The sequence below is a fragment of the Tinamus guttatus genome, unplaced genomic scaffold (genome assembly GCF_059628265.1).
Source record: "Tinamus guttatus ecotype Peru unplaced genomic scaffold, ASM5962826v1 Tinamus_guttatus_pri_ptg000387l, whole genome shotgun sequence".
Taxonomy (NCBI): Eukaryota; Metazoa; Chordata; class Aves; order Tinamiformes; family Tinamidae; genus Tinamus; species Tinamus guttatus.
Window position 1 is genome coordinate 228124 of NW_028288921.1, and position 70067 is coordinate 298190.

Here is a 70067-nt window from a genome sequence, read left to right on the forward strand (position 1 = left end):
TCTGCCAGGGCGCTGCAGGGAGAAGCTCTGGGTGGGAGGAGAGTTTCCCCCCGGGCAGGTTCATTCTCCTGCTGAGAGGCTGCTGTGTGGGGTCAGGGCTGCTCACAGCTCAGCCTCACCCACACAACATATCTGGAAGGGGCTTTTCAAGAGGACACTCTTGGGAAGCTTCTATGAAAGGGATAGCAATATCCAGAGGCTAGGATTTTGTTTTGTATCTTTGACAAGGCAGCAAATGAATGGGACATTTTAGCTTTAGATGCCTGAAGGAGAGTTCTGCAGTGCTGCTCTGAGGGATCAATAGGTCTGCAAGGACCCCAGAATATTCCTTCAACTGCCTTTTCACCTGTGGGAAGCAGCAATATCCCCTTTGCAGCTCTCCTCATTCTCATTGTGCTTAGTCTCACTCTGCTCTCACAGGGAAGGGCTCCAGGGCATTTCTGACCTCCTCTGCAGTCAGATTTCCAGAACAGCAGAGCTGCCTCTCTCCTGCCATGTGCCCATTTCCCATTGCAAGGCACAGGGGCTGAGAACCACTGCCCTGGAAGTCCACACTGTCTGGGAGGTGCAACCTGGCCACGGTGCTGCTCTGTCTCTCTGTCCTCCCTTGGCAGCAGTCACAGTGTTTCTCCTTGTTTCCCTGCCTCTCCTTTCTGCTCTTGTCCTGGCAGTCAGCTGGGGCTTCAGCTACAAATTCAGATACTCACTCTGAGGTCCTGCCATGGAGGTATGTGAAGAGGGTCAATGTGCCCAGGGTGCTGGGCAGCGTCATTGGAGGGGCTGCAAAGGGGTTGACTCTCCCTTTAGGAGACCCTGTGACTGTCAGGACACGTGACTGTCTCTGTTGTCCTGCTGGGGTTGTGAGCTGCCCTCCAGAAGAGGATTCAGTGCACAGAGTCTTTGCCATGTCAGGAGCAGTGTCCTGTTCTCTCCATCATGTATCCACCTTAACTTTAGCGGGAGAGCAAAGTTAAATGAGTGATTTGAAACCAGCCTTCTATGATCTCAACAGAGTCCAGGGTTGTCTGCTGGAACAAGGCAGATGGACTCAACAGCACTCCTCACTGCTCCCTAAGCAGCAGAGAGCCCATTTCCTTCTCCAGTCTGCTTAATGCTCACATTTTCAGAAATAGAGACATCTGTCTTTATTTGCATGCCAATAAAGACATGCAAAGAACCTGAGAGCTATCGTGACAGAATCTAAAAATACCCAAAATAAGAAATTCTAAAAAAACACCCTGAAACCCCCTGCTGCGCCCCTAACTCCTTGGAAGTGTATGTGGGAATATTAAAAGATCCTTTATCTTAAAGTTGCATGTCCTGTGACATCAACTCTGAAAAGGAGAGATATCAAGAACCAGTCCTTTATACACATTGGTGAAGAGTAACTCAGGCTCCGGCTCCTCCCAGAACACTCAGGTGGAGCAGAGATTGAGGAGCTGACTGAAGGTGATAGTGAGAAGAAGAAATTACTGAGAGCTGAGACATGGATTGAAAAGCATTTGTATGAAAAATGGAAAGTTTATTTCAGAGAAAATTCTTCTAAACTATTATTGCCTTTTTTTCCCTACACAGTTTTCCTGAGCCCAATAAAACAGATGTCCAACAGCAGCTCCCTCAATGAGTTCCTCCTCCTGCCATTCGCAGACACGCGGGAGCTGCAGCTCTTGCACTTCTCGCTCTTCCTGGGCATCTACCTGGCTGCCCTCCTTGGCAATGGCCTCATCATCACAGCTGTAGCCTGCGACCACCGCCTCCACACCCCCATGTACTTCTTCCTCCTCAACCTCTCCCTCCTTGACCTTGGCTGCATCTCCACAACTATCCCCAAATCCATGCACAATTCCCTGATGGACGCCAGAGCCATTTCCTACTTGGGATGTGTTGGGCAGGTCTTAAGCTTTAGTATTTTCATATCAGCTGAGTATTGTCTCCTCACAGTCATGGCCTATGACCGCTACGTTGCCATCTGCAGACCCCTGCAATATGGGACCCTCCTGGACAGCAGAGCTTGTGTCAAAATGGCAGCAGCTGCCTGGGCCAGTGGTTTCCTCAATGCCCTCCTGCACACTGGGAACACATTTTCCCTACCACTGTGCCAAGGCAATGTGGTGGAGCAGTTCTTCTGTGAGATCCCCCAGATCCTCAGGCTCTCCTGCTCAGACTCCTACCTCAGGGAAGTTGGGATTGTTGTGATTAGTGCCTGTTTATGCTTTGGGTGTTTCACTTTCATTGTGGTGTCCTACGTGCAGATCTTCAGAGCTGTGCTGAGGATCCCCTCTGAGCAGGGCCGGCACAAAGCCTTTTCCGTGTGCATCCCGCACCTGGCCGTGGTCTCCCTGTTTCTCAGCACTGGACTGTTTGCCTACTTGAAGCCCCCCTCCATCTCCTCGACATCTCTGGATCTGGTGCTGGCCGTTCTGTACTCGGTGGTGCCTCCAGCAGTGAATCCTCTCATCTACAGCATGAGGAACAAGGAGCTCAAGGATGCCATTAGGAAAGTGATTTCATGGACCTTTCTAAGCAGTGGTAATTTTTCCATATCTCTCCACAGATGACTCTTTCTGTATCCCATAACTGGATTGAGCTTTGTTTCTTCATGTGATTTTTATTATGACTTTTACTAGTGATAATAATTGTTATCGTGTTGCTACACAACTACTTGTATTCATTCTCATTTTTACGGTGTCTGCTCTGTCTCACCTGATTCCCTCAATTGTGTTGAATGCTGGACAAGGAATGGCTCCCTAACAGTATCTCTGTGATAAAGTAATTTCTACCAGCGCAGTGCGTGAAAGCTGGGCTTTTCCTCCAAAGCTGGTGTCAAGAATAGGCCCAAGGACTTGCACCCCTCAAGGGCCTGCTGCACAGGATTCTCCATGGGTTCAGCTACACAGAGCTCAGGCTCATGTAATGATCTTTCAGAGACCAAGGGCTGGTTTGGGAATTCACCTATCAGAGTCCAAGGATAGTGGACTGAATGGTCATGGATTTACACATGCACAGCTCTCCTACGTATTAAGGCACAGTGTCAGACGGCTGTTCTCATAGAGGGGAAGCTGGAGGTGCCAGGAGAGCACAGGGATCCTCCTGGGACAGCATATGCCTGGGATGGACTGTGAGTAGAGCCTCATAAAGGGAGAGGTCCTCGAAGATGGAGTTTCTTAGAGGTAAAGCACGGGGTATCCACAGGCAAAAGAGGACTCTGCAGTCTCAGGAGAGGCAGTGAGGACTCAACTGTCAGGAAGAAGGGAGAACGGAGAACATTTTGGCACAATGTCAGTGCCAAAAAACTGTCCTGTGTGCAGTCACTTGTCATGCCCATGTACTTACATGAAACGTGCTCTTCATTTATTTCTTTCTTAATTTTTACTCTTACCTTCCTGATAAAATAATAATAAATAATTATTTAAAATACAATACAGCACTACAGCAGGAACAAAAGGCTGACTAGGGAAAATACGGGCCGGCTGCTAAATGGGCCAAGAGCCCTGGTGAGAGAGGACACAGAAAAGGCCACCTTTGCAGCAGGCTTTAGTGCTAAGAGTGACCCTCAGGAATCCTGGGCCCTGGAGACCATGGAGAAATGGAGAAAGGAAGACTTTCCCTTGCTGCAGGAGGATCTGAGTAGGGCTCCCTTCAGCAAACTGGACACCCACAAAACCATGGGCTCTGAGGGGACTCTCTTGCACTGTTCAGTGCCCACGTCTGACAGAGCTCCATGAACTGGAGAAATCGAGTCCCTCCAGTTACACTGCTTGTACCTCTGGCCCTTGGCAAGCGACCTTCACACATTAGAGACTCTCTGAGCACCGCCTGATAGATGCAAAAAGGCGCTCACATTGGAATGCTGCATTTATGACACTGCATCTCGCACTGCTTTCATGCCTCCTGATGGTTAGCTTGCTTCCCTTTATCCATTCTCTGTTGGCCACACTGCACCATTGCATGTGTCAAAATCACATCACAAAGTGCACAAGTGGCAGTTTCTCCTCTGGTGTTATTCCTGTGTTTCACACCTCAGACAACTTCACCTGCCACCTGCATGGTCAAAGTGACAACTGGGAATAGAAGAAGCTGAGCGCAAGGAAGGACCTTGCTCTACCTTGCTTGGTCTTGTTACAGGCATTGCTTGGTTCAGGCTGGGCTGCTTTTTCTTGGAGAGCAGCAAGAGAAGAGGCATCTTTCCTTTCTTTTAAAAGTCATCAGGCAATAATTTGCGTCCTGCTTGTAACACACACTTGCTACTCATGGCCATAAGGGCAGGGGGTTTGGGGCATGCAAAGGAGCATGATGAGAAAGAAGAGCACCGGCACAGCTCAGCACTGGAACTGAGCTGTTTTTCCCCTTGGAGGGTGGTCAGGAGGGGAGATTAGCGGGTGGTGTCACAGTCACCCATGGGGATGGAAAGCCATGCTGTCACACACAGCATGTGGCCCTTCCTCTACAGGCCTGCACTCCTGCCTTTCACAGGATGAGGAAGTGTGTGTTGAGAGGGATTTCTGGCTGAAAATCATAGAATCATAGAATCATAGAATGCTTAGGGTTGGAAGGGACCTCTAGAGATCATCTAGTCCAACCCCCCTGCATACGCAGGGTCACCTAGAGCACGTGGCACAGGACTGCATCCAAGCGGGTTTTGAAGATCTCCAGAGAAGGAGACTCCACAACCTCTCTGGGCAGCCTGTTCCAGTGCTCTGTCACCCTCACTGTTAAGAAATTTTTCCTTAAGTTCCTTAAGGAACTTAAGTTCCTTAAAATGAGCGCCAGCAGTATGAAGAGGGTCACAGGGGAAGAGGACTGCTGCTTCCAGGGCTTGTCTGAACCTACAGCAGCTCATGGATGTTACCAAAGCACAGCTGAGCCACGAGACACTGAAAAATCTTGACCTGCAATCAGAACAAAACCACAAGGACTGCTCCTGCTCTTTGTCCTCCTTGACCCTGGCAAAAGAAAAGACAGTTTTACTCACCATCAATGCCCACTGTATTTTAAGTGAACAGGCTCTAAGGCAGGACCCAAGGTGAGAAGATCCACACCTCCAGGTCATCTGCTGACTGCTATGTAGAGCCCAGAAATCAGGTTTGGACAAAAGAAAGGACAGAAAGCATGGAGCACTGGAGAGTTGTCCTCCTTTGTTATTTACACCACAGGATGTAGGAAGGAGGTATCTGTGACCCGAATAAGAAACATCGAGTGAAAACCAGGACACTGGTTTACCAAATGAAGAGTACACCAACACTTGCCTGCTCACTACCCTGGAGCAGGCAACTGCTGCCTGAGAGAACTCCAGGTGCAACTTGTGTCCTTGGTCACCTCTTCAGAGCTGGTTTGAAACACTTCTTGCCCCCTCCAACTGATCTTGATTTGAGGGTGACCAACTGCAGGAAGCAGCACCAGACCAGAAGTACAGCTGCCTTCAGAAATACTGTGACATGCAAGGCTGAAAATCAGAGGCCAACCTTGCATCCTGGGAGCTGCAATGGGCATCTGCAAAGAACATGGTGTTTTGCCAATTGAGTGGGGCAGACAGGGTGACAGAAAGAACCAGCCACCACTGGAAAGAATGGTCTTATTTCGCTATTACTATTAAGGCAATACAGAATGTTACATTTAACAAAATAAGCTTATTACACATTCAGGTTTAGCAACAGACAAAATAGGCAAGATAATGCACCTAACCATTTCTATATGAGAAAGGGAATAGTGGTTTAAAGATACATCACCAATTGCCTAAATATGTTACTGTCATCCAGATCCGCAGTCACTGGGAAGTCCATGTCGCAGTGAGAATTTGGAGAACCTTGCCGGCAACTGGGAGGTCTTACATGGTGCATCCACCCGTGAGGTCTCCAAGATCATGGCAAGAGTGTCCATATTTTATAGAGCCAAATCAGCAAGTCATGATAACTTGCATTTTGTTTGTGAGCGGCCACATCTGACGTGGCATACTTTCCCTATCATGTGGGATGGGGATCTGGTCAGACCCCAGGCCTTGGATGGGAGGGTTCCCTTCAAGGTCAAAAACAGGCACATGAGAGCTTTAAAAAGCTACAGTTTAATAAGCCTCTGTGTAAGCTGGCATGAGCAATTCTACAGGCGAGTGTTGTGTACTGCAAAGGCAGTTCTGTATTCATCTCTAAGTCAACCCCGGCTTGGGCCTGTCATTCAGGCCCTGGCACTTCAGTTCCTCATGTTCCACTCTGTCACGATACACAAGTTATTGTGGGGCTGCCAAGAGATTTCCTTGGTAGTGGGAAGCAGCATGAAAAGAGGAAACAGGACCAAAATACAGCTTGGGAAGCTCACATTGGGCAATAGGATGAAGAAATATCACTTGAAGGGCAGAGCAGTGGTGCTATAGGGCACCCAGAGCGAGTCTGTCACCACCAATGGTTCTATGTTTCAAGAAACAGCCACTGAGGATGGAAAAGCTCTCAATGAACGGAAGGAGAACCTGTTGTGAGAACTTGGTGGGGAAGGAGATTGGGTGTCCATAGTCTGCAGGGACACAGGAGCAGGTCTAAGATGACCTGTGGTAGAGATGGCAAAGGGCGCTGCCAAGGCCCCAACAGAATGGAGGCCTTTATCTTCTTGACTATGGCTGTTGTGTCTGTCACCGAGGCCTACCCTGAATCATCAGGACTTCTTTGCCCCCTTTATCCTTCTGGGCACCCTGGGAGGTGTCGTGTGTTTGTCCTGCACTCAGCATTGCACACCCTCAGCCAAACACTGATGCCAGGGAGTATGTGGGCAACACATGGAGGAAAGGATCTCCCTTCCCAGGGTTTCTCCGCCTGTGCTCTGCCATTTTCCTTGATAAAACACATCAAAGGTATTCGGCATGAGAGCCACATGAGTTTTTTCTCTACCTAACTATTACCAATGATTATATTTGTTAGCTTTAATCAGCCCCTGGTGAGTTGTTGTAGTTAATGGCCTCAGTGGGATCCATTAATGCTCTACAAAACTTTAGGTTTTCCTTCTGATTTTGACTTCTTCAGTGATTTCTTCAATCTCCTTTCAATAGCTGCAATTCATGGACTCAGCTCCAAGTAGTGTATGGAGCTCATTAAAAAGCAAAAAGCTGCGATAAACTAGGACTTTCTTGGCAATTTCCTTCAAGTGACCGTGGCTAATTGGAGAGGTTGGGGGAGTGTAGCTTACAGATGAAGACAACAATCAGTTTTTCATCTTTTTAAGGCTTTGCATTATTATTCCAAAGAAGAGGTGATAGCACACTGCCAATTCACAGCCATCCAGAGCGACTCCTAATAAAGTCAGGAAAGGCAGGAAAAGCCGTGTCCCAGAGGAAGCTGCTGTCTCTGAAGGCCACAGGCAGCAGCAGGGATGTGGTGGGTTTGCACCTGTGAGGTCACCTCCATGTGAGCAGCTGGGTTTGGGGTTTAGGGTTGTGATCAGTGGCTCAGAGCCTAGTTGGAGACCATCAACTCTTGGTATCAGGAGTCAGTCAAAACCTGTTCAGTTTATTAATCAGTGACCTGAAGGGACAGAGTGCACCCTCAGCAAGTTTGCCGAGGATAGAAAAGTGGGAGGAATGGCTGACAGCCCAGAGGTCTGTGCAGGCTTTAAGAGGGACCTGGACAGCCTGGAGAGTTGGGGGTAGAGGAACCTCGTGAATTTCAACATGGGCAAGTGCAGGGTCTTGCAGCTAGGGAGGAATAACCCCATGTACCAGGACAGGCTGGGGGTTGACCTATTGGAGAGCAGCTCCACAAAAAGGGACCTAGGAATTGTGGTTGGCAACGTGGTTGATCATGAGCCATCGGTGTGCCCTTGTGGCCACTGATACTGGTGGCTGAGGTCTGACGGTACTCAGAGTGCCCCCACAATATTGCAATGGCAGGAGATGTCTTTGGGTGGCCACTAGCTCCAGGCTGTGGTGTTTCACTGCGGGTGCAGGAATCACCCTCCACTGCCCCTTCCCTGGGCCTCCTGGGTCCCCACTGCCTCTCTGGGGATTGCAGAGTCCTCCTTTCCCCATGTGCACCTGGGTTTAGTGCTGTACCTTCTGATCCCTGCACTGTGAGTCATCCCTGTTTCGTTAAAGCTGCACTCAGTGCCCACTCCCAGGCAAACACTGTGCCTGGAGATCCCCTGGGGGTTCTCTCATCAGCACAGTCACGTGTGGGGCAGCCTGGGACAGGCAATGCAGAGACCATTGCCTATCTGCAGTGGTCACTGAGAGGTGAACCCTAGATTGAGGCTAACAGATCACCCTGGAACGCTGAGGTCATCCCCTGGATCTCATGGAGTTCACAAGCAGAAGAGCAGGCCCATTTGTGGTTGCACACCCTTGGGCATATATTTTGATTCCAGTTTCTAAAGAGAGGTCATATTCAGGACCGTCATAGGGCAGATCCCCTTTTATTATGGAAATGTTAATCTGGAATCCAGCTGTGGGAGGCTGGGGGGAGGTCTCCCTTAGCCTTTATTTTATTATTTAGTATTTTATGATGGATGTAAAAGAGAAGTAAAAAAGAAAGAAATGGATAAAATACATTCTCGATGCCAGATATCCTGGTGAGTGAATGAAACAGTTTTTACCACTGACCTTGTAGCCGCTGGATGAGTTTCTTCAGTGCCTCCTTGAGCTCCTTGTTCCTCATGCTGTAGATGAGGGGATTCAGGGCTGGAGGCATCACAGAGTACAGAATGGACACAACCATATCTAGAAGTGGGGAGGAGATGGAGGGGGGCTTCAGGTAGGCAAACAATACAGTAATGACAAACAGGGAGACCACGGCCAGGTGCGGGAGGCACATGGAAAAGGCTTTGTGCTGGCCCTGCTCAGAGGGGATCCTCAGCACAGCTCTGAAGATCTGCACGTAGGACACCACAATGAAAACAAAACACACAAAGACTAAAGAGGTACTAACAACAAGAAGCCCAACTTCCCTGAGGTAGGAGTGTGAGCAGGAGAGCTTGAGGATCTGGGGGATCTCACAGAAGAACTGCTCCACCACATTGCCTTGGCAGAGGGGTAGGGAAAATGTGGTCCCAGTGTGCAGGAGAGCATTGAGAAAATTAGATGCCCAGGCAGCTGCTGCCATTCTGACACAAACTCTGCTGTCCATAAGTGTCCCATAGTGCAGGGGTCTGCAGATGGCAACATAGCGGTCATAGGCCATGACTGTGAGGACCAAAACCTCTCCTCCAAACAAGAAGGCCATGAAAAATATCTGGGCAGCACATTCCGAATAGGAAATGGCCCTGGTGTTCCACAGGGAATTGTGCATGGATTTGGGAACAGTCGTGGAGATGGAGCCCAGGTCAAGGAGGGAGAGGTTGAGGAGGAAGAAGTACATGGGGGTGTGGAGGCGGTGGTCGCAGGCTACGGCTGTGATGATGAGGCCATTGGCCAGGAAGGCAGCCAGGTAGATGGCCAGGAAGAGCGAGAAGTGCAAGAGCTGCAGCTCCCGTGTGTCTGCAAATGCCAGGAGGAGGAACTCGTTGAGGGAGCTGCTGTTGGACATTAGCTCCCTCCAGTCATGTGGGACTGTCTGAAGAATAGAAGATATAGAGAAGTTAAGATAAATTTTTGAAGATGAAAGCCCTCTAGTTATTCAGTTGTCCGACACTGTCCTCCATTATCTCCCTTTAGTAAGAGTATCTTAGTGCAGTTTATCTTGTTTATCTATTAGTCTTCTTCCCATCTGTCCTGTACTCATGTCTCCTTGAGCTAGGGGATCATTGTCTTTATTATGCTGCCCTCAAAGGAGACCAGGCTCTTCTGAGAGCAGAGCTGTGCAGTTTCAAAGTGCCCATCTCCAAATTTCTCGCCTTTTCTCCACACACCTAAAGGAGGTCTCCACAATCTCCTTCTAGCCAAAGACACACAGGGCTCATTTCAGCTGCTCATGGACAGCCTCCCACCACCACCTCCATATCCTCAGCATCTCGGCAGCTTCCTCACACATCGCTCAGATATCACAGATAGGCCATGAGACAGCAGAGCCTTTCTGGAGGGCAGGTGGCAGCCTGGTGGGACACCACAGGGAAACAGCCAAAGGAGCGTTAGCACTGAAGATGGGCTCTCCTTAAGGGAGAGCCAGTGCAATGCCTGGGCTCACTGGCTGCATTTCCGGGAGCTCCACAGGACAAAAGGTGGCTTGGGAAATCTCACTCCCATGCAGACCCCTCTGTTCAACAACTTGTAGCATCAGTGTCTGAACTGCAGCTGAAAACATCCAGCTGCAGAAAGCTGAGGGCAAGAACAGGAAAAGTATGGATGGGAGGGGAAACAAGGAGCAACACCATAAATGTGCTCCCAAGGGAGGCAAGGAGAGGGACAGAGAGGCCTTCTGGAAAACTTTCACTTTACCGTCTGGGTATGTCACCTCTCCGAGGGGGACATCGCAGGGCAGTCCCTCTTAGCCCTTTGGTGGGGCAGCAGGCAATGGGCCTGTGGCAGGAGAGCTGCCCCTCTCCGCTGCGGCAGGTCTGGCTGCAGAGGAGGCGGCTCCTGACCTGCACCTCCTGCCCCTTCCCTGCCCATCTCTGCTGCCTGCAGCTGTCCCTGCCACCAGCTCTTCCTCTATCCCAGTGTCCTGTCCCTGCCATTGCTCACAGATCCTGTATCGTATCACCCTCTGTGTGCTCAGTTCTGCCCTACAGAAACCCCTGGGCCATGTCCAGGGGCAGTTCTGCAGTTGCAGATCCTAAGGAGCTGGTCACATGGGGTCCTATGAGTCCACAAAGATGATATGGATGCTACCTGTAGGCTAAGGTGGGCATGAAGCAGCTTGCTGAGTCTTCTCACAGACCTATTAATCTCTACGCATGAAGATCTGGGATTCCCCGTTCCCTGCCAAAACAGAAAACTTGTTCCTTCATTCCCCCTGCAATATTAAGGAGGCTGAAAGAGCAGAGAGGGGAAGGAAAGCTCCTTCCCTTTCAAGTGGCCCTTCTGATCTTGCTCCTGTAAAGGACCCCTCGCACATGCCCTGTGTATGAGCTGGAGCTGTGAGCAGACTTCACTCTGCAGCAGCCTCTTAGCAGCAGAATGAACCTGCCCTCACGGGTGTCTGTCTCCCCACGCAGCGCTTCCCCGCAGCGCTGTGGGGAGCACCCTGGGCAGTGCTGCCCCTCGCAGGCTGCAGAGTCACTGTCCCGGGCACACAGCACCCTGGGCCTGGGGGATGCTGCTCTCAATCGCAGCCCGTGCAGAGCTGGGTGCAGACCAAGGCTTCATACCCCCGCCCATCTTCCCTAAGAAAAGGTAGCAGGATGCCCTGTCGCTGTGAGCGTGTGGAAGGGAATCTCTGCTCTGAAGCATCTCCTCCTCCTGCTATGTCCTGTTTACTCCAGGAGAGAGACCATTAAAATCCCAATCCATGATTATATGCACTGAGTTCAGAAGAGCCCTCCAGGAACCTCAGCAGCATTGCCCTACAGACAGAGACTCACTGTTTCAAGGGCTGTGAAGATTTCCCTCACAATGAGCTCTGCTCCCGCTCCACACTGCCGTTCCCCTCTCGCTGCCTTCTCTCCTCTGCTGTCCGCAGCAGCAGGCAGTGCCCGCAGCCCTGCTGCTCTTGGCACAGGAGCTGCTCCTGCACTCGGCTGTCTCTGGGCAGTGCTGCCAGGCTGCCACGAGCTGCCTCCGTCCCAGGAGCCTGGCCCCGCTCAGGAGCAGAGGCCCAGCTGAACTCACCAATTTCTCTGTCCCTTGTGTCCCCTCCTTCTGGGAAATGTGCATGAAGTAACCTCAAAGAATCGCACTTGTTGTCCTTTCCTAATGAATGAAGAAAAAAGGATTCCAAAATTGCCATCTGTTTCATCAGAGGGTGACTATCTATGAAAGTTGGAAGTGTCCCACTCTGGAAGGCCCTAGTTATGAAGCCCCTAATAGGCAGGACATCCAGAAAGAGGCAAGAAAGGGGAACTATGTGAGCACCATAATACAGTGCAGTATAATGTAGAGACTCTGGTGGATCATTACAGTGCAAAAAGATCATATAATTCAGTGCAGACATTCAATTCAGTGACATAGAAATAGGCTGCAGGGCCAAGATAGATGTCTGGCTTGTCCAGCATAACCAGATGTCTCCTCTAGGAGGCACAGCCTGGGATCTATGCTAAACCATGTCCAATCCCTCCTACAGCTGAGCGTGCTTCATAAGTGGGAGAGGCACCTCACACCAAGGGGTCTGCACTGGTCTCTGCTCTCCTAAAAGCTTCTCGCTTTGTTCCCACACAACCTCTTTGCACCCTGGAAAATATGATGGGGCTAATGATGACCCCAGGATTGGTGGATCACAGTTGGCTCAAGCCCAAGGACATCTTCAGGGGCACCTTCTCCTGCCTGGACATGGGCTCACCTCTGTCCCAGGCCCCAAGGTGCTGCAAATCAGCTCCAGCAACAAAACCCTCTCCTGTCGTTCCCTCACAGCCCAGCTCTGTTTCTCCCTGGTCTTGGGCACTGCAGCCTTGACTCTCTTAGTGGGAACCTCCTCTCACCATTGCATTGAGCCCTGTTCTCCATGCCAGCATGGCTCTGCTCTCAAGTGGGGCCATTGCACACAGTGTCCTTGGCTCTTGGTAACAGGTTTCACCAGGACCAATCTGACTTCTGTGCCACATCCTGATATTTTGCAGCCCAAATATATGCAAATGCCTGTAGCCTGGCATGGAGACAGAAGCACAAGCTGTCACAGGACCTCAACACCATTGCAATAACTGAGATGCATTATCACCACTCACACGACTGGAGGCCTGCACTGCTGGGGTAAAAGCTCTTCAGGGGAGGTTGTGAGGAAAGAGGAGGAGGGGGCAGGTCCTTTGTGTGGAGGGGCAGCTCGGATGTACAAAGTGCTTCCATGGCATGGACAAGGTTTGGGTATGTGCTTGTGGGTGAGCATCAGATGAAGGGTGACATCATGCTGGGAGCTACAGACCATGCAGTCAGGCTGATGGTGTGGATGACATCTTTAAGCAACATGACAAAGTCTGTGGATCATAGGCCCTGGTTCTTACTGGCAGAACAGGTTGGAAGGCTCTTGAATCCCCCTAACATTCACTGGAAAGGCAAAGACCAGAGTGTAAACAGGCCGTGAGGTTTCTGGAGTGTGGACACCAGATGCAAGAGAGAAGTCTCAGTTAAGGTGGAAGATATGCAACAGTTTGGGTAGCAACAGGATATAAAATACTACTACTGTTAATAAAAAATGAAGTGAAAAAATATTAAAAATATAATATAAATATTTAAAAAATAGTGAAGAAGCATGTTCAAGAATGTTCAGCATTGGTATGGGATGCTGAGGGAGTCATTTTTTAGAGAGCAATGACAATTTCCCCAGGCTGAAAAATATCCATGAAATTATTTTCCTCAGCCTCCTTGAGTGCCTTGTTCCTCGTGCCATAGATGAGGGGGCTTCGCTGTTGGAGGCACCACCGTGTACAGAACAGCCACTACCAGATCCAGAGCAGGAGAGGAGACATAGGGGACCTCAGGTAGGCAAACATGCCAGTGCTAAAGAGAAAGGCAGACAGTGGGAAGGTGTGGGAGGCACATGGAAAAGGCTTTGTGCTGGCCCTGCTCTCAGCACAACAGCAAAGATCTGCTCGTAGGATAACACTGTGAAAATGAAACAATCAAACATCAAACTGGCACTAATAATAAGATGCCTAACATGGCTGAGGTAGGAGTGTGAGCAGGAGAGCTTGAGGGTCTGAAGGATTTCACACAAGAACTGTCCACAGAGTTCTCTCTACAGAAAGAAAACAGGAAAGCGTTAGCAGTGGGGACAGGAACAGATATAGGAGGGTACCTGTAGGAAAACCATGTCCCACTGCAGTGCTTGCTGGGCAAGTGCCCCAGGTTATGCTGGGTTACCTGCCTCTACGCTATTAAATGAATTCTAACACTGACTGTAGGGAAAATCCATCCCGCCTGCACGCAGCGTGCTGCAAAAATAGGAGACACATCACACTGAGCTCTGTGCTCTGGTCTCTGAACTCTCCCACCCTTCTAGCTCTCCTCTCCTGAATTTCTGCTCACTCCTCCAGATGATATGAACAGGGACTGGGCTAAAGAGGTCCTCAGTGTGGATGGACCGCTGGCTACCCAGGCCTAGGGACTTCTGCAGTAGCACCTTTGCTTTCCCAGAGATTGCTTCAAGAAATCTGCCATCCTGCCCTGTCCCGCAGGCTAGGCAGCTGTGATAGTCACAAGTGGCCTCTGTGCCCACCTACAACCCCTGCACACGCACACCCATGGTCCCTACGGCACTGGCATGGCCCTTGGGTGCCTAGGATCCCTTCCTTATCTCCTTAACCGTGCTTCATGGTCTCAGGGGGCCAGCAAAGGGGCTGCTGGTGCTGTCCATGGGCCAGAGTGGGAAAAGGATCTTCTGGTGCTTAGAATCATGGAATCATAGAATCATAGAATCATAGAATGATAGAATGCTTAAGGTTGGAAGGGACCTCTAGAGGTCATCTAGTCCAACCCCCCTGCACGTGCAGGGTCACCTAGAGTACGTGGCACAGGGCTGCGTCCAAGCGGATTTTGAAGATCTCCAGAGAAGGAGACTCCACAACCTCTCTGGGCAGCCTGTTCCAGTGCTCTGGCACCCTCACTGTTAAGAAATTTTTTCTTAAGTTCATGTGGATCTTTTGGTGCTTCAGTTTGTGGCCATTACCTCCAGTTCTGACGGTGGCCACCAGTGAAAAGAGGCCAGCACCATCCTCCTCCCTGCCTCCCTTGAGGTATTTATATACAGTGACCAGGTCCCCTCTCAGCTTTCTCTTCTCCAGGCTGAACAGGCCCAGCTCCCTCAGCCTTTCCTCATAGGGCAGATGTTCCAGGCACCTGATCATACTCGTAGCCCTGCGCTGGACTCTCTCCAGCAGCTCCACATCCCTCTTGTACTGTGGAGCCCAGAACTGGACACAGTACTCCAGATGTGGCCTCACTAGGGCTGAGTAGAGGGGCAGGATCCCCTCCCTCGACCTGCTGGAGATGCTCTTCTTAATGCACCCCAGGATCCCATTGGCCTTCCTGGCCAAGAGGGCAACTGCTGCCTCCTGGTCGACGTGTTGTCTACCACGATGCCCAGGTCCTTCTCTGCAGAGCTTCCCTCCAGAAGGTCGGTCCCCAGCCTGTACTGGTGTCTGGGGTTATTCCTCCCCAGCTGCAGGACCTTGCACTTGGCCTTGTTGAATTTCATGAGGTTTTTCACCACCCAGCTGTTCAGTCTGTCCAGCTCTGTCCACATCTGGGCATGTACTGATGCTAGAAGGAGAAACATGTCCTAAAGATTCATGGTTTAATTCTGCATTTCAGACACCCTAATTCATATTGCTTTATTGTACCCTCATACCAGCTTATTACAAGCGGAAAATGGAGAGGACGAAAAGCAAAGGACTTTTTTTCCCCTCCCCCCCTTCCCTCCCCCTCCAGCTTTTTTTTTTTTTTTTTTTTTTTTTTTTTGGCAGGAACTGGAGGAGGACCTGGAGCTTAGGCCACAGCAAGGCAGCAAGGCTGCAAGTTATCACATTTCATTTGGAAGGAGACTGTTCCCATCTCCCGAACTGATGGGCACCAACCAGCTGGCTGAGCTGGTGAGGACAGCCTTAACTAGGGAGTGAGTCCGGGCAGAAGAAGACTGCAGCAAGAGTGAGGAATTGATGGCCTGGGATGGCAGGGAAATGTGCAGGAGATGTAGACAAAGGAAACCCTGGAGAGAGCAGTGGGATGCAGGGAGCTCTGCTTAGGGATGGACAGAGATTCAGTCAGGTTTCTAGGGATGAGTATTGGTAGGCAGAGCAAGAGCAGTGGCCTTGTGTAGATCTCTGCTGTGGATCTCCACCAAAGCACCATGATGAGATTGCCAAAACACTGAGAGATTCCTCACTGATGAGATTCCTCAAAACACTGTGATGGGGTCTCTCTCCATGGTCTCCACCAGGGCATCATGAGGGGTCCATAGTTCCCACAAAGGCATCAAGATGGGGTCTCCATTGTCTCTACCAAGATGAGGTATCCACCAGGGCATCGTGACGTGGTCCTCATCGTCTCCACCACGACATGGTTATGGGGTCTGCATGGTCTCCCCCAGGGCTTTGTAATGGGGTCTCCATGGTCTCCACCAGGACATTGTGGTGGGATCCCCATAGTCTTCACAAAGACGTCGCGATGGGGTCTCCATTAAGACATCATGATAGATCTCCATGGTCTGCACTAGAGCATGATGATAGGCTCCCCATAGAAACCATCAGGGCTTTGTGATGGCAGTGGCTTCATGCCCATAAGGCCATTGTGAGGGGGTGGTCCCCATGGTGACCATGTCATTCTGGGGGGCAAATGTCCAGGATCCCCACTCTGGGGACAGCAGCTCCATCGGGAGGGAGCAGCTCCCCTTGGTGCCACTGTCAGGTCCCCACGAGAGGATCCTGAACATGGACAAGGAGCAGCAGGCGAACGCCTGCCCCCAGCCCACAGACGGGCTCTCAGGCTTGCAGGAGAGTGGGAGCGAGGTGAGCAGTGGGGCTGAAGGGAGAGGCAGGCAGCAGGGATGGCTCCAACACGGAGAGCACAAGGATGGTGTCGAAGGGGATCTGTGATAAGGGAAGAGCTAGGAGCTCTTCTGGGGAGGGCTCATTTCTTCCTGGCCCTGGCCTTTGCTTTAACTGGGTAGATTTCTTTTGGGCAAAGTCAGCCACGTGAAAAGAGTGCATTTCCTTGAAGCTGGTCCCCCAATTTTCCGCATCGGTCAGGAGAGGACAACACCTCTGAGTGTGACATGCTCTGTGCAGGGACAGATGTGGGCAGGGGGGCTTTTCTGAGTGCTGGGCTGTGAGTGGGACAAGGAAACCTCCTATTTAGTGCTATAGGCCTGATTGTAACAGAAATTTTAGAAAATGTCTTAAAAAAAACTGTAAAGAAATTAAGAGAAAGAATTAAAGCAAGGAAATGCTTTGTTTTACTTCCCACTGTTATTCATTGATCTTTTTTAGCACCCTAGAGTTCAGCATGATATTTTTTTTCGTGAAAAGGCTCATGAAAGGCAGAGTCCTGAACAGCTGGTGCCATTCCAGGTGCCGTGGTCCCCTGTGCCCATCCTCCATCTGCCGCTCTGAAGGGCTCTGGTCTCCCACAGGTCCCTGCGAGAGCTCTCAGGCCCACGCAGGTCACAGTCACTCGGAGACACTGGGACATCTCCAAGTCCCTCTGGGTGCTGGTGCTCAGACACTTGAGCCCTGCCTGCAAAGATAAATGACTGTTTTCAATGTCTTCCAGTGATGAAAGAGTAGAAATCTTCTGGAAGTTTCTGAATCTGCTGTGAAAAAATATTTATCTGCCCTTGCCTTTTAGTGTCCACTGCTCTCTCCATTGGACTGTAGAGGAAATCTCTGTGATTACCCCCATATTTTCCATGTCTTGAATACATGAATCATTTCTGCAGCCCCTCTGGGCAGCCCCTCTCCCAGCACAGCACTCACCCCCACTCCAGGCATGTTCTGCCCCTGGATGTCTCCTGTGCTCCATGGTGGCTCCATAGCCCCTTCCAGCAGCATGGGCATCTGTCCCAGCTCTGTAGTGAGTGGGACTGTCCTCTGCAGATCCCTCCTGAGCACTCACCATCTCCAGGGGCCTGGGCACCCACAAGTAGCATCTGAATCCAGTCCTCTTTCTGATGAATTTAGATATTTGTGTACAAACAGGCTTATCCAAAATAGAACAGCCAAACCACGTCAAACAGCTATGAAATCACTTTCGAAGAGTGGTGTGCTGCTTATCACTGTTGGAATATCCCCAAGTAAACCCATTTCCTCTGTGCATCCTTGAGCTCCTTTCCTCACGCTGTAGATGCAGGCACCACCAAGCACAAAGCGGCCAGGGCCAGATCTAGAGCTGAGGAGGAGATGGAAGGGACTTCAGGTCAGCAAAGGTGCCAGTACTGACCAAGAGGGAGACCACGGCCAGGTGTGGGAGGCACATGGAAAAGCCTCCTGTGTAGCCTGGGATGCAGCCAGGTGCAATGAGAGATTCACAAGTTGCCACAGGAGTGCCATGTAGTTAGAAGAAGGGAGATGTGGTGAGGTCATTTGAATGGCTACATTCCTTCAAGGGCGGCATGGAATTCTTGACGAGAGGCCACCAGGGAAGATGAGCAGGGGGAAATCATAGAATCATAGAATGCTTAAGGTTGGGAGGGACCTCTAGAGGTCGTCTAGTCCAACCCCCTTGCACACACAAGGTCACCTAGAGCACGTGGGACAGGACGTGGGTCACGTGGGAGTAGAGGGGCAGGATCACCTCCCTCGACCTGCTGGAGTTGCTCTTCTTAATGCACCCCAGGATCACATTGGTCTTCTTGGCCAAGAGGGCACACTGCTGCCTCATGGTCAACTTGCAGTCTACCATGACACCCAGGGCCTTCCCTGCAGAGCTGCTCTCCAGAAGGTCAGTCCCCAGCCTGTACTAGTGTCTGCGGGTTATTTCTCCCTCAGTGCAGGACCTTGCACTTGGCCTTGTTGAATTGCATGAGGCTTTTCACCGCCCAGTTGTCCAGTCTGTCCAGGTCCCTCTAGATGGCAGTGCAGCCCTCTGGGGTATCAGCTACTGCTCCCAGTTTCATATCATCAGCAGACTTGCTGAGAATGCCAAGCAAAATGGACAGCCTGGATGCAGGGAGTTCTTCCATAGGATGGACAAAGGCAAGAAGCTATGGAAGGTGGAGGACCTCAGGAAAGGCAGCCATTAAGTAAGCATTTGTCAAGAAGAAGAATGCTCCATACAAACAGTTGGTAAAATTAGGAAACATCTCTGGAGCCCAGCTTGACTAAACAGGGAACTGGCATGTGGTCTTCAAGTCAATAAGGCAGCATGTGGAAAAGGGAAGAGGCTGCAAAGGAGGAAGTCACAAATATTGTCCAGCACACTAAGGATGGTTTGAGGAAAGCCAAATCTCCCTGCTCCTGCTTCAGTAAGAGTAAATAATGAAGAAGGAAAATGTGGGCTAACGGCTGAATGGGACTGGGATTCTAGCAAGTGCAGCCCTGCTTGGATTCAGTCAACCTTCACCAACAAGGTGAAGCCTGAGAAATGTCTGAAAGGGGCAAGTGGAGAGCTCTTTTCTCTGTCCCTGCCCTGGCAAGTGTGTGCCCTGGGCAGAACTATGGGATTGCCTGGGGTTGGGGCTTGGTTTGAGGGTTTGGCGTTTGGCAAGACAGGATCAAAGTCCTGTGGGATGAAAGAGCACAAAGTCTGAGCACAGGTTGAGATGAGGGTGAGCCTCAGCTCCACGATAACTGCTGTGGGCTGCACGGATAGGGTCAGACATGGCAGCAGGGGGAATCTGCCTCTTCTTATACACTCTTTCACCAATCCCTCACATATCTCTGCAAGCCTGATTAAGCTGAACTTTTGGAAAGACAGCTTTGATTCAGATGAGCATGACTACCTATGAGAAATGGAAATGTGCTCTGTGGAACCTCTGATGCTCATCTCTTCACAGAATCACAGAATGCTGAAGGTTGGAAGGGATCTCTAGAGATCATCAAGTTCAACCCCCTTGCTCCAGCAGGGACACCTAGAGCACGTGGCACAGGGTGGCATCCAGGCAGGCTTTGAAGATCTCCAGAGAAGGAGACTCCACAACCTCTCTGGGCAGCCTGTTCCGGTGCTCTGTCACCCTCACAGTAGGTTCAGGGGATGAGTCACTCTGCCCATCTCATGCTGGTCTAGAAGTCCCTGGCATGAAGTGAGATTCAGAAAAATCCTGCAAACTCCACAGGCAGGTCAAGTGATTCCCCTTGCCACAACTGAAGTGAGCACAACATAGAGGTCTGCAAGAGAGCTCCTTGTCTAGGCTGCAATTGCAGTCACTGTAGATGGAGAATGGGAATCAGTTGCTCCCACATAAACACCTGAGGACAGTTGGAAAGACTGAGGAGGTCCAGGGCATGTGCCAGGGCCCACTTTCTCTGATGCAGCTCCTCGGAGACCTGCATCATCCCAGAGCATCAGGGTGGGGGCCTCAGGAGAATTGCATTGCCCATGTGAAATGAGCCCAGATGCTAAATACAACAGGAGCCCCATTTACTATGAAGATGAGGCATAGAAAGATGCTAGTATTAAGCAGCGTCTCTGGTAATTCAATGCAGATACTTGATTTGATGGCATAGAAAAATCTAGCAGGGCCTTTTCAGATGCCTGGGGTGTCCAGCACAACCACATGTCTCTAGCAGATACAGTAGGGCACCTGCAGGAAAAGCATGCCCCATTGCAGTGCTTGCTGGGCAAGTGCCCCAGAGCATCCTGCGTTCCTGTCCTGTACCCAAACAAAGACATTCCAGCCCTGGCTGTAGGGAAAATTGTCCCACCTACATGCAGAACTGTCCCACCTACATGCAGAATGCTGCAAAAATAGGAGGCACATCACTCCAAGCTCTGTGGTCTGGTCTCTGAACTCTCAAACCCTTCTAGCTCCCCTCCCCAAGAGGGCACACTGCTGCCTCATGGTCAACTTGCAGTCTACCATGACACCCAGGGCCTTCCCTGCAGAGCTGCTCTCCAGAAGGTCAGTCCCCAGCCTGTACTAGTGTCTGCGGGTTATTTCTCCCTCAGTGCAGGACCTTGCACTTGGCCTTGTTGAATTTCATGAGGCTTTTCACCACCCAGTTGTCCAGTCTGTCCAGGTACCTCTAGATGGCAGTGCAGCCCTCTGGGGTATCAGCTACTGCTCCCAGTTTCATATCATCAGCAGACTTGCTGAGAATGCCAAGCAGAATGGACAGCCTGGATGCAGGGAGCTCTTCCATAGGATGGACAAAGGCAAGAAGCTATGGAAGGTGGAGGACCTCAGGAAAGGCAGCCATTAAGTAAGCATTTGTCAAGAAGAAGAATGCTCCATACAAACAGTTGGTAAAATTAGGAAACATCTCTGGAGCCCAGCTTGACTAAACAGGGAACTGGCATGTGGTCTTCAAGTCAATAAGGCAGCATGTGGAAAAGGGAAGAGGCTGCAAAGGAGGAAGTCACAAATATTGTCCAGCACACTAAGGATGGTTTGAGGAAAGCCAAATCTCCCTGCTCCTGCTTCAGTAAGAGTAAATAATGAAGAAGGAAAATGTGGGCTAACGGCTGAATGGGACTGGGATTCTAGCAAGTGCAGCCCTGCTTGGATTCAGTCAACCTTCACCAACAAGGTGAAGCCTGAGAAATGTCTGAAAGGGGCAACTGGAGAGCTCTTTTCTCTGTCCCTGCCCTGGTAAGTGTGTGCCCTGGGCAGAACTATGGGATTGCCTGGGGTTGGGGCTTGCTTTGAGGGTTTGGCGTTTGGCAAGACAGGATCAAAGTCCTGTGGGATGAAAGAGCACAAAGTCTGAGCACAGGCTGAGATGAGGGTGAGCCTCAGCTCCACGATAACTGCTGTGGGCTGCTCTTTGGGTAGAAGTGGGATGGAGGACAGTCTGTGGCAGAAGACAGTCTTCCTCCTGGAGGCACCGAAGCAGGCTTGCTGTTCTTCAGTTCCTCAGCAGGGTTTCATGCACTGTGCTGCTTAAGATAGAAGTGATAGGCCAGAAAAGAGCAAAGGTGCCCTTAACACAAATCCTCCTGAGAACTTTATCTAGGAATCTGCTTCCAGCCTTACTTCATTGCCATGGTCAATGTTGTGCACCAACATAGTGCTGCCAAATAAGAAGAATTAAAATGTATTTCATAATGTTAAAAATGGCCAGAAGTTTTAGAAGGGATAATTTTTGTCATTCTATGAGAATGTTCTGACTTATGTCTAAAATCTGCTGTAGGGGTTGGATTCAATTTGATCACATAGAGAGGCTGGTGCTGCTGGAGATTCCCTGGAGCAGTTGTGTTCCCCTGTGGTACTGAAATCAAATGTCTGTTAAGACCACTTATTCCCCTGCATTGACTAGAAAGGGAATTCCAGACAACTGCATTTGACAGAGGCAACTACATGGATGGGGTCTGACACTTATCACTTTGAAAGTCAACTTTGATTCAGATGATCTGCACATCTGCACTTTTCATGGTTTGAGTATTCCTTTTCCCCTTGCACTTTATCGTTCAGACACCTCTCAACTCTTCCCTTGCTGCTTTGAGCTTCACGGAGTCTTTCAGGAGACTCTTGTTGTCTCTTAACCAGGTCATTCACTCTATCCAGCCTTTACTATCTGTTTGTGAAAAGCGGTTCAAGGAAGGTTATTCATTGTAGGCTGTAACATTCAGCTACTGGAGCGAGAAAAACAGTTTGATTTTAGCCAGAGTGATCGAAGTCCCCAGTGGCTGATCAGAGAAGTGGCAGGGCTGGGGAGCTGAGCAAGAAGGTTCTGCATACAGGTCTCCCCTCAAAACCATTACTTTTCACACACGTCCATACTTCATTAGGAGACACTCTAGGAAGTGGAGAAAGTGCATATGGCTGATTCAGAAAATGGAAGAATAAAGAAAGCTCAAAAAAAAATAGCCATCTTTCTTTTCCAGGTGCTCATTGTAATCAGTCTAATGTTAATACACTCCTTTCCAATTAGCTAGAGAAGATTTGAAAATTGAAGAAAATTATGGCAAGAATCATGGCTCCTGAGGGGTTTTGCATTTGACTGACCCCTTGGGAGTAATTGGTGCTGAGCCCATGAACCACCAATGCTGAGAGGAGACTGAAGAAACTTCTCAAAAAGTTCAAGTCAGAAGCACGTCCTCAAGTTTCTTGGCGGGTTAATGGGTCCCTCTGCGGTTCATTACCAAGCAAAGCCTCCCCAGGGACTGATTAGAGCAGAGAGTTGGAAGCCATGATTAAACATAGGAAAATGCAAAGTGCAGCTACCTCTGATGCCATCTCAACCCTACATGTGTGTTTTCAAGCAGATTGACCAAACAGATGCCCAGTCCCTGAGTACAGACATCCTTTCCATCATGCTTTGCCCAAGGCTTTTGGTTGGAGCAGTGTGTAGGTGGGGGTGTTCAAGGCCTAGGGCAGGACACTGATCCAGGACCTCTTGTGTCCCTGGGGGAAAGCAGGCAAGGAGGCCCTGTTGCCAGAAGGAAGAAGTTTCTTCTCTTAAGCCTCAACGGTAGAGATACCAGCCATGGCCAAGAGGACATAGACCTAGTTCTTGAGGAGGTTTTTGGCACTGCCCTCGGCTGTCTCCTCCTTGGGCTCTCCTACACTTTCCCATGTCAAGGACACCGTGTGTGCAATTGCCCAACTTGGCAGCAGGGACATGCTTGTGTAGAGAGCACTTGTCAGGGTTATGCTGAAAGGAGGTTCCCACAAAGAGAGCAAAATCTGTAATGCCCAAGGCCAGGGAGAAACAGGAGAGGGATTTGCCTCCTAGGGGTAATTAATGGCACCTTGGGCCTGTGACAGAGGTGAACCCCTCTCCAGAAGGACAAGGTGCCACTGAAGAAGTACCTGGACCTGGGCAGCCTGTGATTTGCCACACGGAGGTCATCATTAGCCCATTTCCCTCATCTAAGTGTGGGAAGAGTTTCCACCGAGGGAGAGCTATAAGGGTGCGGCAACTAGAGTAGAGACCTTGATGTGATGTGGCTCTCCCGTTTATGAAGCATGCTTCTCTGGAGATAAGGAGGACTTGGCCTTAGGCAATGGTGGCATCCTGTTGATTGGATACTGGTAAGAAACATGAGTCACTGTAGGCCTCTTGCCAGCCACCACTCCAAAGGGACATGGCTTTCCTAAAGGTCCCATGCTGTATCTGCTAGAACCAGGTGGTTGTGCAGGACATCCCAGACACCCCACATATCCCTGCAGGTCTCTTTCTGTGTCACTGAATCAAGGGCCTGCTCTGAATAACATTAACTGTTTGCAGGGTGTGCATGAGTGTCAGCTGCCTGGTAAGAGGAACTCTGGTGGCAGTCAGCATCTGTCTCATTTCAGGTAATCCCTAGAAATGAAGGGTGGGAATGAGGTGGCCACAAAGGAACACATGGTGACATTGGATGAGACAGAGGTGATGCAAGGCATGTGCTAGTGTCTGCTGGCTCTGATGGAGCAGCTGGGAGACCCGTATCTTTCTAGATCATGAGTTGGGGGCCAAGTGGGGAATTTCCATGGCCATCAGAAATTACCCCAGATGACCAATACTGCCAGAGCAGCACCCACTATGAAGCTGGGACACAAGTAGGTCCTTATGATGCAAGACCATAATGCCATCTGTCAGACTCTTCATCCAATTACATAAAAATAGACTTGAAGGGCCATGTCAGATGCCTGGGACATCCTGCACAACTGCATGTTTCTGGCAGATAGAGCCTGGTACTCCCAGGAAAGTCATGTCCTTTTGCAGTGGTGCTGGGCAAGTGCCCTAGGGTGTCCTCATTGTCCCACCTGTGCCCAAAGAAATGAGTCCCACCTCTGCCTTTAGGCACTGCCACTGTCCACATGTAAGCATGATGCTCTAATGGGATGCACGTCACACAAAGGTCTTCTCTCGTGTCCCTGGGCTCTTGAAACCTTCTAATGCTCTTCTCTGTCACCCTCTTTTCGGAACAAGGACAGTGTTAATGATGTCCACATGGTCACTGCAATACAGCCCAAGCCAGGACCTTCTTCACTGGTGCATTGTCCTTCCTGGAGATCAGATCAGCTCTGTCCCAGGCCCCAAAGTGCTGCAGAGGTTCCTCAGGGAGCAAAACCCTCTCTTGCCAGGGCTGGGCAGTCCAACTCTGTTTCCCCCTACCCCGGACTCTGCAGGCTTTGCTATGTTAGTGGGAATCTCCTCTCACCATCACATGGACACCTGCTCTGCATGACATGCCCCTGCTCTGAAGTGCAGCCACTGCAAACGCTGTGTCCTTGGCCCTTGGTAGAACAAGTTTCACCATCACCAACCTGTTCTCTGTGCCACAGCGAAGGCTCTGCAACTGAAACCTGCACAAGTACATAAAGCCTGGGACTGAGAAAGGAGCAAATGGAGGTGCTCATCTGACTGAGACATTGTTGCTGGAATAGCTGGGATGTGGTGGAATCTCACACATGATTATAGAGCCTGTACAGTGGCAGGGTCCGAGATCTTCAGGATGGACCGCAGGAAGATGAGCAAGGGGGCTGGCCTTGGTGTGGATGAGCAGCTCAGATGTGTGGAGCTCTTTGAACATGAGGGCTGGGGCTTGGCTGTGAGCTTGTAGGTGACAAGGGTGAGACCACAGTGGGAGTGACCAAGCACCCAAGCAGGGTGAGGAGGTGGGTGCAGTCTCCTTTAAGCAATGTGAGCAAGTGTGAGGCTCAAAGGGCACCCCACGTGCACACAGCCTCCCTGCACTGGCTGCAAAGTTGTGGGAATAGCTGTTCTCGGGGACTGGCTGGCTCGTGCAATGACCTCCCAGGAGCTAGGAGAGGGCCCAGGAGGCAACAGTGTCCTGGTCCCCAGCACATGTCAGCACCTTCTCCTCACAAACCACGGAAGGACTCATTTCCCTCCTCCCTACAGTCCTCCCAGCGACCAACTCCTCCCCAAAAGGCTGAGGGCAGCCTGAGACCTCCTTGTCCACCCAGAGGGCATGTCCTGGATGGACTCCTATCAATAATGCCAGCTGCTTGTTCCCAAGTGCCTGTCCCAGGAACCGTTCTCTGGAGGGGACTGCTCACTTGTCCCAGCCACAGACAGGGCAGGGCCAAGAGGATGTTCTTCCAGCATTGCCTTGAACAAGCGGCTTGTGAGGAGCAGGAATGGCCAGGCCCCATGGGTGTCCCTGCAGCCAGCTGTAGGGAGCAGCTTGGGGACGTGGTTGAGTTCAGCACCGAGAAACTGTGGATAAGCAGCAGGGCTGGTCACCACTGGTGCTGGTGGGGCAGGAGTGGGAGAGCTCTTGGCAGGTTCCCTTCTCCCAAGGGCAACATGGGGGCTTCCATGTGTGCCCATCCCTGCACCTGCACACGGCTCCCTGGCTCCACTGTGCAGACAGCACCCAGGGCAGGGTGCTCAGCCCTGGGGAAACGTCCCTCTGACATGGTCCCCATGACAGCCCGCACTGAACTGTCCCCCCACAAACCCTGCTGGGCCCAGCCTTGTACCACGTTGGGGTTGGTGCAGAGCCGTCCTTGGCCTCTGAGCTGGGAGGGAGGCTGGGCAGGGCCGGCTGGTCCTCTGGCTACAGGCACCGAGGCCGGCAGGAAGGAGCTGCCCAGGCAGCCAAACACTGACACTGAAGGCGACCTCAGTGACTCTCCAGGCTCCCTTCCCTGGGCCTCCTGGGTCCCCACTGCCGCTTGTGGGACTGCAGAGCTCTCCCTAGCCTGCACATTCATTGCTTTAGCCCTTTCCATTTGGGTGGCTCCCCTTCACTTTCTGAAGGTCCATTCACTGCTAGGAACATGGTGCCCTTGGAGATGCCCTGTGCTCTCCTGGAGGCTCCATATCCATCTTCAGCCCTGTGACATGGAAGATAGTGCTTGACCATTCACCACCTGCAGAACCCCTGAGCACCCACAGGTGAGAATTGAATCCAAACCTCCTTCCCTAACACATCATCTATGAGACCATTGCTGGAGGCCCTGGAGAGCCCTGAGAAAGAAACAGATACTTTGATGGTGAAAGTCCCTGAGCACATTTTAGAATCTAACTTTGGAAGGAGAGGCCAACCTTCAAGTACTGCAGTGAGGAAATCCACTTTTATTAGAGCGAAGCCAGGACTGACACAGAAACACAAGGACAGACATATTTCCAGCAGGTATGGCAATTACACAGAGTAAGTTCATGCTTCTGGCAACGTAGGATGCATTCAAAAATTTATGTAAAAAAAATCATTATAAACACAGAGAGAATGCTTAAAGCACAGAACTATCTGAGATGCATTAGGAACTACTTGTTAGAAAGGACAGGGAGCTTATTTCTAGCACCGACTGAGCCAGTTTCATTAGGGCATTCTTCAGATCCTTGTTCCTCATGCTGTAGATGAGGGGGTTCACTGCTGGAGGCACCACTGAGTACAAAACAGCCAGCACCAGATCTAGAAATGGGGAGGAGATGGAGGGGGGCTTCAGGTAGGCAACCAATACAGTGATGAGAAACAGGGAGACCACGGCCAGGTGCGGGAGGCACATGGAAAAGGCTTTGTGCCGGCCCTGCTCTGACGGGATCCTCAGCACAGCTTTGAAGATCTGCACATAGGACACCACAATGAAAGTGAAACACCCAAAGACTAAACAGGCACTAACCACAATAATCCCAGCTTCTCTGAGGTAGGAGTCTGAGCAGGAGAGCTTGAGGATCTGGGGGATCTCACAGAAGAACTGCTCCACCACATTGCCTTGGCAGAGGGGTAGGGAAAATGTGTTCCCAGTGTGCAGGAGAGCATAGAGAAAGCCGCTGGCCCAGACAGCTGCTGCCATTCTGACACAAGCTCTGCTGTCCATGAGGGTCCCGTAGTGCAAGGGTCTGCAGATGGCAACATAGCGGTCATAGGCCATGACTGTGAGGAGAGAAAATTCTGCTGAAAACAATAATGCTACTAGAAAGACCTGGGTAACACATCCTGAGTAGGAAATGATCCTGTTGTTCCTCAAGGAATTGGCCATTGATTTGGGGACAATGGTAGAGATGGAGCCAAGATCAAGGAGGGAGAGGTTGAGGAGGAAGAAGTACATGGGGTTGTGGAGGCGGTGGTCGCAGGCTACGGCTGTGATGATGAGGCCATTGCCAAGGAGGGCAGCCAGGTAGATGCCCAGGAAGAGCGAGAAGTGCAAGAGCTGCAGCTCCCGTGTGCCTGCAAAAGGCAGGAGGAGGAACTCATTGAATGAGCTGCTGTTGGACATTAGCTCCTTTGGGAGTCCTGTTCAAGGAAGGAAAGAAAGAAAAATTTAGAGCAGACTTGTCTGAGCCAAACCATTTGTTTCTCAAAAATCCCTCATATTTCCTCTCTCCCTTAATTCAGCCCCATTTCAGGTAATCCACATTGAAATGGCTGTATTCTCTGCAGCAGGCACCCGCTTCCCATGGCTCCAAAGAGTTGTTTCTCCCGTGCTGCAGGTGTAATTGGATGTGTCAAACTACTCTTTGATTAGTGTTTCTGGAGATGCCTGGGAATGGTGTCTTGCATTGCTTGGAAGGGACTTGGCCCAGAAACCCTGCTGGGAATATTCTCCATTCACCAGCATGAGAGCTGAATACAGCCCTCACTCCAGCTGTATCTGAAGGAGAAGAGCTCTGTGAGGGACTCACCCCCATCAGTCTTGCCCTCCTCAACAGAGGTATTTGTATCTGAGTCTGCCACACTAGATCTCACTCCAACAAGGGAGAACAACAGTCAAAAGGAAACAAGGATAGACCTTACCCTTTCTACATGTCGAGATGTCTAGAAATAGACCTTGTCCTCATGCCTCTTTTAACCCTGCGCCCTTATTCCAGGCACTGCAGAGAGAAGGAGTAGCTTTGATGCACACAACCTGCAGGAGACGATGTCCACCCCTTCTATGGCAGGGCTCTTCAACATTTAGAAATCAAGTCTTCTCTGCAAAAGGATAAGTGGAGGAGTCTATTGTTATATAAGTGTGCGTATAAATAATATACATGATGGTACACACACAAACACACTGCCTACTCACTGTGGGAACATTATTTGATAGAGCAGAAATCTTTGGCGCTTCAGTCGTTCTCAGCATAAACCCTTGTGCATCCCAACAGGAAAAAAAAAAAAAAAAAAAGAAAAAAGAAAAACTTGTTAGGACTTTGTCATGGGACCTGCTTCATCACCGAGCCTTGCCCCTCATTGTCGTGTACTTGCACCTCATTCACATGAAGGACAACGATACTCACAAATGAGGCCAGTTCTTCCTGCAGAAACCTCCCAGGAGCAGGGACTATCCAGAGGCACCCCCAGGTTTGCAGGTGCTAAAGAGCAGCTCAGATAAACCCTGATGCAGCAGCCCAGGAGAAGCTGGTGCTGTCTATGGACTAAGGGATGGCTGAGGGGACAGTCTGAAGTCTCTGGCAGATTCTTTGGCTGCTCCTTGAATCTCGTAATGAGTCTCAGTCTGTTGTCCAAATCTGCCAGTTTTTCCTCTTACCAAGTGGGAGAAAAATGTAAGCACCACCTCACCAGCTTCTCTTTCAGGAAATGCCTGCCTTGCCTTTCCTTTTGAAAAGTGTTCCTTGAAATGTGCTCACAGCTAGACCTGTGAGCAGACCTGATCCCCGCAGCACCCTCCCAGCAGGAGAAGGAGCCTGACCTGGTGGAGGATAATCCTCCCACCCAGAACTTCTCCCCTCAGTGCTGTGAGAAGCTCCCTGGGCAGGCTGAGTGCTGACCTTCACAGGCGACACAGTCACTGCTGCGGGCACACAGCACCTTTGGGTGCAGGGACCCTGCTCTGAAGCGCAGACCTCTCATCCTGTGTACACACCCCAGCTTCACATCACTGCCATTTCTATTGGGGAAGGCAGCAGGATGCCCTGCTCATAGGTGGTATGTTAGAGAATCCCTGCTCTGAAGCAGCTCCTCTTCCTCTGCACTGCAAAAGCCAGAAGAAAGAAGAGAAAAATGCTGCCACCCTTGGGGTGTGATGCATTCTTATATCCCCTTCAAGAAGCTCCATAGCACTGTCCTGTAAGCACAAACTCACCATGTCAAGAGCTGTGAAGGTCTCCTCTGTCCTCCACTCCACACTGCCATTCTCCTCTCGCTGCCTTCTCTCCTCTGCACTCGGCTGTCTCTGGGCAGTGCTGCTAGGCTGCCATGAGCTGCCTCCGTCCCAGGAGCCTGGCCCCGCTCAGGAGCAGAGGCCCAGCTGAACTCATCAATTTCTCTGTCCCTCGTGTTCCCTCCTCCTGGGAAATGTTCACTGGAATAGACTGAAGTGATCACCTGTTGTCTCTTCCCATTGAGTGGAGAGCAACTATTTCCAACCTTGCAAATTCTTTCATCAGAGGATCACAACCTTTGAGAGATGGAAATGTGCTCCTGTGGAACACCCAATTCTCATCTCTGACCTAGGCAGGACACCTAGTTAGGACACGAAGGGAGCTCGTTGACACATGGTTCAGGGATTGACTCAAATGTGTCAGTCTGGGCATCTCATGCTGGTCTAGAAGCCCCTGACATGAAGTGGGATTGAGAAAAATCCTACAAGCTCCACAGGCAGGTCAAGTGATTCCCCTTTCAAAACTGAAGTGAGCACAACATAGAGGTCTGCAAGAGAGCTCCTTGTCTTAGTTGCAGTTGCAATCATTGGAGATGGAGGATGGGAATCAGACACTCCTACACAAACACCTGGGGACAGCTGAGAAAACTGAGGAGGTCCAGGGCATGTGCCAGTGCCCACTTTTTCTGATGCAGCTGCTCGGAGACCTGCATCATCCTAGAGCATCAGGGTGGGGGCCTCAGGAGTATTGCATTGCCCATCTGAAATGACCCCAGATGCCAAATACAATGGCAGCCCCATTTACTATGAAGATGAGGCATAGAAAGATTCTGGCATAAAGCAGCAGTTCTGGTAATTCAATGCAGCTACTTGATCTGATGGCACAGAAAAATGCTGGCAGGGCCTTGTCAGATGCCTGGGGTGTCCAGCACAACCATGTGTCTCTAGCAGATACAGTAGGGCACCTGCAGGAAAACCATGCCCCATTGCAGTGCTTGCTGGGCAAGTGCCCCAGGCTATGCTGAGTTTCCTACCTGTACCCTAATCAATGAATTCCAGCACTAACTGTAGGGAAAATTGTCCCACCAACATGCAGAACTGTCCCACCTACATGCAGAATGCTGCAAAAAGAGGAGGCACATCACTCCAAGCTCTGTGTCTTTCTCCATGGTCTCCGCCAAGGCATCATGATGGCATCTCCATAGTCCCCACAAAGGCATTGTGATAGGGTCTCAGTGGTCTCCACCAGGGCATCGGAATAACGTCCCCGTGGAAACCACCAGGGCTTTGTGATGGCAGTGGCATCAGGTCCACAACGCCGTTGTGAGGGGATGGGCCCCATGGTGACCATGCCCTTGCTGGGGGCAAAGACGCCAGGCTCCCCACTCTGAGGAGAGCAGCTCCATCAGTAGGGAACGGCTCCCCTTGGTGCCACTGTCAGGTCCCTATAAGAGGATCCTGAACATGGACAAGGAGCATCAAGCGAATGCCTGCTCCCAGCCCACAGACGGGCTCTCAGGCTTGCAGGAGAGCGGGAGAGAGGTGAGCAGTGGGGCTGAAGGGAAAGGCAGGCAGTGGGGATGGGACTGATACAGGGAGAACAAGGATGGTGTCGAAGGGGAGCTGGGATGAGGGAAGAGTTGAGAGCTCTTCTGGAGAGGGCTCATTTCTTCCTGGCCCTGGGCATGGCTTTAACTGGGGTATATTTAGTTTGTGCAATGTTGGCCCCACCAAAACAGAGCATTTCCTTGAAGCTGGTCTCCAACTTTCTGCACCAGTCGAGAGAGGACGACACCTCCGAGTGCAACGTGCTCTGTGCAGAGAGTGAGGGGTGGCAGGGACAGCTGAGGGCAGGGGGGCTTTTCTGAGCGCTGGGCTCTGAGTGGGACAAAGAAACCTCCTGCTTAGTGGTATAGGCCTGATGGTAACAGAAATGGTTAGAAAATGTCTTCACAAACAGAGGTAGAAATAAATTAAGAAAAAGAATTAAAGCAAATAAATGCTTTGTTATACTTTCCACCTTTATTCATTACTCTGTTTTAGTACACTAGACTTTGGCATGATCATTTGTTCTTGAAAAGGAGAGTGATTTTCAGAAGTGGGTGGGCTGCAGTCCCAGAGTCCTGCACAGCTGGTGCCATTCCAGGTGCCGTGGTCCCCTGTCCCCAGCCTCCCTCTGCAGCTCTGAGGGTCTCAGCTCTCCCGCAGGTCCCTGCAAGAGCTCTCAGGCCCATGCAGGTCACAGTCACTCAGTGACACTGGGACATCTCCAAGTCCCTCTGGGTACTGGTGCTCGGACACTTGACTTCTGCCTGCAAAGATAAAAGACAGTTTACACAGTTTTCCGATGCTGATAGAGTGGAAATCTTCCAGAACTTGTTGAATCTGCTGTGAAGGGCATCTGCCCTTGCCTTTTACTTTCCACTTCTCTCTCCATTAGTTGGTAGAGGAAATCTCTGTGATCACTCCCATATTTTCTATGTCTTGAATACATGAATCATTTCCACAGCCCCTCTGGGCAGCCCCTCTCCCAGCACAGCACTCACCCCCACTCCAGGCATGTTCTGCCCCTGGAAGTCTCCTGTGCTCCATGGTGGCTCCATAGCCCCTTCCAGGAGGATGGGCATCTGTCCCAGCTCTGTAATGAGTGGGACTGTCCTCAGCAAATCCCTCCTGAGCACTCACCCTCTCCAGGTCACTGGGCACCAACAGGGCTCAATCCAGTCCTCTTTCCCTAACTCAGGAACATGGCTGCACAGCCCTCTGGTGTATCAGCCAAACCTCCTGCATTTGTATCAGGAAAAGCTGAGAGAACCTGGGGTCTTTTCCTAGCAACTACTAAAGAAAGGCAGAGTTTCCTCATAGTGCCTGCCCATGCAGATGTGCTAAAAACCCCAGGCATGTATCATGGCCTTGCAGGCCTACTTCAGTGCCACTGAATCAAGTGTCTGAAATGAATTACAGTCACAGTTTACATTGATAACATCTGCATGTGTCTCAGCTTCCTAACGAGTGTGGCTCTAACACTAGTGAGCATCTAGTGCTATTTCAGATGGCCAAGGAAGAGGCCCACTGGGTCCCGACCAGGCATTCTAGAAAGATGTGAGTATCACATTTGCTCTAGCAGAGCAATAGACACTAGCCCATGCCTGGGACAACCCTGTCTCTTCAGATGTCACCTGGTGTCACCAGGCAATTGACTCCCACCCTGCATCTGATGTGGTTACAGCAGAAGCTTAGACGAGGACCTCCCATGCAGTCATCGTTGGAGATCATCCTTCAGCTTGTGAAAGGGGAATCCCACAACCTTTATGTTCGTGGAGTTCTGGGCAGGGAGCTCAATCCCACTGCATGCCAGGGGCTTTTAAACCAGCATGACATGCCCATATTGACAGATTGGAATCAATATCTGAACCATGGTTAAATGAACTCCCTTCTTGTCCTTACCTAGGTGTCCTGTCTAGCTAAGAGATGTGTATGAGGGCTTTCAGAGCAGGATATTTCCAACTCTGGCAAATAAGAGGTGGAAAATTTCTGATGAGAGTAATTGCCCTTCTAGCATCAGTCTTCCTTCAGTACTTAGAGAGGGAACATCAGGGAGTGTTGAAGTCTATTCTAGTGATAATTTCCCAGGAGTAATGAACACAAGGGATAGAGAAATTGTTGAACTCAGCCGGGACTCTACTTCAGAGCCCCTGCTCAGGAGCAGCATCTGGAGACAGACGCAGTTTGTGGCAGCACTGCCCAGAGACAGCCGAGTGCAGGAGCAGCTCCTGTGCCAAGAGCAGCAGGGCTGCGGGCACTGCCTGCTGCTGCGGACAGCAGAGGAGAGAAGGCAGCGAGAGGGGAACAGCAGTGTGGAGTGGGAGGACAGAGCAGAGCTGTTGTGGGAGCAACCTTCCCAGACCTCGACACGGTGAGTTTCTAGCTGCAGGGCAATGCTGCTGAGGTTCCTGGAGGGCTCTTCTGAACTCAGTGCATGTAATCACAGATTGAGATTGTAAAGGTCTCTCTCCTGGAGAATGCAGGATTTAACAGGAGGAGGAGACGCTTCAGAGCAGGGATTCCCTGCCACACAGTCACAGGGACAGGGCATCCTGCTCCCTTCTCGCAGGGAAGACACAGGGGTGTGAAGCTGCGCTCTGCACCCAGCTCTGCATGGGCTGTGATTGAGAGCAGCATCCCCCAGGCCCAGGGTGCTGTGTGCCCAGGACAGTGACTCTGCAGCCTGCGAGGGGCAGCACTGCCCAGGGTGCTCCCCACAGCGCTGCAGGGAAGCGCTGCGTGGGGAGACAGACACCCGTGAGGGCAGGTTCATTCTGCTGCTAAGAGGCTGCTGCAGAGTGAAGTCTGCTCACAGCTCCAGCTCATACACAGGGCATGTGCGAGGGGTCCTTTACAGGAGCAAGATCAGAAGGGCCACTGGAAAGGGAAGGAGCTTTCCTTTGTGTCTCTGCTCTTTCAGCCTCCTTAATATTGCAGGGGGAATGAAGGAACAAGTTTTCTGTTTTGGCAGGGAACTGGGAATCCCAGATCTTCATGCGTAGAGATTAATAGGTCTGTGAGAAGACTCAGCAAGCTGCTTCATGCCCACCTTAGCCTACAGGTAGCATCCATATCATCTTTGTGGACTCATAGGACCCCATGTGACAAGCTCCTTAGGATCTGCAACTGCACAGCTGCCCCTGGACATGGCCCAGATGTTTCTGTAGGGCAGAACTGAGCACACAGAGGGTGATACGATACAGGATCTGTGAGCAATGGCAGGGACAGGACACTGGGATAGAGGAAGAGCTGGTGGCAGGGACAGCTGCAGGCAGCAGAGATGGGCAGGGAAGGGGCAGGAGGTGCAGGGCAGGAGCCTCCTCCTCTGCAGCCAGACCTGCAGCAGCGGAGAGGGGCAGCTCTCCTGCCACAGGCCCATTGCCTGCCGCCCCACCAAAGGGCTAAGAGGGACTGCCCTGCGACGTCCCCCTCGGAGAGGTGACATACCCAGACGGTAAAGTGAAAGTTTTCCAGAAGGCCTCTCTGTCCCTCTCCTTGCCTCCCTTGGGAGCACATTTATGGTGTTGCTCCTTGTTTCCCCTCCCATCCATGCTTTTCCTGTTCTTGCCCTCAGCTTTCTGCAGCTGGATGTTTTCAGCTGCAGTTCAGACACTGATGCTACAAGTTGTTGAACAGAGGGGTCTGTATGGGAGTGAGATTTCCCGAGCCACCTTTTGTCCTGTGGAGCTCCCGGAAATGCAGCCTGTGAGCCTAGGCATTGCACTGGCTCTCCCTTAAGGAGAGCCCGTCTTCAGTGTTAATGCTCCTTTGGCTGTTTCCCTGTGGTGTCCCGCCAGGCTGCCACCTGCCCTCCAGAAAGGCTCTGCTGTCTCATGGCCTATCTGTGATATCTGAGCGACGTGCGAGGAAGCTGCCGAGATGCTGAGGGTATGGAGGTGGTGGTGAGAGGCTGTCCATGAGCAGCTGAAATGAGCCCTGTGTGTCTCTGGCTAGAAGGGGAGTGTGGAGACCTCCCTTAGGTGTGTGGAGAAAGGGTGAGAAATTTGGAGATGGGCACTTTGAAACTGCACAGCTCTGCTCTCAGCAGAGCCTGGCCTCCTTTGAGGGCTGCATAATGAACACAATGATCCCCTAGCTCAAGGAGACATGAGTACAGGACAGACCAAGACTAACAGATAAAAAAGATATCCCCACTCTGCACATAGAGACAGTGGATGCATTTCTCTAAGGATTCAGGGCTGAAATTCCAAGGATTTGTCCTTTGCAGAACATTCCTCAGGAGTGACAAGGACATCTCAAAGAAACTACAAAATATTGAACAATTCCATAAAACTATGTTCTTCAAACCTCTTTGTGTAGTCTTGGCGGTAAAGATGCTGAAAAGCCTGTCTACATCTTAAGTAGATTTCACCTGACATAGAAGGTGAATGTCCAAGCGTGCCTCCGTTCCTCCTATTGCACGGCATGACAGACTCCCTGGAGTTCCTGTGTTGATGTCCCTCCTCCTCACAACAGCACAAAATGGAGCTCAATCAAAGCAACTAAACTAAGACACTCTTACTAAAGGGGGGGTAATGGAGGATGGTGTCGGACAACTGAATGACTTCAGGGCTGTTTTCTTTAAAAGTTTCTCTTAATTTCTCCATATCTTCTATTCTTTAGACAGTCCCACATGACTGGAGGGAGCTAATGTCCAACAGCAGCTCCCTCAACGAGTTCCTCCTCCTGCCGTTCGCAGACACGCGGGAGCTGCAGCTCTTGCACTTCTCGCTCTTCCTGGGCATCTACCTGGCTGCCCTCCTGGCCAACGGCCTCATCATCACAGCTGTAGCCTGCGACCACCGCCTCCACACCCCCATGTACTTCTTCCTCCTCAACCTCTCTCTCCTTGACCTTGGCTCCATCTCCACCATTGTCCCCAAATCCATGGCCAGTTCCCTGTGGGGCACCAGGACCATTTCCCAATTGGGATGTACCGCACAGGCCTTAATTTTTTCTTTTTTCATGACAGCAGAGTGTTCCCTTCTCACAGTCATGGCCTATGACCGCTATGTTGCCATCTGCAGACCCCTGCACTATGGGACCCTCCTGGGCAGCAGAGCCTGTGTCAAAATGGCAGCAGCTGCCTGGGCCAGTGGCTTTCTCTATGGTGTCCTGCACATTGGGAACACATTTTCCCTACCCCGCTGTCAAGGCAATGTAGTGGAGCAGTTCTTCTGTGAGATCCCCCAGATCCTCAAGCTCTCCTGCTCCGATTCCTACCTCAGGGAAGCTGGGCTTCTGGTGGTTAGTGCCTTTTTAGTCTTTGGGTGTTTCGTTTTCATTGTGGTGTCCTACATGCAGATCTTCAGAGCTGTGCAGAGGATCCCCTCTGAGCAGGGCCGCCACAAAGCCTTTTCCATGTGCCTCCCGCACCTGGCCGTGGTCTCCCTCTTTGTCAGCACTGGCCTGTTTGCCTATCTGAAGCCCCCCTCCATCTCCTCCCCAGCTCTGGATCTGGTGCTGGCTGTTCTGTACTCAGTGGTGCCTCCAGCAGTGAATCCTCTCATGTACAGCATGAGGAACAAGGAGCTCAAGGATGCCCTGAAGAAACTCATCCAATTGCTATAATGTCAGCAATATCTGTACTGGGGGTTTTGGCATCAAAGATATGTGTTGTTTTTTAATTTATTTCTTACTTTTGTTGTGTTACATTCCTGTAAAGGAAAATAAATATTCTGTTTCATGCTATTTGTCCTCAAGAATCTCTCACATGAATCTTAGGAATGTGCAATTCCTACAGAGTCAGTTTCCCACCATGACAAGCAGACAAGCATGAGTTGCTGGAGGGGCTGCAGGCCCAGGGCTCTGGGGATGTTCTGGGCAGCAGGGTGGGTACGGAGGGACTGCAGGCAGACAGGGAGGGGACCTGCTGGGCACAAGAGCTAGGGAGACAGGGAGTGATCGACCTCATTATGGGGCCTCCTGCCTCTTGCCAGGGAGCTTCTGCCTTGCCCTTGGGCTTGCCCTGACTGATGCTGTGGACATGGCTGAGCTGGGTCCTGAGCTGGTCTTGTCATCATTCTGCGGAGATGACTTCCCATCTGCAGCTCGACTCGGCCCTCCTAATAGTTTGGAAAGTCTTGGCAAGGGAAGCTGGAACTCAGCACATCCCAGAGAGGGCTCTAGATACAAAAACTGTCTGTATGTACAGGGCAGAAAATTTCCTGACAAACAATTTAAAGGCGTGAGGAGAGCTTCAGATTCAGACAGCCTACCCAGGAAGACTGCATGCAGAGTCTTATGTGCATAAAGAAGCAAGAGCAGCCACATTGGTCTGAGCTTATAATGCCCTGGATGCAGGCAGGGCCAGTAGTGCTGGGATCTATGGACAGAAGATGCCATCCTCCAGTGCCCAAACAAGAAGAGCAGAGCAGATTTGTGAATGGTAACGGGGGTCACCTGGAGTCCAGCAGTGGCCAGGTAACACTGGAGGGCTCCAACTAGTCCTGCTCTGTGTAGGAGGTTGGACTGGAAAACTCCACAGTTCCCTACCCGCCACCATTTCCTCTGCAGCTCCACGGTTTCTTATTCCTTAGCCACAGATCCAGAAGCACTGGAAGCTCACTCTGCGTTGGAAGCCCAAGAAGGCCCTGCTGCTCCTACCCTTGAGCAGGTATCCACCCAACACAGAGTCCATCTGGCCACAGAGGCATCACCCGTCCAGTGCCCTGGCTAACACAGGCGATGGCAGGGTCTGTTCCTCTCATCAACGCTGCTGCTGTGCCCATGTCAAATCCTCCTGCTGCCAGATGATCTCAAGGCCCAAGGCAGCTCTGGCTCCTCCAGGGCTGTGCTGGAGCCATTCAGGATTGGGCTGAGGTGGGTCTGGCACTACCAGGTGGGTGGGAGAGGGCAGCCCCCTCTGCCACACTGGGGCTGGTGCTGGGTCTGGGCACAGCTTTTCCCTGGGAGCTCCCTGCAGAGCCGCTCCAGGGGATCCTCCACCTCTGCCCTGGCAGCAGCACCAGCGCTCAGGGTGCCGGGGTGGGAGTGCACAGAGGGCAGGAGGGGACGGGCTGCCCCAGGGGAGCATCGAGACCTGCTCTGTGCATGCAGGGATGGAGAGAGGAAATGCAGAGCTCGGCTGGAGTTGGAAAGAGCGAGGGGAGGGGAGGGCAACGCGGAGGCCTCCTGCCAGCACATCCACAGCACAAGGAAGGAGGGAGGGAAATGGGGGCTGCTGCTCAGCGGGGTCAGGTCTGGGGCAGCCGAGGAGCTGGTCCCTGTCCACCCCAGGCTGTGCCCCACACAGGGGTCTGCAGGCAGCTGGGCTGCAGGACCTGCTGGGCTCTGCTGCACAAGAGAGCTCATGCTAGCCTGGCCTGTTCCTCTCCCTTGGGATATGGGGACCTGCAGGAGGATGGAGCTGGCCAGGGACCGCCCCACAGCTGGATAGGAACTCAGGTGTGGGACAGTACAAATGGGATTCCCATTAACCTGTCTTTACAACATGCTCAGTGCCACCACACTGAGCATCCCCAGCTGCCAGAAAGGAATACGATGGTCGAGGGAGGTGATCCTGCCCCTCTACTCAGCCCTGCTGAGGCCACGTCTGGAGTATTGTGTCCAGTTCTGGGCTCCACAGTACAAGAGGGATGTGGAGCTGCTGGAGAGAGTCCAGCGCCGGGCTACGAGGATGATCAGGGGCCTGGAACATGTGCCCTATGAGGAGAGGCTGAGGGAGCTGGGCCTGTTCAGCCTGGAGAAGAGAAGGCTGAGAGGGGATCTAATCAGTGTATATAAATACCTCAAGGGAGGGAGTGCAGAGGACAGTGATGGTCTCTTTTCAGTGGTGGCCACTGATAGGACTAGAGGTAATGGCCACAAACTGAAGCACCAAAGTTCCACAGGAACTTAAGGAAAAATTTCTTAACAGTGAGGGTGCCAGAGCAGTGGAACAGGCTGCCCAGAGAGGTTGTGGAGTCTCCTTCTCTGGAGATCTTCAAAACCCGCTTGGGTGCAGTCCTGTGCCACGTGCTCTAGGTGACCCTGCGTGTGCAGGGGGGTTGGACTAAATGATCTCTAGAGGTCCCTTCCAACCCTAAGCATTCTATGATTCTATGATTCTATGAAAACAGCTCCAGGTCCCTTTTTTATTTCTTTGATACCCTGCGTTGGGCTGAGCCTTGTCCATATTTCCCCTACCAAACGCACGCTGGTCTGGCACACTCAGGGAAGACATTTACTCTCTTTTGATTAATATGGTCAAAGGCATTTGTGCAACCACTTGATCTGCTCAGCTGCAAGATGATCAACTGCTCCACTCAAGTGGTCTTGCAGCTCATTTAAAACAAGGGCCACAATACAGTCTCACCCTTCTGCTTTCCTTGCAAGAACTGTGGCTTCTCCCGTGCCCCACTGTAAATAATTCACATCCTTTGGTACCATTTGGAGACATTCCTGAAGGATTTATCAGCAAGTTCTGGATAACAACAGGGCTGAATGGAGGGGACTCTTTTCCAGCACTCTTCTCTGCCTGACTGGGCCATCTCCATTGCAGTGACTTACAGAGAGAGCCCCTGATGACACGAGCTGCCCTCCTCCTTTGAACATCCTCTCTTAAAGTATTTATAAACACTGATAAGATCCCCTCTCCAGCTAGGACACCATTGGCCTTCTCCGCCACAGGAGCCAGCACATGCTGGCTCATGGACAGCTTCTTGGCCACCAGAATGCACAGGTCCTTCTCCACACAGCTGAATTCCAGCAGGTCAACCCCCACCTGTCCTGTTGCATGGAGTTATTCCTCCCCACGTGCTATTCTTGACTGTGTTGAACTTCATGAGGTTCATCTACATCCAGCTCTCCAGCCTCTCCAAGTCCCTCTCAATGGCTGCACAGCGCTATAAAGCATCACCACTCCTCCCAGTTTTATATTCTCAGCAAACCTGCTGCACTCTGTCCCTTCATGCAGATCATTAATGAATAAACTGAACAGGACTGGATCTCTGGGGGACACTGCTAGCTACAGGCCTCCAGCTAGGCTCTGTGCCATTGAATCACAACCCTAAAACCTAGAACCAGCTGCTCAGGTGGAGGTGACCTCCCAGGTGCAAACCCACCATATCCCTGATGCTGCCTGTGGCCTTCAGAGACAGCAGCTTCCTCAAACCCCTTCCCCACACAGGAACCACTGCTGCCCTCTCAGCTCCTCTCACCACAGAGACCCCCCACCCACCGCCCACGCCTGCCTGCCTGCTGCCGGCCAATCAGGCACTCACAAAGACATGACGTCACAGCGCCGTCCCGCCCAGCTCTCTGGCCCTGCCCTCCAGGGCAGCAATGGCCTCCCCAGCCCTTCCCCGCCAGGAGCCCAGCCCGGGCTCAGCAGCTGCTCCGCGGAGATTATCTCAGCAGCGCAGAGCCCCGCAGGGCCCGGCTGCTGCCCAATGAGGTGCTGCGGGAGCGGTGACCTCACAGTCACCAGGCAGAGCCAGCCCTGCTGCTGCCCAATCAGCTCTGCCGGCAGCAGGGAGCCCACAAGCAGCAGCCACGCCCTCTCCCTGCAGCTGGCCTATCAGGGGCTGCGGCAGCAGTGACCTCCTCGTGCCCAGCGCAGCCATTGGCTGTGAGGCCCTGTGGGGCTCCCGGCTGTGCTGGGGGCTGTGCGGGGATGGGGCAGAGAGGGGAGCCCAGCTGGAGTGGAGGGATGTTCTTCCTTTTCCAACATTCCCCCACTCCTCGCCCTGATGAAAGGGGCTCCCAGTGCGGCCCTGCTGCCTCCTGTCCCCACTCTATGCCATAGAGCTGCTGCAAAGAGCAGCCATGGGGTGTGTGGGAGCAGCGCTCAGGAGCAACAAGGACCCACCGGAAAACGAGGGTCTTCACCCATGTCACCAGGGAGACTTCCCTGTGGTGGGGCACGTCCCGGTGTGTCCTCTGGGGCTCAGTAGGTCACTGCCATGGAGGTGGACGAGGCAGGGGGAGAACAGAGACGTTTCCGTCTGTCTCCTGGAAGCAGTCACCTCCCACCAGTGATGTTATTTTCCAAAACTGCTCTTCCTCGTCTTGGACCTTAACTGCTCCTCGTACTTTTCAGTGTACTTTTCCCTGGGACTTGGGATCCTCTTCTGGAGATCTGCACAGCCCTGGAACCCTGGATCTCGGTGGACTAGATGATCTCTAGAGGCCCCTTCCAGCCTCAACCATTCCGTGATCTCCTGCATTTTTGACCCTGGACATCTCAGGATATGGCCACACACTGCAGTGCTGCTGCCTGGGCTTGGTGCAAAGCCTGTAAGATGGTGCAGTGCTGCAGGATCTGCATTTTGATTCAACCACCATTTTGTGAGATGACCACCTCCCTGCTCTGCAGCTGATGAAGTTGTAGAACATTCCCAAAAGTTCCCTTTGTGGTCTTCCTCATCTCTGCAGAATCCTGGAGACAATCTTACAGAACAGAAGACCCATCCATCTGGAATTCTGTCAGAGATGTGACTTTCCAAGTCACTGCCAAAGGAAGGACTTCTTTGGGTTGCTCGTTTAAGTCTGTGGCACCTCATTCATGATGCTGTGAGCCCAGCTCTGCATCCTGGGGCCTTGGCCCTTTCTCTCCCATCTCCTGTGTGTCTACTCAAGGTCTTCACCATTCCCCAAGGCCATGGGAAACGTCGATTTAGGGAGTACATGTGAAGCTCTGACACTTTGTGGAGTTGAAGGTGTAATGGAGACTTTGTCCCCATGCGTCCTCCTGCTCCGAAACCTGAGGATCCAGATCTCTGGGAAGAGCCAACAGGAGAGCTCAGGTGCCTTGGGGCTGGGTATTTTCAGTCATAGGATCCCTCTACAGACTCCAGTGAATAATGTCACCCGCAGAGGGGTGTTTTATGGGAGCTCACAAGGATCCTCAGTGAACAGGGCTCCGGGCCAAAGGGCAAAGCGTATTTACCACACACCAACTAAACAACAGGCATGTGCAGTAGTACTGTTTCAGCTCTCCAAAATATGTCTGCAAGCTTTTATTTGCTCCTATTTCTCCTGGAGTAACAGAGCACACGGGCAGCTGCCAACCTGTCACCAAAGACTGGGAGAGGCCTTTGGAGAGGGCTCTTCACTGTGGGGCAGGCAGAAGATGGGCACATGGAGCAGCACCGTGGCCCAGCGCGAAGCTTGGCCTTGCAGAGTGCCGTGCAGAGCACGCGCTGCTGCTGCTCTTCCCTCCGCTTCCTGCCTGCTTCCCAGCAACTCCGCGCAGTCGAGCAGGGCCTTTGCCGGCCTCACTGCTCAGCTCTGTACCTTTGTGATGACCTGATCAACATCTTCAAAGCCCTGGGGGTCAGACAGCAAAGGCCGCCTTTCCTTTTGTGGGGATGAAGTCAGGGTCTGCCTGCGTTGCCTCACTGCGTGCGGCTCCCGCTTGCCCACCTGCAGGGAGAAGGAGGCACATGATGGAGAGGGTTGTGTTGCTACAAGCAGCCCCTGAGGCATGGAAAGCCCCAGCCCCATGTCGAAGGGAAGCTCATGGTCGAGCACAGCCCAGCTACACATGGTCCAAAGAGGCTCTCTGATCCTTCACACAGGGCTCCCAGGGTCCTTACAGACTTTGGAGCATCCCAGTTGTGCTTTGTGTTTGAGAAAATCCCCACAGCCAGTAAGAAGCAGGCCCTGGCCAGAGGAGGTCACACCTGGCTGGCTTGGCCCACCATGCTTGTGCTCTCCATGCAGCTCCCATCCCTGCTGCCGGCCTCCCCCTCCAGCCCCAGGACTCACCTTCCTTGTGCGCTTGCGCCTGGCAGGACGCCCATTGCTGGGCTGGGAGCAGGCGTTCGCCTGCCTCTCCTTCTCCATCTCCAGGGCACTGGCGGCACCTGGGGACTTGCTGCTCTGGGGACCAACATGAGCTGTTCCTTCTGCTGGAGCTGCTGTCCTCAGAGTGCGACCCCGAGGGTGGTGCTCTGGCCCAAGACAGCCTTGGTTGCCATGGGCATCGCTCCATCACAATGGCCTCGAGGACATGATGCCACCCCCATCACAAAGCCCTGGCCGTTACCATAGGGACTCCCATGGATATGTCCTGGTGGTAGCCAAGGGCACCCACAACTCATCTCAGTGCCTTAGTGGTCAGGAAGGGGAGGCCTTTTGGGTCCCTGTGCCATAGTTTGGCCATTCTCACGGATTTTTATTTGGGAGAGCACGGCCAGTGGTGCCACATGCGTGTTCTATCGCTCTTTTTGGCACAGTGGACACCATGCCTCTATACCAGATCTCATTTGGGCTCTCCAATTCTGGAAGGAAATGAACAAACGGGAGGGAGTTCAGCACAGGGACAACAAGTTGGTCAGGGGCTGGAGCATGGGGCAGGTAAGGAGAGGCTGGAAGAGGGATGTTTGTTCAGCCTAGACCAGAGAAGGCCAGGAGAGACCTTCATGCTGTGCACAAATACTTTGTGGAGGGCACACAGCAGCAGGATTTTCTTGGAAAGCCACATTAATTGCATGGGAGACAGCAGGGAAAAGATGGACAATGGAAAATGTGCAGCGTATGAAGGATTCACAGACTTTGGTGTTGTGAAACCAAAGACCTTAACTTAAATGCAACTTATAGAGCTCCTGACCCCAGAGACAGCCTCCATCCTTCCTGGCAGCACGTGGAACCCAGAAACCCAACAAACCAATCAACCAGATGATCATGCACTGGTCATGCACGAGGCCATCCAAGGAGCTTCTTGATCATGCGCTGGCCATGGGGCTGCAGCTCCCGTCTTTCCTGCTCAGCCCCCTACCTGCCCACAAGACATTCTTTGCTACTGACCTTTGGGTGACCTCCACATCTCCCCCTTCCTTGTTTAGTTTTTATTTGAGCGGTCATCACTTGATTGATTGATCAATCAATTAACCATTGTACACATGATAACAGACAAGGTAGACAATTAACAACAAGCAAAATACAATTAACTCAATAATCAAAAACTTTACAATTTGTGTTTTCCAAAGCCCAAACTGTCTTAACCAAGAAAATACTCCTATTAAACATGTTTGAAAGGGATTGTCTGGTGTTGACATGGCTAATGTTACCCATACGTTTCTTGGCTGTTTGACCTAGTTTGGGACAAAGGCTGCACAGCTGCTGAGGAAAGCCAGGGCCGTACACATCGCAAAGGGACTCATCTTGGTTTCTCGTCTGTCAAAACAAAAGCATAACCCCTTCCCCAAGTTACTAAGTCTTTTGGACCTTCCCACTTCCCTGTAACTAGACCTTTTATGGTAACTTGGGATCTCGGCTGTAAATTTTCTGACCGTTGGCCAAAGTGTTGAGTAACTCACCTGCTCATCTGCTCACCTGCTATGTTATAATTTAAAAAATTAAATACATATAAAGCTTTATCCAATCTTTCTTGGGGGCCATCTCTCTGAGCTCCCCCTCTCTGTTTAATGAACATATTTTTTAGGGTCTGGTGCGAGTGTTCAATAACTGCCTGCCCAGTAGGAGAATGAGGAATATTGAAGATATGTTGAACGCCCCATTGTTTAAGGAAGTCCTGGGTTTGCATAGCACCATACGCAGGCCCGTTGTCTGTTTTTATCATTTTTGGAACATCCATGACTGCAAAACATCTTAACCAGTGCTTACACACATCCTGACTTTTCTCCCCAGTATGTGACCATGCGTGAGTAATAAAGTAGGGATTGGCTCAGCAATTTAACAAAGTCCATAAATTTCACAACCAGGCCATCAGCAAATCAGCAATCAGCAATTGGGCCATCTCAAACCGTAGCTCCCTCCAAGTGCTTCAACAGGCCTTCAACATTTAAGGAATCTGTTCCAACATTAAGATTTAGAGTTGTGAATTTTTAAAAAGCCATGGTTGCAGCTACCAGTCCACCAGCTGTGTGGAGCCTGGTACTTTGGCTTGAACCTCAGTTTGCCACTCTGCGTCCACTGACATTTTCCAGGCAATGGCAGCCTTTTTAGTTCGCCCTGATCCATCTATGAAGACAGTAATACCTGAAAGGGGAGTTTGCTGCCAAAGAGACCTTGCTAATAAGGGAATGTTAGGAAGTTCGGACCACAACCTATGCAGGGGATAGTGAATGTTCCTCTGTCCTGCAAAGTCTGCTAAAGCCACCTGCATGGGTAAATGTTCTGCTAATAACCATTGCAAATTTTCCTTTGTTGCAGGAAGATAAATGAATCGTGGATCACTGCTGTTTAATATTCTTAAGTGCATTCTTGCTTTCTGAATTAACTGTGCATATTCTTCTGTCACAGTGATAATTTCTTTTTGATTGTCCATGAGGTAAAAGATCCACTCCAGCACTCAAAGTGGATCTGTCAATGACCCATACAGCAGGTGAATAAGCGAGCTGGAGCTGGCTTGCCTCCGCCGGGCCTTTGGGGCAGTTTTTCTTGAGATGGCCATTCTCTCCACATTGAAAACACTTCCCTGCCTCTTCCTTTTAAGGCAGGATTTGCTTTTTCTCAGTGAAATGCACTGCTGACGCACACACGAATGGCATAGCTGTTAATATTTCTAAGTTCCCCCGCTGAACTGCCTCTCTGCTAAATATTTCCAGTGATTTGACCCTCGATCCCCTTTTGTAACCTCGTTATGTGGGTCTGGGGCTGCAAATCAGGTTCCTTCTCCAGATCCCTGGGGCCTGGCTCGAACGGATGGTCGCACGGAGGATCAGCCACCCCAGCATACGGTGGTGCTGACGGTGCTGCTGCACGTGGCTGATTGCTTTTGTCCCCCTGAAGATCCCAGGCCGTTTTTAAGGCGACCATGATCTGCCACCAGGTGCTCACATGTTTTACTACGGCTGTATCACCATCCACCATCGCCTCCTTAAGGCGCTTTCCAAGTTCTTCCTACACCTCTCGCTGGAGTGTGCCTTCCTTCGGGAAAGTAGGTACCTTCTCCCGAATCCACTCTAGTAGAGTGACTAAATCCTTCCCGGAAACCTGCCGGTTCTCTTCGTGCACCATGTGCTGCAGCGCGTCCAGGCTGCGTTTCTGCCCTTGAGACAATCCGCCTGCCGTGATTCCCAGGATGCTGTCCTCTAATTAGGTGATGGGTGCACACTGGAGTTCTTCCTGCTCCGTTCCTGGTTCGGCTGGGCTATGCTGCCGGGTTTGGGCTTTGTGAGCTTCCCCTGTGTTCTTGCCCCAACTTTGGGCGACATTTGCAGTGTCCGAAGCAACCGTGGTTTTTGGTGTTGTCAAACCAAAGACCTTTATTTAAGCACAATTTATAGAGCTTCTGATCCCAGAGACAGCCCCCGCCCTGCCTGGCAGCACGTTAAGCCCCAAACCCAACCAACCCATCAACCAGATGATCACGCGCTGATCACACGTGAGGCTGTCCAGTGAGTTCCTTGATCATGTGCTGGCCAGGTGGCTGCAGCTCCCACCTCTCCTGCTCAGCCCCCCATCTGCCGAGGGGGCATTCTTTGCTACTGACCTTAGGTTGACCTCCACAGGTGGTGACTTGTGTCTGGGGCCAGGGCACTGCTCTTTCCTAGACCCTCTCCTGGGAAAGCACTGCAGGAGCAAGCACACCCTGGAGAACAACATTGCCTATGTCCCTGGGACCAATGACAGGGACCCTTCTGTGTGAGAACGTGACATGCCATCAGCAGGGCCATGGCTGCCCTTTGTACTCGGAGGTCCTTTCTGCCTGAGTAGCTGATAGCCCCAAACTTGTGACTCTGAGGACACTTATTGCTCTGGATGGGCCAGAGGGGGCTCTTAGCTCCCACAGGCTGTTGTGATGTCACCTCAGTGCCTGGTGGTGACAAGGCAGAAAAGGCCCATGGTTTGGATGTTGGTTGTGTTGGCCTTTCTGCCTTGGGACCTGGTAGGCCAGCAGCAGGCCCATGGCCTGAGTGTTGTTAGTGAGGTTACTGCTGTGCCAGTCCCTGATAGGCCAGCAGCAGGGACATGGCCTGGATATTAATAGTGAGGTCACTGCTGTGCCTGATCCTGATAGGCCAAAAGCATGGATATGGCTCTGACGGTGACAGTGAGGTCACATCCTTCACTGTAGACCTGATGCCATCAGTAAGCTCTGGGTTGCTTAGGTTTCTTGTGACGTCACCTCTGTCCCTGCTGCTGATAGGCCAGAGCCAGCTGAAGGTTCCAGGGCACATTGTGAGGTCACTGCTGGCCCTGTGCAGGATTGGCCAGCAGCAGGACCAGCACCAGCCAAGGGCCTGTGAGGGCCCCTCAGTGTGAGCAGCTGATCAGAGGACAGGGCTGTGATATGGACTGTGAGGACGTGTCTGTCTGTGTAGAGGACAGGCCGGAAACGCTCTGGCCGTGCAGGGCTGTCCCCAGAGCGAGTCCTGGAGATGGAGATGGAGGTGGAGAAGGAGCAGCAGGTGAATGGCTGCTCCTCATCCATGGACGGGATCCCTGGAGTGCAGGAGCTCACAAGGGAGGTGAGCAGTGGGGCTGGAGGGAGAGGTGGGTGGCAGGGGTGGGACCTGCACAGAGAGCACGAGAATGGTTGGGAAGGAGACCTGGGCCAAGATAGCCAGGCTGGAGCTTCTCCAGTGAGGGGACACGTATTCCTGGCCATGGGCATTTCCTCTCACACAGAGCAGCCCAATGGGCACTCTCTCCTGTGCCTGACACTGGTTCAGCAAGAACAAGGTGCCACCGAAGATATCCATGGGCCTTGACAGCCTTTGATGCAGCCACCCAGAGGTCCTCATTAGCCCATTGCCTGTTCATGTCATGTGATGGGATGAAGAGGAGTTCAGAGGAGGAGAGCTAGAAGGGTTTGAGAGTGCAGGGCCTGGAGCAGAGACATGGCAGGGCCGGGGTGCCTCCCATTTATGCAGCACCCTAGATGTAGACGGGATGGGCTTTCCCTACAGCCAGTGCTGGAATGTCTGTGTTTGGGTACAGGATGGAAATGCAGGATGCCCTGGGGCACTTGTCCGGCCATCACTCCAAGGGGACATAGTTTTCTTGTGGGTGCCCTGCTGTATCTGCTAGAGACGTGTGGTTGTGCTGGACACTCCAGGCATCAGACAAGGCCCTGCTAGCACTTTTCTGTGACATCAAATCAAGACTCTGCATTGAATTACAAGAGCTGTTGGTAATCCTGCAATCTTCCCATACCTCAGCTTCATGGGGAGTGTTGCTGCTGTCGTAGTTGGCATCTGGGGTCATTTCAGATGGCCAAGACGGCCAATTCCCCAACTCATGCTCTAGGATGATGCAGCTCTCCTAGTAGCTCCATCAGAGCAAGCAGACACTGACACATGCCTTGCACCTCCTCAGTCTCTTCTGCTGTCACCAGGGGTTTCTGTGGGAACTGCTGACCCTCACCCGGCATCTCCAGTGATTGTGGTGGAGCTTTGACAAGGACCTCGTGGGCAGATCTCTGTGCTCTGCTCACTTCAGTTTTGGCAAGGGCAATCCCACCATTGCTGTATTTGTGGAGTTTACAGGAGGGATGTGAATACGACTTCCGACTCAGATCTAAGCAGGTACAGCCCAGATTGATATTTCTGAATCAGCACCTAAACCCTGTGTCAATGATCTCCCCACTTGTTCACTCCTCAGTCTCCTGTCTAGTTAAGGGATGTGAAATGAGCCTTGCAGATTGAGACATTTCCAATTTTGATAGATCTTCATTCTCTGATGAAATAAATTGCAATATTAGAATATCTCTCTCTCCACTTGCTAGAAAAGGACAACAGGTGATTATTTTAGTTTATTGAAGTGCACTTTTCCCAGGATGAGGGGGCACGAGGGACAGAGAAATTGGTGAGTTCAGCTGGGCCTCTGTTCCTGAGCGGGGCCAGGCTCCTGGGATGGAGGCAGCTCATGGCAGCCTGGCAGCACTGCCCAGAGACAGCCGAGTGCAGGAGCAGCTCCTGTGCCAAGAGCAGCAGGGCTGCGGGCACTGCCTGCTGCTGCGGACAGCAGAGGAGAGAAGGCAGCGAGAGGGGAACGGCAGTGTGGAGCGGGAGCAGAGCTCATTGTGAGGGAAATCGTCACAGCCCTTGAAACAGTGAGTCTCTGTCTGCAGGGCAATGCTGCTGAGGTTCCTGGAGGGGGTGTCTGCATCCCAGCCAAACCATGGCTCATAGAATTTTTAATGGTCTTTCTCCTGGAGTAAACAGCACATAGCAGGAGGAGGAGATGCTTCAGGGCAGGGATTCCCTGACACATGGTCAGAGGATCAGGGTATGCTTCTCTTGGGTATGCCACTTGAACACAGGGCTGTAGGGCTGTGAAGGCAGGGAGTGCACCAAGGTCTGCCTGGGGCTGTGATTCAGAGCAGTGTCCCTGTACCTCATGGTGCTGTTTGCCCAGGGCAGTGACTCTGCCACCTGTGAGGGTCAGCACACAGCCTCTCCAGGGAGCTCCATGTGGTGCTGTGGAGAGAAGCTTTGGGTGGGAAGAGAGATCCCTGGCAGGGCAGGTTCTTTCTGCCTTTGAGAGGTGCTGCAGGGGTCAGGTTCTGCTCACAGCTCCAGCACATGCACAGGACGTGTCTGAGGGGTCCTTTCAAGAGGAAAATCAAGAGAAGAGCTGCTTGAAGGAGAAGGAGCTTTCCTTCAGGCCTCTGCACTTTCACTTGCCTAACGTTGACAGGGAGAATGAAGGAACAAGTTTTCTGTTTTGGCAATGAGCTGGGAGTCATAAACCTTCACTCAGAGAGATTTAAAGGTCTGTGAGAAATTTTGGTGCGCTGCTTCATCCCCACTTGAGCCTAAAGGCAGCATCAGCATTTCTTTGCCACATCCCAGGACTTTATGTGGCCTGCTCATTCCAACCTGCAACCACAGAGCTGCCCCTGGACATTGCCAGACATTTCTACAGGGCAGAACTGAGCACCCAGAGGGTGACATGGGATCTTTGAGCAGTGACAGGGACAAGACACTGGGACAGAGAAAGAGCTGCCAGCAGGGACAGCTCCGGGCAGCAGAGATGGGCAGGGAAGGAGAAGGAACTGCAGGACATGGGACTCTGGCTGAACTCTGCAGCCAGAGCTGTGGCAGAGGAGAGGGGCATCTCTTTGGTGCCTCCCCACCAAAGGGCTGAGAGGGGCAGTGCTGCAATGTCCCCCTCTGCAAGGTGCCATACCCTGCAGGTAAAGCGAAGGTTTTCCGGAATGCCTCTCTGTCCCTCTCCTTGCCTCCCTTGGCAACAAGGTCATGGTGTTGCTCCTTAATCCTTCTCCTGCCCATGCTGCTCCTGTTCTTGCTCTCTGCTTACTGTTCTTGGGAGTATTCAGCTGCAGTTCAGGGACCAAAGCTACAAGTAGTGGAAAAGAGGGATTTCCAATGGAGTGAGGTCTCCACAGCTCCATTCTGTCCTGTGGAGCTCCAGGAAATGCAGTACAGGGAAATGAGTTGACTGTCCCCTTAAGGAAAGTCCATCTTAAATCCTGACAATCATTTGTCTGCTACCTTGTGGTTTCCTGCAGGCTGCCACATGCCCTCCAGAAAGCCTCTGCTGTCTCATGGCATATCTGGTATCTCAGCGACCCATGGGGAACCTATGGAGATACTGATAGCATGGAAGTGATGGTGGGAGGCTGTAAATGAGCAGCAGAAATGGTCTTATGTGTTGTTTGCTAGAAGGGGAGTCTGGAGACCTCCCTTAGGTGAATGTAGAAAGGGTGAGAAGGTCAGAAATGGGCACTCTTAAACCCCACTCTGCTCTCAGCAGGGGCTGCTCTGTTTTCAGACTAACATCATCCTCTAGCTAGAGGAGGCATGAGCCTCAGAGATCTGGGAATGAGACAAATAGATGAGAAAACTTTATTAATTTGTTTATTTTCCTTCTAAGAATGTCTTCTAACTTGTCACTGTTTTTTTCCTTGGTGAATTCCCCATATGTATGGGGAGGAAATGTCCAACAGCAGCTCCCTCAAAGAATTCCTGCTCCTGCCATTCTCAGACAGGCGGGAGCTGCAGCTCTTGCACTTCTCGCTCTTCCTGGCCATCTACCTGGCTGCCCTCCTGGCCAACAGCCTCATCATCACAGCCATAGCCTGCGACCACCGCCTCCACACCCCCATGTACTTCTTCCTCCTCAACCTCTCCCTCCTTGACTTTGGCTTCATCTCCACACTATCCCCAAATCCATGCACAATTCCCTGATGGACACCAGAGCCATTTCCTACTTGGGATGTGTTGGACAGGTCTTAAGTTTTACTATTTTCATATCAGCTGAGTATTCTCTTCTCACGGTCATGGCCTATGACTGCTATGTTGCCATCTGCAGACCCCTGCACTACGAGACCCTCCTGGGCAGCAGAGCTTGTGTCAGAATGGCAGCAGCTGCCTGGGCCAGTGGCTTTCTCAATGTTCTCCTGCAAACTGGGAACACATTTTCCCTACCCTGCTGCAAAGGCAATGTGGTAGAGCAGTTCTTCTGTGAGATCCCCCAGATCCTTAAGCTCTCCTGTTCAGACGCCTTCCTCAGGAAAGCTGGGCTTTTTGTGGTAAGTGCCTGTTTAGGCTTTGGGTGTTCCACTTTCATTGTGATGTCCTATGTGCAGATCTTCAGAGCTGTGCTGAGGATCCCATCAGAGCAGGGCCGGCACAAAGCCTTTTCCATGTGCCTCCCACACCTGGCCGTGGTCTCCCTGTTTGTCAGCACTGGTCTGTTTGCCTACCTGAAGGCCCCCTCCATCTCCTCGCCATCTCTGGATCTGGCGCTGGCTGTTCTGTACTCGGTGGTGCCTCCAGCACTGAATCCCCTCATCTACAGCATGAGGAACAAGGAGCTCAAGGATGCCATTAGGAGAGTGATTTCATGGACCTTTTTAAGCAGTGGTAATTTTTCCACATCTCTCCACAAATGACTCTTTTTGTATCCCGTAACTGGATTGAGCATTGTTTCTTCAAGTTGTTTTCATTTTGACTGTTACTAGTGATAATAATTGTTACCGTGTTGCTACATATCTACTTGTATTCATTCCCCTTTTTACGGTGTCTGCTTTGTCTCACCTGATACCCTCAATTGTGTCGAATGCTGGAAAAGGACTGGCCCCCTAACAGTATCTCTGTAATAAAGTAATTTCTATCAATACAGTGTGTGAAAGCTGGGCTTTTCCTCCAAAGCTGATGCCAAGAATAGGCCCAAGGACTTGCACCTCTCTAGGGTCTGCTGCCTAGGATTCTCCATGGGTTCAGCAACACAGAATCATGTAATGATCTTTCAGAGACCAAGGGCTGGTTTGGGAATTCACCTGTCAGAGTCCAAGGATAGTGGAGACGCTGAATGGTCATGGATTTACACATGCACAGCTCTCCTACATATTAAGGCACAGTGTCAGATGGCTCTTCTCATGGAGGGGAAGCGGGAGGTGCCAGGAGAGCACAGAGATCCTCCTGGGACAGCATATGCCTGGGATGGCCTGTGAGTAGAGCCTCATGAAGGGAGAGGTCCTCAAAGATGGAGTTTCTTAGAGGTAAAGCACTGGGTATTCGCAAGCAAAAGAGGACTCTGCAGTCTCAGGAGAGGCAGTGAGGACTCAACTGTCAGGAAGAAGGGAGAACGGAGAGCCCTCTGGGTCACCATCTATCAAATACCAGGGGCAGGATGTGTAGGCACAAGTGGACACAACGAGCACCCTTGGAAATGTTCTGCAGTGCAGGTGCCCTGGACTGTGCAGTCATCTGCAGTCCCCTAGAGGGATTAGAGGTCGTGATACCCATTTGGTTGGGTCTGACTCCTACCCCCGGTCACAGGAGCAGTGAAATGTCACCCTTAGCCATTTTATTCCTCCCTCTCCCCCCTCTATATCCTTCCCAGCTCTGCATCTCTCTATATTGGCCATTCTGTACTCAGTGGTGCCTCCAGAACTGAACCCCCTTGTCTACAGCATGAGGAACAAGGAGCTCAAGGAGGCACTGAGGAAACTTCCTCAATGGGTACAATGTCAGTGCCAAAACCTGTCCTGTGTGCAGTCACTTGTCATTCCCATGTACTTGCCATGAAACATGTGCTCTTCATTTATTTCTTTCTTAATTTTTACTCTTACCTTCCTGATAAAATAATAATAAATAATCATTTAAAATACAAAACAACAATACGGCAGGAACAAAAGGCAGACTAGGGAAAATACTGGCCTGCTGCTAAATGGGCCAAGAGCCCTGCTGGGAGAGGACACAGAAAAGACCACCTTTGCACTAGAGAGTTGTCCTACTTTGTTCTTTACACCAAAGGATGTAGGGAGGAGGAATCTGTGACCTGATTAACAAATATAGCATGAAAACCAGGACACCCGTTTACCAAATGAAGAGTACAGCAACACTTGCCTCCTCACTATCCTTGAACAGGCAACTGCTGCCTCATAGAACTCCAGGTGCAACTTGTGTCCTTGGTTACCTCTTCAGACCTGGCTCGAAACACTTGTGGCCCCCTCTAGCTGATCTTGATTTGAGGGTGACCACCTGCAGGAAGCAGCACCAGACCAGAAGTACAGCTGCCTTCAGAAATACTGTGGCCTGCAAGGCTGAAAATCAGAGGCCAACGTTCCTGAGAGCTGCAATGGGCATCTGCAAAGAACACGGTGTTTTGCCAATTGACTGGGACAGATGGGGCGATGGAAAGAACCAGACACCACTGGAAAGAATGGTCTTATTTCACTATTAATATTAAGGCAGTACAGAATGATACATTTAATAAAATAAGCTTATTACACACTCCATTTTAGCAACAGACAAAATAAGCAAGGTAATGCACCCAACCATTACTATATGAGAAAGGGAATAGTGATTAAAAGATACATCACCAATTGCCTAAATATGCCATCATATGCCATCATCATCCAGATCCGCAGTCACTGAGGAGTCCCTATTGTGGCGAGGATTTGGAGAACCTTCCCGGCAACTGGGAGGTCTTACGTGGTGCATCTACCCATGAGGTCTCCAACATCGCAGCAAGAGTGTCCATCTTTTATAGAGCCAAATCAGCAAATGATGATAACTTGCATTTTGTTTGTGAGCGGTTACAGAGTTAGAGTTAGAGGGTTAGAGGGTTTAGTATTAGAAGTTTTAGGGTGAGAGGGTTAGAAAACTTAGGGTTAGGGTTAGAGGGAAGGAGGATTAGCTGTAGAGAGTAGGAGCGTTTGGGGAAGAGTGTTTGGGAGTAGAGTTAGAAGTTTGAAAGGCTCGAGAGTTTAGGGTTAGAGGATTTAGGACTAGAGTGTTTAGGGTTAGCAGGTTAGAGTTTGCGGGTTTAGGGTTTAGGGTCAGGGTTAGAGGGTTTAGGGTTAGAGTTGGAGGGGATAGAGGTTATAGCGTAAGAGAGTTAGAGGGTTAGGGGTTAGTTTTAGAGGGTTTAGAGTTTACTATTAGAGAGTTAGAGGGTTTAGAGGGTTTAGGTTTAGGGTAGGCGGTTTAGGGCTAGGTGTTTCAGCGTTAGAGGGTTGGGGGTTAGTGTTAGAGAGTTTAGGGATAGGGTTAGAGGTTTTAGGGTTAGAGAGTTAGGGTTAGAAGGTTATGGGTCAGGGTTGGGGGTTGGGAGGCTAGCTTGTTAGGGTTAGAGAGTTAGGGGTTAGGGGGTTTGAGGATTTAGGGTTTGAAGATTTAGGGCTAGAGGATTAAGGGTTAGAGGGTTTAGGGTGACGGTTAGAGGGTTAGGGGTTTGGGCTAGGTTTAGAGAGTTTCGGGTTGACTGTTAGAGGGTTACGGTTTAGAGGTAGGGTTAGGATTAGAGTGTTTAGCGTTAGAGGGTGAGTGGGTTTGAGGTTAGCGTTTGGGGGTTTAGGGTTTGGAGAGTTTAGTCTTAGGGTTTGGGGGTTAGGGTGTTATGGTTAGTTGGGGTTTTAGGTTTGTGCTTAGGTTAGAAACAGGTCAGGGGTTAGAGGTTGGGGTTAGGGTTTTAGGGTTGTAGATTAGGATTAGGGTTAGGCCACAGGAGAGTTGTGTGATAGCACAGATATGAAGGGAGGTCACCGCTTTGCAGCATGTACAAGGACACGTCTCTCCTCCCTGCCTAGATCTTCTATCTCCATGGCAGTGACCTGCTGAGCTCCCAGTGACACGATCCGAGGTCACAGTGAGATGTGCGTCATCACAAGGAGGTCTCCCTGGTGCCAGAGTGGTGCCCTCCCTTCCCTGTGTGGCCCAGGCTCTGCTGGGCACTGCTCATGTGCTCCCCAGTGTTGCCCTTTGGAGCCACATCCCAGAGCCAGGAGGAGCAGAGAGATGTCTCTTCATGTCCTGGAAAGCAGTCACCTCATTTCCCCCCAGATATTTCCCAAAACCTGCTGATAATCCTTCAGGAATATCTCCAGATGATGCCAAAAGCTGAAAAATATCTCAAAGGGAGCCCTGAAGAGGACACTTCTGCACTCCTGCACTGTCACGTCTCTTCTCCAGGCAGTCCAGTGAGGGAATTTAGGGCTTCAGGGTGGTGCAAGACAGGATCAAAGTCATGGGGGATGAAACTGCACAAAGTGTGGCCATAGGTCGATATGTTTTGGGGAGCCTCAAATCTTATTTCTGTGGTGAGTGACTCTTCCAGTAACAGCAGGATGTAGGACTGTACAGGACAGGACACAGCTTTCCTCCCAGAGGTACCAAGGGAGGATCTCTGTTTTTAAAACAACCCAGCAGGGTTCCTTACACTGTAATGCTTAAGATAGACATGAGACAGCAGAAAAGAGTAAATAGCAATGGCAAAAGCTCTGAGAAATTTTGGAAAGCAGGACTTTTTTTTTTTCAACGATTGCATTGAAGATACATACATGGATAGGATAAAAAGTCCTGCTAGGATACGATACACACATTGTTTTAACAGGAGTGTAGTTAATTTATTCAAAGTTGGCCACACCAAAACAGAGCATTTCCTTGAAGGTGGTCCGCTACTTCCCTCACCAGTTGAAAGAGGACGACACCTCAGAGTGCGACATGCTCAGTGCAAAGAGTGAGGGGTGGCAAGGACAGCTGTGGGCAGGGGTGGTTTTCTGAGCACTGGGCTCTGGGTGGGACACTGAAATATCCTGTTAATGGTGTAGACCTGTTTACAACACAAATGTTTAGAAAATGTCTTAAAAATAGAAAGAAATTAAGAAAAAGAATTAAATAAATGCTTTATTATACTTTCCACCTTTCTTCATTTGTTCTATTTTAGCACACTAGCCTTCTGCATGATCTTTTCTTCTGGAAAAGGAAAGTGATTTTCTAAACGGGGTGGGATGCAGTCCCAGAGTCCTGGACAACTGGTGCCATTGCAGGTGCCATGGTCTCCCAGCCTCCCTCTGCAGCTCCAAGGGGCTCTGGTCTCCTGCAGGTCCCTGTGAGAGCAGCCAGGCCCAGGCAGGTCCTTCACAGACACTGGAAGATCTCCAAGTGCTGCTGGGTGCTGGTGGTGGCCTGCAAAGGTGAAGGAATGTTTTCAGTGTTAGGGAAAATACAAGCACACTTTCAACATCTCAGATGTTTGGCTTATGTTTGGCTTATCAAAGTTTTCCAGTGATGAAAGAGTGGAAATCTTCAGGAACTGTCTGAATCTGGTGTGAAGAATTATTGATCTGCCCTTGAGTTTCCACTGCTCTGTCCCTTAAACTATAGATGCCATCTCTGTGATCTCTCACATATTTTACATGTCTTGAATACATAAATCATTTCTAAAGTCATATTTGCATCTAATCACTTAGACATATGCATTTCTCCCCCTCTCCCCCCCAATTTTTTCCCTTGCTCATTTTTCTATCAGAAACCTCTCAGCTCTCCAGTCATCTCGCTCAGCTTCAGGGAGTTTAAACCTTGCCTTGCCTTTCAGGACTCTTGTTATGTATTTTACTTTTCATGATTCTTTTATTTTGTTTCTAAATTTTACTATTAATGTGTCAGAACTTTACTATTATTGTTTCTAAGCTTTACTATTAATGTATAAAATCTCAACGAAGGTTATTCTTGGTGGACTTCATTGGAGGCAACTCAGACTTGACATACAGTTGAGAACTGCAAGACAAATCCTTCTGTGCCTGCTTGCAGCTAGTTCACAGGGGAATCGGTGCACATGAGCTGTAACATTCATCTACTGCCTGGAGTAGAAACAGGTTCAATTTGAACCAGTGATCCAAGCAGCACCCAGTGGCTGATGAGAGAAATGACAGGGTTGAGGAGCTGGGCAGGAATGTTCTTCATACAGGTATCCTCTCAAAAATCCTGCTTTTTTTTTATATATATATGTCCAGACATCATTGGGAGACACTGTAAGAACTGGAGAATGTAGGTATGACTCCTTCTGAAAACTGAGGGACAAAGAAGGCTTAAAAAGCAGCCATCTGTCTTTTTCAGGTGCCTAATGAAATCTAACTTCAACACAGTCTTAAAAACTCTCCAATTAGCCAAACAAGAACTGAAGCTCGAGGAACATTATGGCAAGAGGCATTGGCTCCTGAGGGTTTTGCATCTTAATGTCCCCGTGGGGGTATTTGGAACTTTGCACGTAGACCTCCAATGCTGGGAGGAACTTGAAGAAATCTCTTAAGAAGTTAAAGTCAGAAGAAAATCTCCAAGTTTCTAGGAGGGTTAATGGGTCTCTCTGAGGACCGTTATGAGCAAAGTCTCCCTAGCGGCAGATTCGAGCAGAAAGCTGGAGGTCCTGATTGCAGGTAGGCAAAGGCAATGTGCAGGTGCCTCTGATGCCAGGTCATCTCTTCTTGTGTGTTATCAAGCAGATGAGCCAGTCACAGATGCCCAGTTCCTGAGCAGGTGGATCCTTTCCATGATGCTTTGCTCAGGCTGTTGGTGGGGGCAGCGTTCCAGGGCAGGACACCCACAGAGCACATTGTGTTTCCCTGAGGGAAAGCAGGCAAGGAGGACCTCTTGTCATAAGGAAGAAGCTTCTTCTCTGAGTCCTCAGTGGCAGAACCACTAGCCATGGCTAAGAGAACAAAGACCTGATTCTTCGGAGGTTTTCAACCATGCCAGTGCCCTCTGCCATCTCCCCATGAGATTGTTCTGCACTTTCCCATGCTTGCACTTGTTTCCCTGCAGCTTGTAGATAATCAAGCTGCTTTCCTACCTTGTCCTCACTGCAGGACTTCCCCAATGTCTCTCTACACTCACTGGCTGTTTTTTGAAACAGAAAGGCCTGTGCTGATCTCAGATCTCCTCTGGGTGACCTGATGTCATCCTATTTCTGTCTGAAATACACCCATGGTCGCAGAAAAGCTGAAGGTTTTCCCTAAGGTCAACACGGGAAGACCTGGGGTGAAGAAAGTAGAATGAAAGAATCATTCCAGCCGTGAGGGTCCTCAGGGCAGTCTGGCTCCATCTTCTTGGTGCTATCTTGGTGCGCGTGGGGAGGCTGTTATTAGGTCAGCCCACAGCCTTCCCTTCTCCAGACTGAAGAAATCCAGCTCTCTTGTCCTCCCATAGCGACAAAGACAGCATTAGCTGTGTGTTCCCTGGATGTTAATGCCTCTTCCAGTCCTGGAATCATTTTCATCTACAAAAGACCTGAAGAATGCCAGAGTGAAGTTGCTCAGGAATGATTCAAGTCCTTGCTGTCTGCTTCCAGGCACATTTGCAAAATCACAGAATCACAGAATGGTTGAGGCTGGAAGAGATCTCTAGATGATCTCTGGATTATCCAGTCCAATACCCCTGCTCAAGCACCTAAATTATGTTGCACTGGGTTGCATCCAGGTGGGTGTGGAAGATCTCCAGAGAAGGGACTCTCTGGGCAGCCTGTTTCAGTGTTCTGTCACTCTCACAGTAAAGAAGTTTTTCCTCATATGGAGATGAAATTTCCTGAGTTTCAGTTTGTACCCGTTACTCCTTGTCTTATTGCTGGCCACCACTTCTTAAAACAGTTTGACCCCATCCTCTTTACATTGTCCCCTCAGGTATTTGTACATGCTGATAAGATCTCCCCTCAATCTTCTCTTCTCCAGGCTGAACAGGCCTGACTCGCCTAGTCTTTCCTTGTAAATTAGATGCATGATATTCATGTGCCCAGAAATGGAGGACTTTCTTGATGGACTACAGACTGAGCCATGAGCCAGCAATGTGCTTTTGTGATCTACAGAAGAGAAGGCAGAGATGGGATCTTAGCAGTGTGCCCAAATACCTGAAGGGAGTGTGCTGAGAGAACGGGGCCAGACATTCTCAGTGTGGGGCAGTGATATGATAAGAGGCAACAGTCACAAACTGAAGCACAGGAAGTTCTGCCTGAATTTGAGGGAAAACCTCTTGAGTGTGAGGGTGACAGAGCATTGGCAGAGATTGTTCAGAGAGGATGTGGAGTCTCCTGCCCAAAGATATTCCAAACTGACCTGGATGTGATCCTGTGCAACATGGTCTACGTGACCCTGCTTGTGCAGGGCGGTTGGACTAGATGATCTCCAGAGGTGCCTTCTAAGCTGAAGCATTCTGGGATTCTGTGGGATCTCCTCAGCTCCCACCTTTCCTTGTCAAGGCTTTGTGGCCTGCAGGGTGGTGGCAGGTGCAAGGCAGAGCTGGGCAGTGAGGTCAGCTGGCCAGAACGTGAGAGGTGCAGGGCCAGGCTCTGCCATGTCCATGGCATGACCAGGCCAAGGACAAGTACAGCAGCTCACTGGTAAGGGGAGTGAGGCCCTACAGTGAGGCTGACCACTCTCTCTCTTCCCTGCTCTTGTGCCCAGCAGATCCCCTCCCTGTCTGCCTGCAGCTCCTCCAAGCCCACCACACTGCCCAGCACAGTCCAGCAGAGGACCCCAGGTCCTGCAGACCCTCCAGAAGCTCCTGTCCTGAGCTGGGGCACACAGATACCTGGCTCTCCTTTGCATTTTCTATCTCAGGATGTTACCTTGCCTCTTTCCTGGGACATCTCTGCTCCCCACAGAGCCTTTTCCCAGATCAGTGTCCCAGTTGCTGACTGGGCTGTTCCTGCACCTGCCCTGTTCTGGTGGTGCTGCTTTGCAGAGTGAGCAGCTGTGGGACTATGGTCCATGGTGGTCAGAGAGAGAAGCAGACCCAGTTTGGCTGGGACTGCCACCACCAATACTGGTGACACACGACCCCAGAGTGTTTGCAATGACCAGTGTAGGGCAACACATGACTATGACCTTCACAGGAGAGCAGGAAAAGTTGCCCCCTGATTGTGGCTAGGGGAGGTGAGTTCTCCTAAAGGCAACTGGAGGCATGGTCTCACCCTGTCTGTACTCGTGTGAGCCTGACTCTGTGCCCCTGTTCTCCCTTGGAGTCAGTGCTGGAAGAGATGCTGCACAGGGAAACTCTCCTCAGTGCATGGGAGACATCAGGAGTTGCTTAGTGGGGCTCAGAGTTTCTCCCCTCTTTGCTGCTGAAGGGGGAAGCCTCGCGTCCTGCTACAACATGGTCCCTGTGGCAGATTCAAATGAGACATTCCTGCGGAGAAATATCATGAAACAGACTATATATTTTTCCTTTATTGGAATATAAGAGAAAAAAAGCAAGCAAGAAATAAATGAACAACACTTATCCTTAATGCCAAATCCCCTAGCACAGATTTTGTTGCTGGCACTAGACCCGCTGGATGAGTTTCCTTAGGGCATTCTTGAGCTCCTCATTCCTTAGGCTGTAGATGAGGGGGTTCAGTATTGGAGGCACCACTGAGTACAGAATAGCCAGCACCAGATCCAGAAACTGGGAGGAGATGGATGGGGGCTTCAGATAGGCAACCATGCTAGTGCTGACAAACAAGGACACCACAGCCAGGTGTGGGAGGCACATGGAAAAGGCTTTGTGCTGGCCCTGCTCTGAGGGGATCCTCAGCACAGCTGTGAAGATCTGCACGTAGGACACCACAATGAAAATGAAACACCCAAAGCCTAAAGAGATACTAACAACAAGAAGCCCAGCTTCTCTGAGGTAGGAGTCTGAGCAGGAGAGCTTGAGGATCTGAGGGATCTCACAGAAGAACTGCTGCACCACATTGCCTTGGCAGAGCGGAATAGAAAAGGTGTTCCCAGTGTGCGGGACAGCAAGGAGAAACCCAGAGGCCCAGGCAGCTGCTGCCATTTTTATACAAGCTCTGCTGTCCATGAGGGTCCCATAGTGCAGGGGTCTGCAGATGGCAACATAGCGGTCATAGGCCATGACTGTGAGGAGAGAAAACTCTGCTGAAAACAAGATGGCTAACAGGAAGATCTGGGCAGCACATCCTGAGTAGGAAATGGTCCTGTTGTTCCAAAGGGAAATGCTCATGGATTTGGGGACAGTGGTGGAGATGGAGCCAAGGTCAAGGAGGGAGAGGTTGAGGAGGAAGAAGTACATGGGGGTGTGGAGGCGGTGGTCGCAGGCTACAGCTGTGATGATGAGGCCGTTGGCCAGGAGGGCAGCCAGGTAGATGGCTAGAAAGAGCGAGAAGTGCAAGAGCTGCAGCTCCTGTCTGTCTGCAAATGCCAAGAGGAGGAACTTGCTGAAGGAGCTGCTGTTGGGCATTAGTTCCTTTGGGGCACAGGAGTCCTGTCCAAGGAAGGAAAGAAAGCCAAAAGTTAAGGCAGGCTTTTCTGAGCCGAATGATTTCAGTTTCTCAAGGAACTCCCCACATTTCCTCTCTCCCTTATTTCAGCTCCCTTTCTGGTGCTCCACTTTGAACTGGCTGAGTGTGCCAAGTGCAGCAGGGACTCCTCCCCATAGCTCCGGAGGAGTTATTTCTGCTTTGCTGCAAGTGGAAATAGATGCACTAGTCTTTGAGTGGTATTTGTGGAGAAACCTTGGAATGGCATATTGCATTGCTTGGAATGGACTTAGTCCAAAGACCAAGTGGGAATATTCTCCATTCAGCAGCATGAGAGCTGAATACAGCCCTCACACCAGTTGTATCTGAAGGAGAAGAGCTCTGTGAGGGATTCAGCCCCATCAGTCTTGTCCTCCTCAACAGAGATATTTGTATCTGAGTCTGCCATACTAGATCTCACTCCAACAAGGGAGAACAACAGTCAAAAGGAAACAAGGATAGACCTTACCCTTTCTACATGTCAAGATGTCTAGAGATAGACCTTGTCCTCATGCCAATTTTAACTCTGCACCCTTATTCCAGGCACTGCAGAGAGAAGGAATAGCGTTGATGCACACAACCTGCAGGAGAGGATGTCCACCCCTTCTATGGCAGGGCTCTTCAACATTTAGAAATCAAGTCTTCCCTGCAAAGGGATAAGTGGAGGAGTCTGTTGATATAGAAGTGTGCGTATAAATAATATATATGATGGTGCACACACAAAAACACAAAGGTACCTACTCACTGTGGGAACATTATTTGATAGAGCAGAAATCTTTGGCGCTTCAGTCATTCTCAGCATAAACCCTTGTGCATCACAACAGGGAAAAAAAAAAAAACTTGTTAGGACTTTCTCATGGGACCTGCTTCATCACTGAGCCTTGCCCCTCACTGTCGTGTACTTGCACCTCACTCACATGAAGGACAACGATACTCACACATGAGCCCAGTTCTTCCTGCAGAAACCTCCCAGGAGCAGGGGAGTGTCCAGAGGCACCCCCAGGTTTGCAGGTGCTAAAGAGCAGCTCAGATAAATCCTGATGCAGCAGGCCAGGAGAAGATGGTGCTGTCTATGGACTAAGGGGTGGCTGAGGGGACAGTCTGAAGTCTCTGGCAGATTCTTTGGTTGCTCCTTGAATCTCTTAATGAGTCTCAGTCTGTTGTCCAAATCTGCCAGTTTTTCATCTTACCAAGTGGGAAAAAAATGTAAGCACCACCTCACCGGCTTCTCCTTCAGGAAATGCCTGCCTTGCCTTTCCTTTTGCAAAGTGCCCCCTGAAATGTGCTCACAGCTAGACCTGTGAGCAGACCTGACCCCTGCAGCACCCTCCAAGCAGGAGAAGGAGCCTGACCTGGTGGAGGATAATCCTCCCACCCAGAACTTCTCCCCTCAGTGCTGTGAGAAGCTCCCTGGTCAGGCTGAGTGCTGACCTTCACAGGCGACACAGTCACTGCTGCAGGCACACAGCACCTTTGGGTGTAGGGACACTGCTCTGAAGTGCAGACCTCTCACCCTGTCTGCACACCCCAGCTTCACATCAGTGCCATTTCTATTGGGGAAGGCAGCAGGATGCCCTGCCCATAGGTGGTATGTTAGAGAATCCCTGCTCTGAAGCAGCTCCTCTTCCTCTGCACTGCAAAAGCCAGGAGAAAGAAGACAAAAATGCTGCCACCCATGAGGTGTGGTGAGTTCTTATGTCCCCTTCAAGAAGCTCCGTAGCATTGTCCTGTAAGCACAAACTCACCGTGTCAAGAGCTGTGACTCCTCTGTGCTCCCACTCCACACTGCCGTTCCCCTCTCGCTGCCTTCTCTCCTCTGCTGTCCGCAGCAGCAGGCAGTGCCCGCAGCCCTGCTGCTCTTGGCACAGGAGCTGCTCCTGCACTCGACTGTCTCTGGGCAGTGCTGCCAGGCTGCCACGAGCTGCCTCCGTCCCAGGAGCCTGGCCCCGCTCAGGAGCAGAGGCCCAGCTGAACTCACCAATTTCTCTGTCCCTCGTGCTCCCTCCTCCTGGGAAATGTGCGCTGGAATAGACTGAAGTAATCACCTGTTGTCTTTTCCCATTGAGTGGAGAGCAACTATTTCCAACACTGCAAGTTCTTTCATCAGAGCATGACTATCTATGAGAAATAGAAATGTGCTCCTCTGGAACCCCCCAAACCCTCATCTCTGACCTAGGCAGGACACCTAGTTAGGACAAGAAGGGAGTTCCTTGGCACATGGTTCAGGGATTGACTCAGATGTGTCAGTCTTGGCACCTCATGCTGGTCTAGAAGCCCCTGGCGTAAAGTGGGATTCAGAAAACTCCTGTGAACTCCACAGGCAGGTCAAGTGATTCCCCTTACCACAATTGAAGTGAGCACAACACAGAGGTCTGCAAGAGAGCTCCTTGTCTAAGCTGCAGTTCCAAACACTGGAGATGGAGGATGAGAGTCAGCTGATCACACACAAACACTCTCTCATGACAGTCCAAAAGACTGAGGAGGTCCAAGGCCTGTGTCAGTGCCCACTTGCTCTGATGCAGCTCCTGGGAGACCTGCATCATCCTAGAGGATCAGGGTGGGAGCCAATGGGGAATTGCATTGCCCATCTGAAATGACCCCAGATGCCAACAAAAATGGCAACCCCAGGAACAATGAAAATGAGGCATAGAAGGATTATAGCATAAACCAACAGCTCTGGTAATTCAGTGCAGATCCTTGATTTGATGGCATAGAAAAGTGCTGGCAGGGCCTTGTCAGGTGCTTGGGGTGTCCAGCACAATCACGTGTCTCTAGCAAATGCAGCAGGGCACCTGCAGGAAAATCATGTCCCCTTGGAGTGACTGCTGGGCAAGTGTCCCAGGGCATCCTACATTTCCATCCTGTACCCAAAGACATTCCAGCACTGGCTGTAGGGAAAGCCCATCCTGTCTACATCCAGGGTGCTGCATAAATGGGAGGCATCCTCACCCTGCCATGTCTCTGCTCCAGTCTCTGCCCTCTCAAACCCTTCTAGCTCTCCTCTCCTGAATTTCTGCTCCCCCTGCCAGATGATATGAACAAGGACTGGGCTAATGAGGGCCTCAGAATGGATGGAGCACTGGCTACTGGGCCTAGGGACTTCTTCAGCAGCACCTTCACTTTCCTAGAGATTGTTTCAAGAAATCTGCCATCCTGCCCTATCCCTCAGGCTTGGCAGGTGTGACAGTCACAAGTGGCCCATGTGCCCACCTACAGCACCTGCACACACACACCCATGGTCCTTACGGCACAGGCACGGCCTTTGGGTGCCTGGCACTCCCTGGCTATCCCCTTTTCCCTGCTTATTGGCCTGAGGTGCTGCTGGTGCTGTCAAAAGGCAGAGCGGGCAAAGGCACTTTTGGAGCTTCCTCACAACCTGCTGGTCTCTCCACGGGCTTTGGAGACTTCAGTCAGTTCCCTTGGGGTGGCCTTTACTCTGGCACAGTGATGCACAGAACATGCCTCCAGCAGCAGCATCCCTGCACATCTGTGCATGCACTGATGCAAGAAGGAGAAACATGTCCTAAGGATTCATGGTTTAATTCTGCATTTCATATACTATAATACATATTGCTTTCATGTATCCTCATATCAACTTATTACAAGATGAAATTGGAGAGGAAAAATAGCAAGGGTCTTCCCACCCCCCCCCTTTTATTTTCTCTTATTTTTCTTTTATTTTTCAGTAGGATTTGGAGGAGGACCTGGAGCTGAGCCCATGGCAGGGCAGCAAGGCAGCAGGTTGTCCCATTTCATTTGGATGGAGAGTTTTTCCATCTGCCGGCCTGATGGTCATCAACCAGGTGGCCAAGACGGTGAGGAGAGCCTTAAACTGGGAGTGACTCAGGGGAGAAGAAGACTCCAGCAAGAGTGAGGAAGTGATGGCCTGGGATGGCAGGGAAATGTGCAGGAGATGTAGACAAAGGAACCCCTGGAAAGAGCAGTGGGATGCAGGGAGCTCTGCTTAGGGATGGAGAGAGATTCAGTCAGGATTGTAGGGATGAGGATTAGCGGGCAGAGCCAGAGCCGTGGCCTTGTGTAGATCTCTACTATGGATCTCTAGAAAGGCATCATGATGGGATTCCCATGGTTTTCAATAAGACACTGTGATGGCATCTTTCTCCATGGTCTCCACCAAGGAATCATGATGGGATCTCCATAGTTCCCAAAAAGGCTTCATGATAGGGTCTGCCATGGTGTCCAGCAGGCCATGATGATAGGGTCCCCATGGAAACCACCAGGGCTTTTTGATGGCAGTGGCTTCCTGACCATAAGGCCATTGTGAGCTGGTCATCCCCATGGTGACCATGTCCTTGTTGGGGGCCAAGGCCCCAGACTCCCCACTCTGAGGAGAGCAGCTCCAAGCAGCTCTGAAGGGTGGAGGACTTCAGGAAAGGCAGCCATTAAGTAAGCATCTGTCAAGCAGAAGAATGCTCCATACAAACAGTTGGTAAAATTAGGAAACATCTCTGGAGCCAAGCTAGCCTAAAGAGGAAACTGGCATGTGGCCTTCAAGTCAATAAGGCAGCATGTGGAAAGGGGAAGAGGGAAGAGGCTGCAAAGGAGGAAGTCAGAAATATTGTCCAGCAAAGTAAGGATGGTTTGAGGAAAGCCAAATCTCCCTGCTCCTGCTTCAGTGAGAGTAAAAGAATGAAGAAGGAAAATGTGGGCTAATGGCTGAATGGGACTGGGATTCTAGCAAGTGCAGCCCTGCTTGGCTTCAGTCAGCCATCATCAACAAGGTGAAGCCTGAGAAATGCCTAACAGAGGCAACTGGAGAGGTTACTTCTCTGTCCTTCCCTGGTAATTGTGGGCCCTGGGCAGACTTGTGGGATTGCCTGGGATTGGGGCTTGGTTTGGAGGTTTGGCGTTTGGCAAGACAGGATCAAAGTCCTGTGGGATGAAAGAGCACAAGGTCTGAGCACAGGGTGAGATGAGGGTGAGCCTCAGCTCCATGATAACTGCTGCGGGCTGCTCTTTGGGTAGAAGTGGGATGGAGGACAGTCTGTGGCAGAAGACAGTCTTCCTCCTGGAGGCACCGAAGCAGGCTCACTGTTCTTCACTTCCTCAGCAGGGTTTCATGGACTGTGCTGCTTAAGATAGAAGCGATAGGCCAGAAAAGAGCAAAGGTGCCCTTAACACAAATTCTCCTGAGAACTTTATCTAGGAATCTGTTTCCAGCCTTACTTCATTGCCATGGTCAATGTTGTGCACCAACATAGTGCTGCCAAATAAGAAGAATTAAAATGTATTTCATAATGTTAAAAACGGCCAGAAGTTTTAGAAGGGATAATTTTTGTTATTCTACGAGAATGTTCTGACTTATGTCTAAAATCTGCTGTAGGGTTTGGATTCAATTTGATCACATAGAGAGGCTGGTGCTGCTGGAGATTCCCTGGGGCAGTTGTGTTCCCCTGTGGTGCTGAAATCAAATGTCTGTTAAGACCACTTATTCCCCTGCATTGACTAGAAAGGGAATTCCAGACAACTGCATTTGACAGAGGCAACTACATGGATGGGGTCTGACACTTATCACTTTGAAAGTCAGCTTTGATTCAGATGATCTGCACATCTGCACTTTCCATGGTTTGAGTATTCCTTCTCCCCTTGCTGTTTATCGTTCAGACACCTCTCAACTCTTCCCTTGCTGCTTTGAGCTTCAGGGAGTCTTTCAGGAGACTCTTGTTGTCTCTTAACCAGCTCATTCACTCTATCCAGCCTTTACTATCTGTTTGTGAAAAGCGGTTCAAGGAAGGTTATTCATTGTAGGCTGTAACATTCAGCTACTGGAGTGAGAAAAACAGTTTGATTTTAGCCAGAGTGATCCAAGTCCCCAGTGGCTGATCAGAGAAGTGGCAGGGCTGGGGAGCTGAGCAAGAAGGTTCTGCATACAGGTCTCCCCTCAAAAACATTACTTTTCACACACATCCATACTTCATTAGGAGACACTCTAGGAAGTGGAGAAAGTGCATATGGCTGATTCAGAAAATGGAAGAATAAAGAAAGCTCAAAAAAAATAGCCATCTTTCTTTTTCAGGTGCTCATTGTAATCAGTCTAATGTTAATACACTCCTTTCCAATTAGCTAGAGAAGATTTGAAAGCTGAAGAAAATTATGGCAAGAATCATGGCTCCTGAGGGGTTTTGCATTTGACTGACCCCTTGGGAGTACTTGGTGCTGAGCCCATGAACCACCAATGCTGAGAGGAGACTGAAGAAACTTCTCAAAAAGTTCAAGTCAGAAGCACATCCCCAAGTTTCTTGGAGGGTTAGTGGGTCCCTCTGTGGTTCATTACCAAGGAAAGCCTCCCCAGGGGCTGATTAGAGCAGAGAGTTGGAAGCCATGATTAAACATAGGAAAATGCAAAGTGCAGCTACCTCTGATGCCATCTCAACCCTACATGTGTGTTTTCAAGCCGATTGACCAAACAGAGGCCCAGGCCCTAAGTAGGGGGATCCTCTCCATCATGCTTTGCCCAAGGCTTTTGGTTGGAGCAGTGTATGGGTGGGGGTGTTCAAGGTCTAGGGCAGGACACTGATCCAGGACCTCTTGTGTCCCTAGGGAAAAGCAGGCAAGGAGGCCCTGTTGCCAAAAGGAAGAAGTTTCTTCTCTTAAGCCTCAATGGCAGAAGCACCAGCCATGGCCAAGAGGACATAGTCCTAGTTCTTGAGGAGGTTTTTGGCACTGCCCCCAGTTGTCTCTCCCTTGGGCTCTCCTACACTTTCCCATGCCTGTGTCTGTTTCCCTGCAGCCTGTAGACATCAAGCTGCTTGCTCACCTTGTTCTCACCCCAGCATCTCTCCATCTTTTCCCATGTCTCTCTGTCCTTAGTGACTGTTCTTTGAAACACAAAGGCATGGCTTGCTCTCAGGTCCCCTCCAGGTGACGTGATGCACAGACCACTGCTCTTAAGTGACATTTCTCTTTTCTTCAAGTCAAGTCTGTACCTCAAGCGGCAGTTTGTGGCTCTTTCCCCTTCTCAGTTTTTTTCCCACTACCTGAGCAATTTCCATCATCCCTGAAACCACCCTGCAGCCAGTCACAGGCTCCTGCTCTCTTCCCATTAGCTGTGGCACTTGAGCAGGCTAAAGAAGCTCATGGCCCTCAGCTTCTGCATGCAGGCCATGTGCTGCCCAGGCCTGAAAAAGCAACCTCACCCCAGGAGAAGGGTCTGACTCTGGTAATGTCAGCGGCTAACGCACAGGAAAACAACAAAAAAGGAATTTTCAGCAGAAACCTTAACTTCTTTGTACTGAACAAGCCCAAACCCTCTCCTCACAGGGTGGGGCAAGTGATACTCGAGCCCCCAACCACCTTGGGGGCCTGACACTGAACTCACTTCATGTGATGAGCAGAGTTCTTCTACAGAGAGCCCCCACTGGATGCAGTAGCTAGAGGCACTCTAACGAGTACAGAGTAGGGGACTCCTGTTCATGCAGTCCAGGACACTGTGGCCTCCAGAGCATGTTACTGGCTCACATGCAGCTTGCTGCCTACAAAGGTTCTTTCCCCGAAGAGCTGCCCAGCTGGACATTCCCCAGTCCATATCCCTGCAAGGGTTGGTCTGTCCCAGGAGCAGGACCTGATTTTTGTCCTTATTGGAACACCATCCCTAGAAAGTAGACAATACTATCCTGCATAGCCAAGCTGATCTCCCAAGGTGTCTTCTAGTTTTAATGAGCATCGGGATGGACCATCCTTGGACTGGGTGGCTGTGCTCCTTAAAGACCTGCTGGCTTTCCTAAGCTCCACCACCCTTCAGATTGCAGGATTCCGTCAGCAGCAGGGAGCCTACGCAAGCTCTCCCCCAGACCTTGATCCATCCCATGCAAGAGCTCCTTCCATCTGAGCTGTCCCATCCCATCAAGAACATCCACCCCATCCTGCTCTTCCCCACTGTCCTTCCTGCCTGGAGAGCTTGTCCTCTGCCATCACAGCCCTCTAGTCATGTGAGTGGTCTCAAAGCATCTCAATTATTCCAACTATGTTTCCATGCAGTGACAGCTTGTGCTTCTCCATCTGCCCTCCTCTGTGCCCCAGCCTGCATGCACTTGTGTGCAATATTGGTCTTGGAGACCCTCAACTGTGGCACGAAGAAGAGGTCTGCAATGGAGAAACCTGTTACCAAGAGCCAAGGACACTGTGTGTGCAATGGCCCCACTTGACAGCTGGGACATGCTTGTGTAGAGAGCACTTGCCAGGGTTATGCTGAAAGGAGGTTCCCACAAAGAGAGCAAAGTCTGGAATGCCCAAGGCCAGGGAAAAACAGGAGAGAGATTTGCCTCCTAGGGGTAATTAATGTCACCTTGGGCCTGCGACAGAAATGAATCCCTCTTCAGGAAGGACAAGGAGCCACTGAAGAAGAGCCTGGACCTGGACAGGCTGTGATTTACCACACTGAGGTCATCATTAGCACATTTCCCTCATCTAAGTGTAGGAAGAGTTTCAGGAGAGGGAGTGCTAAAAGATTTTAAGGTTGTGGCGACTACAGCAGAGACCTTAGTGGAATGTGGCTCTCATTTATGAAGCGCCCCC

The 70067-nt window shown here is 50.9% G+C and overlaps 3 protein-coding genes across 3 annotated transcripts; 2 read left to right on the forward strand and 1 right to left on the reverse strand.

Annotated features, from left to right (window-relative positions):
• Positions 1 to 1598: 1598 nt before the first annotated feature.
• Positions 1599 to 2558, forward strand: LOC148593477 (olfactory receptor 14A16-like). Its single transcript, XM_088530780.1, has one exon. The coding sequence runs from the start codon at positions 1599 to 1601 to the stop codon at positions 2556 to 2558; it is 960 nt and encodes a 319-aa protein (XP_088386906.1).
• Positions 2559 to 23549: 20991 nt separating this feature from the next.
• LOC148593478 (olfactory receptor 14A16-like) lies at positions 23550 to 27764 on the reverse strand. The gene is made up of 3 exons (XM_088530781.1): positions 26850 to 27764; positions 24843 to 24962; positions 23550 to 23621 (listed from the first exon to the last, which is right to left on the reverse strand). Exons 1-3 carry the CDS (start codon positions 27762 to 27764, stop codon positions 23550 to 23552), a joined length of 1107 nt encoding a protein of 368 aa, XP_088386907.1.
• Positions 27765 to 35783: 8019 nt separating this feature from the next.
• On the forward strand, positions 35784 to 46317 carry LOC148593479 (olfactory receptor 14C36-like). Its single transcript, XM_088530782.1, has 3 exons — positions 35784 to 36689; positions 45891 to 45981; positions 46265 to 46317. Exons 1-3 carry the CDS (start codon positions 35784 to 35786, stop codon positions 46315 to 46317), a joined length of 1050 nt encoding a protein of 349 aa, XP_088386908.1.
• Positions 46318 to 70067: the final 23750 nt, after the last annotated feature.

Excerpts from the sequence above, each read along its gene's own strand:
- LOC148593477 (XM_088530780.1), top strand. The coding sequence starts at position 1,599 with ATGTCCAACAGCAGCTCCCTCAATGAGTTCCTCCTCCTGCCATTCGCA.
- LOC148593478 (XM_088530781.1), bottom strand. The coding sequence starts at position 27,764 with ATGTCCAACAGCAGCTCATTCAATGAGTTCCTCCTCCTGCCTTTTGCA. Across the intron at positions 24,963-26,849 it reads TAATGAAACTGGCTCAGTCG|CTATTCCAGCAACAATGTCT; the intron begins GTGCTAGAAATA and ends ACCACATCCCAG. Across the intron at positions 23,622-24,842 it reads CGCTGTGGCACAGAGAACAG|TATCCAATCAACAGGATGCC; the intron begins GTTGGTGATGGT and ends GTTTCTTACCAG.
- LOC148593479 (XM_088530782.1), top strand. The coding sequence starts at position 35,784 with ATGTCCAACAGCAGCTCCCTCAACGAGTTCCTCCTCCTGCCGTTCGCA. Across the intron at positions 36,690-45,890 it reads AGGATGCCCTGAAGAAACTC|TACGGCTGTATCACCATCCA; the intron begins ATCCAATTGCTA and ends CACATGTTTTAC. Across the intron at positions 45,982-46,264 it reads GTGTGCCTTCCTTCGGGAAA|TGTCCGAAGCAACCGTGGTT; the intron begins GTAGGTACCTTC and ends CGACATTTGCAG.